The following is a 72,089-nucleotide window of genomic DNA, read 5'->3' on the forward strand; positions in this document are numbered from 1 at the left end:
TTTTGATATTTTGAAAAATACAAAGAGACAAATCTTGAAAAATGTTAAAATAAATAATATAAAATGAAATAAAATTGAATAATCTTGAAAAAATGTAACAACACAAAGCTAATCTCTGGCTCAAAACCTCTGGCTAAATACAAACCGTAAATTAAACCCATTTTATACGTTGGCTATTTTTTTTTTTTTTACTGTCTATGCCATAATATACGTCTATCATGTCTATGGCATATAGATAGACTACAATATTATGTTATGTACAGAATGAATGAAGCTCTATTGTGTTGTTCTCTCCACTGGAGGGGGCAGTGGTCATGTTTATCAGTGCTAAATGAATTGACTGACTATGATAGTAGCCTGCCTAATCCAGGCATGGGAATCATTCAAGAGTGGACCTATGGTGTGATAGTAGAGTTAATGGGTGAATGTTTTTTTTTTTAAAGATCTTTTTGGGGCTTTTTATGCCTTCATTTAGAGAGGGATAGGGAAAGTAGGCTGACAGGAAATGGGTGACACGCAGCAAAGGTCGTCGGAAACAGGAGTCGAACCCGCGACCTGCTGTCAGGCTGGCATTGCAGCCTAGGGTGCCTGGACCGTCATTCTATGGCCCAGGCCGTTAATGAGTTTTTTGATTGATTGAATACTTTATTAGTCAGAAATGTAAACAGCAAGTGGTACAATCAGACATTAAGGCTAAAAGGATAACACATATAAGTCCTGGGGACTCGTTTCCTTTGTGGTCCAATTCATCAGCATAGCATAAAAAATTAACACAATATTACATGTCATCAACAAGTGCAAAACACTATATGTACAAAGGTGGCAGTGAATGACGCCTCCTTTCGATGAGAATTTACCCCTTGTGATCTGACGTTTTTTCAGGCCAATTTTGAAAGAAATGTGATACACATCCTTTAATGGATGATTGATGACCTTTCTGTTAGATGTGGCAAATATGCTGAAATAACTTTCTGTTATTTTATTGACCCCCCCCCCCCCCCCCCCCCCCCCCCCATGTGAGACACACACACACGCACGCGTGAGTGAGTGTGTACGCCTCATCATTCTGAACTCTCTCACACACAGGGGCCACATTAGCCTTCTTGTGTTTATCTATCAAATTCAACTGAATTAAGCACCTATTTTTTGCACTTTCTTTAACAATATGACATTGAACATGCACTGGAAGTTTGTGCCAAGTGTCTTATGATATTTAATTTTATTTGAGCTAGTTGCTGAACTCATATTGCCAGGGTATTTGTTTAACTCTTAGTAACCTCTCTTCTTTCTGTGTGAGTATAGTGTCCTATAGAAACCTTGTCTTTACTAACAGCCAGCTTTTCAACAGTGTATAAATATTATCAGTACACTGGAACAACGCTGTGTCATGGATGAAGTCATGTTACTCTGACCTTAAAGGGATGTAGCAACTCATAGTGTAACGGCTCATAATGTAATAACGGTTCATAGTGTAATAAACTAAATGTAATAAAAGCTCATAATGTAATAATGAGCTCATAATGTAATAATGAGCTCATAATGTGATTAAAAGATGGACGCATAACTTAACAGATTTTTGCATAATGTAATAATGTGTTAAATTAAGAACCTTACGTAGCGGCTGATAATGTAATAACAGTTGATAATGTAATATTGTTGTTGAGAAAAGTGTTCCATCGTAATAATCAGTATCTGTATCATGTTAGTATATCATGTTCGTATCATGGCCAGTATCATGGTCGGTATCATGTTAGTATCATGGTCAGTGTAATGGTCAGTATTATTGTCAGTATCATGGTCAGTATCATTGTCAGTATCATGGTCGGTATCATGGTCAGTATCTTTCATGGTCAGTATCATTGTCAGTATCATGGTCAGTATCTTTTGAAATATGTAGGTTGGCATTTCTTCCTTGGCCTAGTTGGAATGTGCATGCAAAGTTTCACGGAAATCGCACGCTGTGTTCATGATTTGAGGCATTTTGTTCAAAACGGAGCACTCCTACAAACCTTCGAAGCCAATCTTAGCCAATCAGGATGGAATATGAAAAATCTGAAATACCTGTTTGGTTTAATAACTATAGAGATACTGTGTAACGATTTGCGTGATGGTTGGACAAAATCTCTAGGAGTAATACTTTTTTTTTTGTGTGCAAAAATCGACCTCCTGGTGGCGCTATAACAGGCTGATCTGAAAAATTTGGGGCAGAGATTCTGCTCTGGCATCCTGGGAGTGTGCGTGCACAGTTTCGCTGTGATCGTAATCCATATCATATATACATCTTATCAATAATATTCATCAAAATCTGAATTTTAAGATTGACGATCCACTGCGTTCAAATAAACTGGATATCAGGAGGCTTATTTGGAGGAGGGGAAAAACAACAAAACATTTTATATCCAAATAATTATAGATTTTAGTTTTGTTAAGATTTGGCTGCCAGGCAGCCAAAGTACCAGTACTTTAACAGTCATTTTCGTCCATCGAGGGAGTGTGCGTGCACAGTTTGGCTGCGGTCCAGCCAATGGTGCCGGAGATTAGCTGATCACAGACGGACAGGGAGACCGACACACGGACACACGGACACACAGACGGACGGACAGGGTGCAAAACATAGTCTCGGCCATGCCTTTCGGCCTGGCGGAGACAATGATGGACATAGCATGTCTTTATTACAGTGGATTCAAGGATTCAATGGGTTACTACTGTACTCACAGGACAAGAGAGTAAAAGAAAATATCACCCAATGTTTGAGGCTTTGAGCGCTACCAAAAAACATTTGAGCTTGTTATCTTCCAAAGGATGCTGAAGATGGAGCTGAGAGTAGAGAAGAAAATATGCTCTGTTGTGTCTCATTATGCCGCACAAACAAAGAAACAGGACAATTCTTTTATTTTCTTTGACATATTTATGATATGATGACAGACAGTACACACCCTTCAGGTCTACATGTTGTTGACTATAAATGCTGGCTTATTACCTTATAAATAGCTGGGGGGGGGATTTAGTTGGTGCATCAAACAAGATAAAAGACAGAAATGACAAAACCAGATGATCCAAAATAGAAGGATCTGGTTATTACAAACTTTTCTCAACAATATGGTACGTTATTGCATTATCAATTACATTATGGGCGAGTACGTAAGGTTCTTAATGCAACAATTAATACATTATTAAATTATACACAAATCTGTTATTACGTTGCTGATGCTTATACACTCACATTCACACATTATGATTATTACATTCAGTATTTAGATATTTGACATTCATTGTATAAGCCCTATTTGGGTTTCCTTTCTCACCTGCACTTATTTCTGCGTTGTTTTATTAATAATGTTACCTTTGTACTGTTTTTTAATGTGCAAATAAATTCATAATAAAAAAAAGACATTCATTTTACCTGACACGCCCCCTTCCTTTACAAACCCATTAACTTCAATCAAATTCCATTTTAACCATAATGGATTCATTGAAAACACCTGTCCTCGGTTCTGGGGACTGATATTGTCCTTCTAATGCGTGACCACTTGAACATCAGCATACCTATTCTAGGGGAAGCATTCACCAAAAATAGCAGATCTGTGCTTGTAGATCGGCTATTTATGGCGAAGAGATATGGTGTAGATGGAAAAAAGTGGGCCAAGTACAGTTGTACTACATGTAACTCATGTCCGTTTTACTAAGAATAGAGGGTTTAAGTGGTTAAATAAAACTATAGTCATGGCAAATAAAAAGGCTAAATCAGTGGAATTTATCAGTTTGCAATTTCTTTTTAGTTAAGATTGCTTATCCCACTACAGTATCTGTCATTATGAGAACCTGTTTTAAAATGGGCAGTGGTTGCTACTGTATACCGATTAAAGCAACAAATATAGCTATACAGTACCTCACTCTCTCAGTACCTCTTTCTCTCTCAGTATTTTACAGCGCAAGTCATATAGGGGACAAAGTATGAAACGTGACAACATGTTTCAGTTTCATTAACCATTGAATGGGTTCACGTGATAAACTGTGTTAGTTCTTCCTTTAGGCCCACCACCACCTTGACCTCAACCTGCTATCTGCAAGCATGTCTTTCTTCAAAACAAATCGCACCCAATCTGATCAATAGTCACGTGTCACTATTGTACAGTACATTAAAAGGCAGTGCAGAGTGCTTTACTGCAGTGGTTCTCAGTTCGGGGGAACTCCAGATGTCCTTGAGGGGGTTCTGAGGGGTCCCCAGCAAATTGTGTTAAAATATAAGCAATAAGGTCCATAATACACAACAGTAGCATCAAGATCAGTTTAACCACTTGAATCGGCTATTTGAAAATAGTCGATCTACAAGCTCAATGTGTCGCATCGCGACAAACACATTTGGAAAATGTTTAAAACATTTTCGGAAGACAAATCTTGTATGGGTCCCTGGCAATCTGCAAAGTAACTTGTAACTAAAGTTTTCAAATAATTCTAGTGGAGTAAAAAGGTACAATATGTTCCTCTAAGATGTAATAGAGTAGAAGTATAAAGTAGGCCTCTAGAAAAACTGAAATACTCAAGTAAAAGTACCTCAAATGTGCATTAGCACAGTACTTGAGTAGAGGTACTTTCCACCAATGCAGGCCAAAAGCTACAAACAAAGCCAGGGAGCATGGCCAAGTCGTTTCAAAAGTGCATGACCTCTGTGACTTGGAATCACGTTCAGTGATGCTAATGTTGACTTGTAATGTAGACACAAATTAACTCTGTGACTGTATGTTTGATGGGCTTATCTTATAAATGTTCTATCCCTTATAAAACAAATATGGTTAAAAATCTTGCATAGCTTTATGGCAATACACTGTGTGTAGCAACTCAGGTCAGGTAAATGCTTAACTTTATCTCAAGTTATCTAATCCTGATAACCCTGGTCATCTTCAGGGTAAGCATAACACAGATAAGCATGTATTTTATTTCTCGTCTGGGGAATAGTCTGATTTCCTTAATGTGCATGATGCATGATGATGTGTACATTTAACAGAGGTAGTGACTGCAAAGAATGGCTTGAGTTAGTGTAGTCCAAATCTGTGAGAGAGATGTGTTTGCACGCAAGTGAACTTCTGTGTCCTTGGTCAACAGCTCCTGAACAGTTAGCTAGATACGACACTGTTTGCCTTTGATTCAGCAAACAACTCATTCAGCTCATAGATGGGCACAACAAATAATGGACTAGTTGTCCGGTCACTGTATTGGCATGTTCTAAAGATCTTAAAGCAATGTTGATGTTGTAGTAAAACTTTGGGGTGCATCTGGAGCTACTAAGGTGCACTCTACTTATTACAAGAGTGCTAATCTCCACCAGGAGGCACGCCCTACCTCCCTCCATCGTGTGGTGCATTGTGATGACAATGTTTTGGGGCAGTGTGTGCATATGAAAAGACACAGGGCAGTGTGTGGGGAATTGGGCAATGATCATATAGTTTTTTTAATGCCTTTAATGCCTGTTTGTGGAGGGGTGGACTGGGAACACAGGACTTGAATTTGAAAAACAGTAATGTGTCCAAATTGACAAAAATAATTGAATAAAAAAGTATAAGTAAAAGTATACTTAAATCCACAGCCAGTTGCTAATAATGGCTAGTATTCAGTCCAATGCGGAAAGAGGAACCGTCACAATCAATCAATCTCTAAAAACAATTGAGAGTGTGGAAAGACTGGCCGACGGTTCAATTCAATTCAATTACAACAATAATGTTTATACAGTAATGGTATAATATAAGAATGTTAAGATAATATACATTATAGTGGTATAGTGTAATGTTGTAAATCCACGGAGGTGCTCCATGGAGAGGCCCGGTCCGAAGTCACACTCTTGATCTGCAGCTGGGGGTCCGTAATAGCAGTCCATGGAACTGGCGACAAATAGAAAAAAATATATAATACTGGCCAAAAACAATGTTCCAAAAATAGGATTCAGAAATTAACACTTGAAAACTACATTCAAGAAAAACAACACATCAGGAACGCAAGACACTGTTACAGGTTATGCCTTCCATAAAGGCCCTGCCAGCTCTCCCCTGACATTGTCTCTGACTAGCCTCAAGCCAAACTGAACTTTTGATAATTTGTAGCATGCCTGCTCTTAAACAGGTGGGACAAACCAAGCACAAGGATTCTAAATTGCATCAATTATCTCATACAAAGGCAAACCAATGTCCCATGAGTTGATCTACCTACAAATCAATGAAACATGCCACACAATTGCAATTAGTCATTTGACTCAGCTGATGGCGTGTGTGAAGGTCCTTGATTGTGTGATATGAAAACGGTGAACAGAATCGGGCCAAGTGCTTAACTCTAAGGAACTCCACGACCACGTTGCATCTTAGAGATGGAAGAACTAGACTTACAGAATACAATACCAACAGAAGGTGTGACTTAAACCAGGGGTGTCAAACTAATTTTAGTTCACAGGCTGATAGGGCAAAATGAAACTTCATGAACGCCACAAATCACGTTCAACCCAGATTTGGCTAGAACAAGGGATTACATTTGTTCTACTGCTATGCCACAAAAATGTGGAATGCCCTACCAACAGTTAGTCATTAAAACATGTAAATTCTTACTCTCCTTCAAAACCGCTCTAAAAGAGCACTTACAGGTCACGGCAATTCGGAACTGCCCCCTGTAAAAAGTCAAAGCCTACCCTACCCCAATCCTCATACAGTGTACACACACACGCGCACGCGCACACACACACACACACACACACACACACACACACACACACACACACACACACACACACACACACACACACACACACACACACACACACACACACACACACACACACACACACACACACACACACACACACACACACACTGTGGTAATCTCCTCAATTCCTCACTTCTACAGTAGCAGTTAGACGTATCACCACTGTTTTACACCACTGTGGCAATTAGCACCATAAATGATAGATGCTTAGATTTGTCCATAGCCACCCAGTCTGAGATTGTTCAGAAGTGTTTGGTCTATAGAGAGGTTACTGTAGAGCATACTGGAGGTGTTTGCTCCGCAGTGTCTGGACTAGAGAGGCTACTGAAGGGCATAGTGGAGGGTTTACTCTTGGTCAAGCAAGTTAAGTTCAATTCCGCTCTGATAACCTAAAACCAGTTAAATATTGTTAGATTGACTTTCACGACCTGAAAAACAGCTGGTCATGAGATATTGCTATTGCAATGCAGTTAGAAAATGCTGAGGTAAATGCTGAGCAGTATTTCGGATTGTATTTCCTTCTTCCACTCCCTGCAGTTTAGGCTTGGGGATGGGGTTGGTTGGAGCCAATAGGAGCAAATGTCCCCATACTGTAGCCTCTGTCTTCCAGTGTTAATTTAACCTGTCCATTTGGTTACATTTGTACACTCTAAGTTACAAATGGATGGATAAATTAACTCTTAGCCAGCTGAAAGTTAATTGCATTCCATCGTGTGTGTGTGTGTGTGTGTGTGTGTGTGTGTGTGTGTGTGTGTGTGTGTGTGTGTGTGTGTGTGTGTGTGTGTGTGTGTGTGTGTGTGTGTGTGTGTGTGTGTGTGTGGAATGTGTGCAGATGTGTATTTACAGAGTCTGAATGGCCATCAGACGCTAGAGATAAAACACACGTGTACAAATGTATTGATTTAATATCTGTTTATACAACACACTGACGTAGATTCACACTCAAAAGCACAGATTTCCTCAGCAAGAGATTTCCTCACACTTCAGTGGTTGGTTGTGTATCACTGCTATTAGATGAAAACATTATACACTCTAAAATCCACAGTTGTGCATTAGGAGTGCAATAATTAATATAACTAATCGATTTAATTGATACAAATGATAATAAATAAATAACTCAATAAACAATTTATTTTAAATGTATTTATTTTTTAACTTTTTTAAATAGAGTAGCAATTCCCATTCACATACTCAAATTTTACTGTGTAAATTGCAATGGTCAGAAACAGTGTTACTTACAAGTAGACACTTGTTCATTGTAACCCCAACCCTACATGCAACGTAACAGCACACACACTGTAGACGTGTGATGTTCAATGCAAGTTAAGGAAAAAACAAAACAAATTCAGGGTTTGTATTTAATTGTAAAAGCAGCAATTGAACAATGTTCTATTCCAATGGCAGTGAAATTCTAGCAGTCGTTTTACTGTTGAGAGTGAAAAATTATAAAATATTCAAATCATAAACAGCGTTTTCAATATCAAGTCTACAGTTCTGTGACCAGTCAGTCATGAAGTGGTTTAAATATCAAGTCATCAGTTATGTGACTCATTTGAGGGTTAAGAGTCGATCTGTTGTTGTCACGCATTCAACACTTTGCAGTGTCTCTATTGAAAGAGCAAAGTAGGCTGACCGGTTCTTCTGCCTTGGAAATCAGTTAGAAAAACATAATGGTTCTACAGCCGATGCAATGAACAACAAAATCACAGTAGATACGTTTGGTTGTTTCATCAGGAAATGTTCTGATAAATGCACCTATCCTAGTAAAGTACAACGTAAAGCGCAAGAAAAAATATATAAACTAATGAATTGTGATGAACTCCTCTGGCAATGAAGACAGCTAATTTGATCAGTAATTACAGTCAGCTAGCTCTCTGTGTAACTGCTGTGCATTATAGTCCACTGTTAACTTCACTTTGTCCCATTTGCCAGTCCTATATTGCATGAAAGAAAGATGCATGTAATATTTAGCCAAATAAAACTTGTGTCATTATATTATTGTTTCTCTAGCACAGTCACAGTGTTAGTACAGGCAGATATACACTGAAATGCACTCAAGGATTAGCTTGCTATCAGGAACTCCAATGAAATGACTGGACTTTCCTACTTTACTAGTGAATGGGAAGCTACCGATGAAGCGAGGGTAAACTCCATGGTCAGATGGCACCCTCAGATTAAGCTTCAAGGTCAATAAAAGCTACAGTATATATCTCCCACTACAAGGTCAAGTCAGTAAATGTTACTGATAATCATGCAGTGTGATTGATAGAAAGACTTGGCATTTGTGGCTGTCATAGCAACGGCCAAGGCCAAACTCTGTCTATGGCCTAGGTAATACATTAGCTACAGTCAGAGTTCCCTCAGTGAACACTGTCAGGTGTTTGCAAAACATCACGGTGAGATTTTGGGCTATTTCACCCCTCATATTGCAGACATATTCTCTTAGCAACACATGGAATCAGACACAACATAAATATACATCACAGTCTACGCATTTATATACAAAACCTCTTCATTGGCTTTTCTTATATTAAATATATACTATATACTATATACATCTAAAGTAAAGAGAACAGGCCAGGATGCCCAAAAAAATGCATAATAGCCCTTCAACAAAGCGAGTACAACCTCTGCTATTGTAGGGTTAAAGGTTAGGGTACTGCCTAAACCACTTAAACCCTACAGTATATACTTCATTGGCCGGGGTCCGTACTTGGTCCCTCCTTTTTTTCCTCTACACCAAATCTCTTTGGTTAAGATAGGTGATATTCAAGCTCACAATGTGTCACGTGACGCGTCATGAGCCTGTGGATCTGCTGTTTTCGACGAATCTTCACCTATTTTCACAACAGTGAAAGTACAACAAGCACATTTAATTGCCTTCTCCCTTGAACAACTTGAACTTTTGTCTGAAAGAACAGAAAACAGTTCCAACTTCCATCCCTCAAGTTGTGGACAAAAGGTATACAGTAATAGATATCACCAATTTTAGCGCTTGGAATATTGTCCATTATATTGACCTCAGTGGTTCCCTCTCTGGTAATGTCACAGTGAGAGGAGATTGGCTGGATTTCAGCTTATACTTGAAGTCCACGTCATAAGTCGGCTGGAGGATTCCCAGGCCGGCACGGGACTGGTCGAGGGCCGGGACTTTGACCGCAGGGTCCAATAGCTCCATTTCGAAATAGGACAGGGCCAGAGTCAGGAACTGTTTGATCTCGTGCATGGCGAAGAATCTGCCGGGACATTTGGTGACGCCGGAACCAAAGGGCATGCAGTAGTAACGAAGCCGACGGCCACAGCGGTAAAATGTGGTTTTCTCCTGATTGTTCTCATCCAGGAAACGGTCATACTTGTACTCCTGGAAGAAAGGAATGAGGGAGGTGTTAATACATTGTTTCTTTTATTATATTTTTTAAAACATTTTTATACTGACTGACATAGGGATTTGTGTATGTACTGTATATCCAGCACAGTTACTTTTCAGGAAATGTAAAAAAGAACCTGTATCCAATATAGTACCTAATTTAGTCACAAGCTTTGGTTAATACTTTTCATTAGTTAAACATTTTAAAACCCACAGACAGACGTAATCACTTTAAACCTGGCGTTACCTCTTTTGCATAACCATTTATTTTTCAAAATTCTTCAAGATTATAAAAAATAGCACAAATAGCTACAAACTCACAACGCATTGCATTGAAATGCAATGTGAGCTTGTAGATCAACAATTTCTGCTACATTTGTGTGATACGGTTGTACAACAAAGTTTAAAATAGGGCATTAATTGATGAAAAAACAAAAAAAGATGAAATATGGAGATGCAGGTTTATGCCCAACAGCGACATTATGTATTTTGTTCTTGCAGCCTACTGGCTATTGCATCAGGCTCTTCATACTTCTATTTGATAGTCTCCTTTGTATCAATAGGGAAAACATGCTTCTTCTTACATGGGGGTCCTCGTAGATTTCAGGATCAAAGTGCAGCATGGGCGGGTACAGAGCAATGACATCATCCTTCCTTATACGGTAGGCCTCCTGGTTGTCGAGGTGAAGCAAGAAGTCCTCCTTTGCAACGCGCACGTTCATGGAGGCACTGGACAGGCGCATGGCCTCCATTATGACGCTGTCTGTAAAGGCAACAGAGATAAAACATGTTCTGGCTTAGAGGCTTTCAGGAAATGGCACTTTGCTAAAACAATCTCAGAACTGAATCCAGACAAATCGGTCCCACGTTGGGTCCCAAGTGGTGTTACTGTCCACCACCAGTGGTGTAAAGCGAAGTACATTTACGAAGTACTGTACTTAAGTACAATTTTGAGGTATTTTTACTTTTGTGGAGTATTTCCAATTTTCAATACTTTTGTTTCTGCTCGACTACATATCAGAGGCAAATATTGCACTTTTACTTCACAAAAATTATTTGAAAACTTTAGTTAGTAGTTACTTTGCAGATATAAATTATTCTATTATAAAACATACATTGACCACTTTAGCCCTATTTTATACTTTAAGAAAAAAATAGCCGATCTACAAGCTCACAACGCGCTGCGACGCATTGTGAGCTTGTAGATCTGCTATTTTCAAAAATGTTAGTACTTTTACTTTTGGTATATTTTGATACCAATACTTTTGTAATTTTACTCAAATAACATTTTGAGCACAGGCCTTTTACTTGTAACAGAGTATTTTTATATCGTGGTATTGCTACTTTTACTTAAGTAAAATATCTGAGTACATCTTCCACCACTGTCTGGTCACCACTGGTCACCACTGTCACCACTGGTCCCAAGATGACCCCAGCATCACTGTGGGACCTGTACGGGTCAATGTTTACACTTTCATTGTACTTTCATTTGCTGTGTAATAATGCTACATGTACATACCCATAATGGGCATCTTATCCAGCTGCTCCCTGGTCATGGTCAGCTGTGGGTTGTTGTGATCAACCGTTTGACCGGAGCTCTCCAGGATTCTCTGTACCTCTCCACGGACTGCTTTCATTGCTTCTGGACTCCTACAAGAAATATATTCTGTTAGTCTGACTGCAAAGATGCTTACATACACACACTCACTCACTCACTCACATACAGATGTACATAAGAATGCATCAGAGTTTACAGTGCCCTGCTGCAGTCACTAGATCCCTGTCATTCAATTGTACAATTTTATTTTAAAATAAGCTCCTGAGCCACCAGGCGCGTATAACAAAGTTTGTTTGAGTCTATTGTAGGGCTGCCGTCAAGTGTGTTATGATTATAATCCATAGAAGAGAGACATTGAACAAAAATATTGTATTGATTACACTGAACAAATAATAATTGAGAGAATAAATGATACTATGCTGTTGCATATGGTTTGTGCGTTTTTATTTCAGAGGCAGAGCACTTTTAAATCCTCCAGTGACCCCTAAGCACGTTCTCTATTCTCTAACTCAAGTATAGCAAGATAGGGAAATTCCCTCCTGTCTTTAGAACAGAGCTGTTGTAAAACATCAACTATGACATAACATTTATCTGCTCTTAGACAGTTCCCTATCTCATTCTGCACAATATCCACAATAAGCTGTTTGAACTTGATAACTCCTAGCATTTTAGACCTCACTGTTTCTCAGCCTCTCTTTTGGGAGATTTCCCTCACCTCAATAATCCATCACCACATTTTGCTGCACACTTCTTGACACCCAACCTCAAGATGGCAAAATATATATTTTTATAAACCTATAGGCAATTATTACTGACTGTTACCAGTATTACTATGACTGGAATTTTAATGAAGTAACTTAAGCCTTTTATTTTCCATGTCTTATTTATACTTATTTTGTTTATTATTTTCATTTCATCTTTACCTACTTTAGATTGAAAGACAAAGAGCTAGAGTAGCAATGTCATTGTGAGAGACATGAACAGCAGCAGAAAGAAGAACATTACCTGATCAGGTAAAAGAGGCTCCAGAAGGTTGCAGGTAGGGTGTTGGCCTGGGATGCCCAGAGCAGAGCCACATGGGTCCTGGCTTTGCTCAGGTCGTTGAAGGTTGACAAGGCGTCATTGAGCAGGATCCTCATGGAGATCAGGTCTGATAGGTTTTCTCTCTTAGACAGGTTGTCAGCATGCATTGTCTTAGCGAGGTTCTAGTTGAGTTTAAGGAGAGGAGAGGAGAGGAGAGGAGAGGAGGATTTTTATTTGTGCTAACAAGACATTGGTTGGACACACCAAAAAGCTTAGCAGTACCACATGCAAGCTATAGATTTGTGCCTCTTCTGCTACAGAGTGAAACTGGTTTGTTTTGTCATTTTCATCCAAGCTTCGGTAGGAAAAAAACTATTCCACCAACCTCTCTTGCACTGTAGGCACTCTTGAAGACATGGATGGGCAAGCCGGCCACCAGCGCTGGGAAGATCTTGTCAAACTCCTTGAAGTTCTCCAAGGCATTAAGCACTAAGGCTTTCTGTGCTGCCAGGCGAGCCTGTGACTTATCGTCTCCCAGCTCCTTGCCAAACAGAGTCAAGTAACCAGACTCAAACATCACCTAGAGAGGGACAGGAGACATGAGAGCCTGGTAAGATTTGAGGCGGAGAGTCACTTTGCTATGTTGTAAAACTGTTACTGTCACTAGCTGTATGCAACAGCCACTTCACCAAAAGCTCCACCATTACTGACCTTGTAGCAAAAGGCGAAGATGCCGTCCACCTCCCAGCGTTCGGTGCTGGGGCTGAGTGTGTCGGACTTCAACATGACATCCTGAAGGTGGGTCATCATGCTCTCTATCAGAGAGGGAAGAGCCTCACCCTGCAGTGTTTTCAGAAAGGTCTGATGGAGGTTCTCAGTGGTGTGGCCATGGCGAGGGTCAAAACTCTCATGGCCAAATGCCTAAAGGGCAGGTGTGGGCAGAGAAAAGAAAGAAAGATGAGAGATTTAGTCATGTCTGACAGACATATAGACAGAAAATGAAAAATGAATACTTGAATCTCACAAGCAGCATCAAACCTGGCACAAAAACACTCATCTCCACAGCCACACATATACTCACTTTGACAGATGTAGCAAAATGGAATTTCCTCCAGTCCAAGTGCCTGCCCTGGCGGATGACGGAGTGGTATGAGAAGGGATCACACAGGAAGTGTATGTACTGGCCGGCTATCTTGCAGGTGAAAATGTGTCCGTACTTCTTCTGTCGGCTGCGGAGGAACTCCAGAGGGTTGGCCCCAAACTGCAGGGCACAGCCCAGGTACGGGATCCAGCCGTTTTCAACCACTGGCTCTCCAGGTTGCCTGAGAACGCATTTAATATTCTGATTAATAAGTATGCTGCTTCTTTCAGTCAGTAAAAGCGCTACAATGCTACACTGCATAAAGTCACCCGATTAAAGGATGTGAATGAAGGAATGAATAGCTGGATGGATGAATATGGCTGTATAAGAAAATAGATGAATGGATGGAAAGATTAATTGAATAATAACATTATTACAGGAAGTGTAAAGTGAAACACACCCTAGTTGGATTCAGATCCAAAATCAACCTCACACCCTTCAAAATATTTGTCTTAGCAACGGTGCAAAGCAACGTTCCCTGTTGAATTGTTGCTCTCATGCTGTTGAAATTAATAATGCTCATCAGAGCTGATGACATAATTACGGCACCTATAAAGTGAATTAGTTCGGCAGACAACCAAGAAAATGTTTCTGTCATACTCAACCAACCACACAGAAAAGCCACCAATACAAATCATGTTGTGAACACCAATACCAAGTCAGAACTGCAATAGCATTCAAATATTACCAAATTAACTGAAACTAATTTAGATGCTAAGCTGTCCTTGGTTTCATTATCATGTTTGCAACATCCAACCAATTACTTCTCTTCTAGCTAGCATTGTAATTCTACTGTACATGCTTGGTGATTTTATGGAAGGTTTTAGCTGACTCTTGCCTACAGTATAACCATTATGATTTTAGAAAAAAGATTAAAGGAAAAAAGGAATCATCCCCAATTGGGTTGGTGGATGAATAGAGAGTCTTATTATAATATTGTTGTTTCTCCATGTCATCAAGTCAGTTATCTAACACTAACAGTAGCAGCACCTCCCTCATAAAATTATTCAGCTGACTGTATGACTCTGACATCATCCATACAGAAAATAGACAACCATATATAACAGCTAAATCCTGAATACACATAGCAAAGGGTTCATGAATCATCAACAGTGCTCATAATTTCATCAGTACTTCAACATTTTACTCAATAGTTGTCCCCCCCCCCTCTCTCTCTCTCTCTCTCTCTCTCTCTCTCTTATTTAATATAATGTATGTATACACTGTATAATGTGTGTAGGTACACAGTATGTATGTACCGTATGTACAGAAGATTATCTTTGAAATATTTCTGTAAAGTCTTGGCAGAAGTAATTGTGTTTAATTTACAGGACAAGTGGTTTAAGGATGTGACTCTTGTTTATTTCCCCTTGACCACAAGTAACCCAAACCTGTCAACCTTTGACTCTGTTTTAACAGCTACAGCATCCTAACCCTCATATCACAAAAATACATTTTAAATCTAACTAAAGGCAGCATCAGAAACACAAGCTTCTCATACATTAATAAAAACAAATCTTAAAGCAGTCTTACCTGTGCCTTGTTCCCACAGCCAGCCACAGTAAGCAGCATAATCCCACCAGCACTGCCCAGATCAGAGCTATGCTTATTATCATGGTGAAGATGAGGGGAGTACGATCCTACCCAGGAAGATATAGGCTACCCTATAGGAAACTAGTTACTGGTCCTCCACACAACAACACACTGTAGCACACCTTCAGTACAGCCACGTGCAACAACGGCTCTCCAACTATGACTGCACAGGTTATCGTGTGGTAACTCCACCAGCTGCCTGTCAGCTGCCTATCTGACAGATGTTACGGTGATGGGTGATGTTACTGTGTGTTGACACGCACACACACCAGCACGCAGCTATCTCAGATGTCAGATTCCCAGAGTGGATCCCTTTAAGGATTGCAATATTCCAAACTGAACAGTCTAAAAGCTTACATCCGAGACAATGTGGCTACAACAACAAACACGACTTCTCTGCTTCTGAAAGGAGGCAAAGCAAATTGGTTGTAAGGTAGTGAGGATGAATGTTGACTGCTGCAGTGTGTGCATGACTCAGGTATTTATACTCTTCTTATGCTCTCATGGGGAGTGTGTAATGGAGGCGTGACTGAACCCCCCCCCCCCCCCCCCATTGTGTGTGATTAGAGCTTGTCTATCACCGAGGGTAACCTGTTACTGAAATAACTAGGAACTCATTCCATGGCGTAGTAGAGGGTGGGTGTGTGTGTGTGTGTGTGTGTGTGTGTGTGTGTGTGTGTGTGTGTGTGTGTGTGTGTGTGTGTGTGTGTGTGTGTGTGTGTGTGTGTGTGTGTGTGTGTGTGTGTGTGTGTGTGTGTGTGTGTGTGTGTGTGTGTGTGTGTGCGCGCGCGCGCGTGCCTGTGAAAGGGAAAGAGAGATGGCCTTGACTTGTGTCACCTGAAGGACAGGCAGACTGTATACCTTGATAGTACTGGTGGGTTGGCAAATAGATTCAAGGTCCCTGCTTGTTTCAGTGTTTGGCCTCATACAACTTGTTGCAATGTTTGGCCTCATACAACTATTGTTTAAAGTCCTGGACTCAGAAATACATTTTAATAATGTTGATGGTTTCAATTAATTTTTTCATTACCCACTTAAGCCCTATATACAGTACTCACAAAAATATCCGATCTACAACTCATGATGTGTCACATTGCGACGTGTTGTAAGCTTGTAGATTGGCAAACATGTTGAATTTTTGATACATTTCTTTTTTCCATCTTTGGAAATGTTTGAACCTTTTTGCCCGTGCTCAAAATAGGGACACCAGTTAGAAAATGGTTAAGTAAAACATCCTGTCAGGATGAAGTTGAGAAACATTCCTCTCAGGTTGCATCTTGCCCGTTGTTGGAACACAAGGAATGCTATAAGTGGTCACAAATATTATGAGAATGAAAATCACTAGACTCTGAAATAAAGGGTCTCCCGTTCAATGTCAAGTCACTTCATGTCAAGTCAAATTGTACTGTAGTCACAAATCAGCTCCCAAAGGGCTGCACATAACACAAAAAAACTATGATGATAATGCATCACAATTCTACATCCAGATGTGAAAACATGTACTGTATAATTGGATTCACAAATTAAGCTGTGTGTCTGCTCACTACACAGTTTGCAGAGGGAATGTGTATTAGTTCAAATGTACTGTAATGACCACAACAGACCTCCCAGCAGTTGTGTGGATTACTGAACCGGCATGCCGGGCCCATGCAGGCCCAGGGGCTCCAGAGCTCAGGGGGCCACTCAGCCAGAGCCTCTCTGAGTGAAGTTGCTGTTATTAACTTGCATTTCTTGTCACATAGTCAGAGGGATTAGTCATTCATGTCAATAACATGTGAGCTCCAAATGTATACTGCTGAAAATAAATTACTCCATACAATATGGGCCCCCAACTCTGTGGGGAGAAATCCCCCCCCCCCCCCCCCCCCCCCCCCCCCAACACACACACACACACACACACACACACACACACACACACACGCACACGCATACAGTACACACATTTTTTTGTTTTTATTAATATTAGAGATGGCTTAAACTTAACTCTTGTTGTCTTGAATTTACTGATTTACTTCTTCGGTTACTTCAGCTCAAGCCAATTTCTCTCTCGCTCTCTCTCTCTAGCTGTCGAGAGAGAGAGAGAGAGAGAGAGAGAGAGAGAGAGAGAGAGAGAGAGAGAGAGAGAGAGAGAGAGAGAGAGAGAGAGAGGAATGAATAAAGTACCATTACAAAGTGATAAGATATGGTGTTCTAGTCTGGCTCCAGACCATAGACCCCGCCCACTCACTGAGTGGGCTTCAGTATGATAATCAGGCTAATGGTGTTCCTGTCTGGAGAGAATAGAACATACCGTGTGTGTGTGTGTGTGTGTGTGTGTGTGTGTGTGTGTGTGTGTGTGTGTGTGCGCGCGCGTGTGTGTTGTACTTCCCTTGTTACATTTGCTCTCTCAGTTCTCTCTCACGCTCCTTCATTGTCATATTTTAGACTCTAGAGCAGTGGTTCTCAAAGTGGGGTTTCCAAATGGACCCGTACAAGTCTGTAACTCTGAGAGCGTAAGTAGGGTAGGGGTCCATTTGGTTCCACTTGTACACTCTCAGAGTGTACGATGGAGATTGCACAAAAAATATTTTACTCACTGTTTTGCACCTGTAAACCTGTGATGTTACAATACAGATGATTCTGATTATGAGTTACTTTGACATTAGGTGAACTAGAGTTGTGAAAGACTCGCATATCACACCAAAATTAAGGATGACTCCTTATAGACAGAGACTAGAAAAATATTTTTTTCTGTTTTTATTTACATGCTCGCACGTGCTAAAGTGCTCATAGTGCAAACGTGCTGCTCTAGAGATAGTTAATGGCTCATGATGGGACAGAGAGGTGAAGACAAGTCTAGGATTTAACTTCTGACATGTTGGCCAAGTATTGAGCAACTTATCATTAGTGTGGTTTTCTTTGTTTAGTACAAAATATTAATGTCTAAATATTTATGTGGATGTCACAAAATACCAAGGCACACCTGGACTTGTCTCACAGCACACCGGTGTGCCTTGGCACTGGCTTTGGCACACTGTTTGAGAACCACAACAGATGTAAAAGCAAGATGGGACGGTCCAGTAGCATTTTCATTGCTGTCGGGCAGAAACCTTGCATCTTCATATTTCAACTTTTTTTCTGTTTCCTTGTAAATTAATGCCCTACTTCATCATACAAGCGTCACACAAAAGTAGTGAAAATAGCAGATACAAGCTATATACTGTAGATATACATCAGATTGTTGTTTCCCGTAGTATTTTTTTTTACAAATTCATCCATGTCTAAGGTATTTGTTATTGATTTCTCAAGATCACCAAATTCCTCTTTCCTTCATGTACATGATGTGACGATAAATGGTTTGGAGTAGGACTCGTGATTGACAGAACGTTCACGCTCCGAGAGACAATGTGTGGCTTTGACAGGTATGTTCAGACGGAGAGTTTGAATAAACATGGCAGACAAGTGTTCTGTGTGTAAAAGCCAGGCGCTCCTGTCAGGCGAGATTGTCGGTGGAGATGTACAACTGTGTGTTTTCAGGCGTAGGAATGGTATACATGTGGCTCTGTATGTAGACAGACAAATGCCAGGTCTCCGCCTGGCAGAGGTGGAGAGCTCGGCTGTGGCTGCCATGTTTTTCACCGGTGCTGGAGTCGGAAGTAAACATCTCATTGATTTTCCCTATGGACGTTTTAGAAAATTCTCATATTAAGGATTTTAAGCCTGGATAAAAGAATGATAAAACAAAAAAAAGGTGAAGGTTTACATATTTAAGATTGAAGGAACTACTTCTCCCATAAACAATGGTTTATAGGAGAAGTATAGTTGCTTCAATATTAATCATATTCTTTCCGATGCTTCCAAACAAACAATCGTTTCGATTTTTATAAAAGTGTTTTTATTGTTAATAGTGTGGTAATATATTGTTGTTGACTGGTAGTGTTTTTGGACAACATTGTGGCCTACAACATACAGGAGCATGTAGTATTGCTTTACAACCAGGACACTCATGGTAAGCCTACAGTAGTAGTCACTACAACACTCACTTCTACTGTACAGTATGTCACAGGAGCATTATTCCTTTTCACATTGGCAAAGTAATCACCGAAAATCATTATTCAATATACCAACAGTCACACGAAAGTTCTACATCCAGTCCATTGCTTTTCTATTCCGTACATACAACATACCATCATGTCAACAAAATGTTTCCCTCAATACAACAGTCACAACAGGACTCCTAAAATAATGCTATACTATGTATGGTATTATGAAAACATGGCATCTGTCTACCTAACATGCTATCTAAATTACATTTTAGCCTTTGCATAATCCTGCAAGGTCGTCAAAGCTAGGGAAAGTGCTGCAGGAATTTTAGACAAGTATACGTACAACCCATACAGTAAACAGATCCCAGCATGCCCCAGCGAAGTGTACATAGTTAATATCACAAGGTACAACACACACCTGAGGTCATAGGTGCCGATGCTGTGGGTGCTCCTTAAACACACACCTGAGGTGGTGCTCAGGGGTGCACTGGGCGCTTCGTGTGACACCAACAAACATATGTTGCTACCAGTGGTGTAAAGTAACTAAGTACATTTACTCAAGTACTGTACTTAAATACACTTTTGAGGATTTTTTACTTTACTGGAGTATTTCCAATTTGCACTTTTACTTCTACTCAGGGGCAAATGTTGTACTTTTACTCTACTACAATTTTTTGAAAACTTTAGTTACCAGTTACTTTGTAGATTAGTGAAAATTCTGGCCTGGGCCCATGGACTAATTGGATTGTTACGACATTATAGCTGATAATACAAAACTCTATAGAGAAAATGGTCATATATTGTGATTAGAGGGCGATGCAAGGCATCGCAGTTATGTGACAGACCTGCGGTGAATAAACAAACCCACGTTGCATCCAGAACGACGCTCACTGTCTTTATTGTTGTATTTAGTAAATGTTGGAAATACTAACCTACTTAGAAGATACAACAGAAATGAATGGGACTTCCGACTCCACACTGTTGAGCTGTATTACCACTACACTGTGTTAAGCCAGGTCCCAATGACGGACCCTATTGCATGCTTACTGGTTATTAAGCACACACCCATATACCATAAGGCATGCAATGGTTGCATTGGATTTAACAGTCAAATTAGTTACTTAGGATATTGTATTGTGAAGGTAGAGAGAGAGCTATCAGAACCATGGATAGCGCTCTGACATGGGGTAACACAAACAGATTGTCAGTCGAAACAAGTTAAATAATCAATCAACTACAGCTGGAATGTTTTCTTTACTACAGTATTGGGAGGGTACAGTAAAAAAAAAACATCAGCAGGAAGTTGCTAAATAACTAGCCTATAAACTTCTGTAAATATGCATAGCTGACTAGAGATAAATTAAGTTTATTTTTGACTTTGATAAACTGCAGTCAGTTTAAACAGTTGCAGTGTCTGAGGTAGATGCCAGCATAGACATAAATCAGGTAGACGCCTCATTGGCCAGTGGGGCTGCATGTCAACGCCACCACCATATTATGTGGGGAAGCTTGCCATAACTGCAAGAAATATATCGTAGGCTATAGAAGTATCTGAGACAAAAACCTGTTTCTGTTTTATAACCATTTCTGTTATCTATGTAAGATAAGGTGTTTCCATATGAAAACCCACATTTTATTTAACCACCTATCCTATATCATAACATAACTACATGTCTGATGTCTAAAATTGGTTGAGAATACTTTGATTGTTGAGAGATTCTTCAATAGACATACGTGGGGCATACATGCATTAGGAGACACGGCTCTCCCCACAAAGTATGGCAACCGTGATGACGCATATACAAGCTCACATTGTGGGCTTGTAGATTTGCTATTTTCTAGGTTTAGATTTTTAGGAGGACAGCGAGTGCATGCCGCAGCCCGAAAATGCACTCGCTCCTTCTGGATTTTTATGCATTTTGAAAACTTGTGAAAAGGGGACATTCTGCACATACTTTTACTTTTTGTACTTTATGTACATTTTATGTCAATACTTTTGTACTTTTACTCAAGTAAATTTGAAATACCGAACTTTTACTTCAGACTATTTTTATGTTGTGGTATTGATACTTTTACTGAAGTAAAAAATGTGAGTACTTCTTACACCACTGCGCATCGCTCCAATGAATCGCAGGGGCCAATGAGGTATCTATGTTTATATATCTATGGATGCCAGCATACAGTGGTTGACTTCTGGGGCTGTACGGCTCCGCCGATGCCATGTTGAGGCGGGGGAGCTCATAAGATGCAGCTGTGCAGCAGCGCTATAACTCATGGCAGCAGCTTGGAACTTGGCAGAACTCCACTGCAAGAAGAGACAGGTTTGCTGTGTGAAGCTTTGGATGAGACTGGTGCAGAAAGAAGAAGTGTTTGTGCTCAGGGTCAGGGAGCACATTGAGGATACCCAATTTGCTATCGACAACCATTTTATGTTATTAGTTGTGTCTGAAATTTACAAATTGAGGCTTCACCACATCACAAAACTACACTAAAGCTGTGCAAAACAGTTATCTTCCAGGAAGATAACTACACCTATGTCACACCGCCTATACGACCAATATGTCTGAGTCATAGTGTCGAAGGCTTTGTCAGAGTACCCATTGTACCTGTCTGTCTGTGTCCCTTTTGTGCCATATATGGCGATGTCTGTTTCTGTCTGTGTCTACCTGTGTCCCTTTTATGCCCATATATGGAGATATCCGTATCTGTCAGTCCTTGTTCCTTTGTTTGTGCCAAGATCTCTGTATCCGTCAGTTCTTGTCCCTTTTATGCCCATATATGGAGATCGCTGATGTAATCGGTATATGCCATATGGGCATGACCCTTTTGTGCCCATATGTAGAGCTGACTGATTTGTTTGTGTATATGGGCATACAGCATATTTCTTTATGTCATTGTTGATTTTATTTGTTTCATTGTGGTGGTATTATTATTTATCTATTTATTTTGACCAAAAGGGGGGGGGGGGGTAGTGGGTGTGGATTTTGGAGCCAGGTGACAATCAGCAAACATTTGCACCCGTGTGATTGGGGCTGATAGACTGCCACCTGTTAAAATGCAGTCGGTCAGCCCTCCCTGACTCCATCTTCACCTGTTTGCTACAGTAAGAGACCGGGGCCAGCCTATGAAGCAAGAACCTTTCCGTTCAAACTTTCCACATCTGTGTTTCTGTTCAAGTTTATTAAATACATGGCAAGCCATATCTTTGAGTTGACATTTTGTAAGCGGAAGCAAAAGAACAGAGCTATCCCACTGGCTGCTTCTTCATCCACACTCAATCTCCCACAATCTTGCTTGGGGCGTGTGTTTGGGCACGAGTGAAGAAGAGAGCTTGTTTTGACATGAAACACGACAGTTCCCTTTGTTCAAAGCTACATGTAGAACCTGACTGTGCAGATCTATCTGTGCATAGCCTGCCCTTGAGGCATGAGATCTGAGAAAATAAAGAGGTTTGCTGGCAGAGGACACCTAGCAACACTGATTGTGAGATTGATGCACAGTCATACCTACCCTGTGGGCACAGACTAGTTTTCATTAGGCTTTTATCCATGGAATTGTGTCTAATTTAAATACTTAACAGGTGTTATGGACATGATAAAACCTTTCCTTTTGGCTGCATATTCTGCCTGCAATGACATCATGACTCGATAATGAACCAGGACTATGATTTACTACCTGGTTTCAATGTTTTCATCTCCAGATTTCATTTTCAAAACTGAATCGGGAAAAGAAACAAGAGGCCTCATATCCATATATTGTGTTTTCCAAATTATTTCATTTCCAAACCAAAGTGGATATCCTCAAGGTGGGGAAGAAACTGCAATCAGTGTCCATTGATCAGAAGATACGAATTGTCCCCGACATGTCGGGCTGCTGTGGTAGGCACGTTAAAAGATCGGGTTGGCACTTGAAAAGAATGAATGACTCATAGTCTTAATTCAGGACATGTTGTTTATATGGGGTGCATTTCTCCTTTCCGACATGTCGCCTTTCCGACGTTGACGAACCCTATACCTAACCCTAACCCTAACCCTAACCGCACGCGGAAGCCACTAGTCGGAGTGGTGAGATGTCGGAATGGAGAGTGAACACCGTTTATATGCACCTTTAATGATGTTTCCAACATCCCTGTTTCTATGTGAAACTCATGATCACGCAAACTCACCATAAACAAGGGGTTGGACAGCATCACAAAACGCATACATGGATGGTTGGAATGGAACTCTTCACCGCCTGTTGATTCTGTGGAAAAAGACACACATTTTGTGATCTACAGCACACTCATCAAGCCTCATTAGTGCAATTTCAGACTGAGTGAGTGGTACCAAAACTTGACACCGAAGTCAAGTATATATATATACAGTATGTAGTTAATATATATAAGTACTAAAGCTTTTCATATTCCATTCCTATTGGCTACAATTGCCTTCCTGTTTTAGGGTGGGGTCTATTTTACAACCCCAAATTTGCATCACATATTCACTCCAAAAATGCTTTCACTTCTGCCCATAGGAGATGTCTCAAATACTAAAATTTGTGCCGTATGTTGTAGAAATGCTATTTACCTGTGCAGCTTCCAAAGGTCTTGGCTGCAACCTACAATTAACATAGCCCTGCCTGGAGGAGGAAATACATCAGTATGCACTCTGCAGATTTAGACAGTGTAAAATAAAGCAATTGCTAAACTAGTAACCTGTTTTGTAACAGGCCACTGAACAGGACTGAGCAATAATATTAGCTCTTTTCATTGTGTAACTTTTCATCCATGTAACTGATAAACATCAGCAGTATTGCGCAATCATTACGTGTACACACACACACACACACACACACACACACACACACACACACGCGCACACACGCACACACACACAAAACAATTTGTACCCTAATCTAGCTAATTAATCTATTTGTGCAAGAAGCTGTTTGGCAATATTCAATCCTAATCAATCCTAGTGCATCCTCTGCAATAAGATGTTAAAGTGATTTGATGTGATGTCATGTCAGTAGTCAGAGAGCAGGTAACACTGGTGTTAAACAACGCTCTTGTTCTCAAAAGCCATAAGGTATCCTGTTGGCAACATGTAGCCTACTAATCTGAAGAGAGTATTGAGCATTCAGTTACTTCAGCAACATTGGCCAAGTTATTGTGGAACACCTTGCTTCATTAGCATAAGACATATATTGTATAAAATGTACTAAATGTATGGTGTTAACTTCTGCTACTATATAACATACCTGTAAAGGTCCTCACATTTCTTTTTTAAATGTCTGTTTCCTCAGCTCAGACTAAGGGAATGGTGGAGTCGGTAGGAATGGGTCATCTTTGTACACTCTTTAACCTCATCCAGACATGAACTTGACATTGTCCATGCTGCCTGTGTGGCTTCCTCCATGGCCAATATGTCACCTGACAGCTAAATTGTCTCCAGGTGGTGCAGTAGACTGTCTTGAAAGTGTCAGCTACCCCAATAAGTTTGGCAAGGACATATACTCAGCTTTGCAATGCATTTCTTCATTCTCACGACTATTTGTTGACAGCAAAGTGACACTTCATCACTGTCCCTAATGTTAACTTCACATGCCCGGACCACAGTCAAACACTCCTTTTCAATCTGTGCATAACTCGTTTCGTCATCTGTCAGTGTGCGAGAACAGCATGAAAGACGTATTTCTGCCAAGAGCAGTTTGACTTATGTGAAACCCTCTTCCTGTGCTGGACTCCACACCCATGCTTTACCAACCCTGAGCAGGTCTTTGAGTGGGCGTGAGATGTCAGCTAGGTTGGGCAAATAGTGTCTCAGAATCAGATAATGTATTCCTCTGTGTTATGTGGAGGCTGAATGTTTCTTTTGGACTCTACTTTATCATGCTTTCCACACGTCATAAAGGTGGACTAGAAACAACTCACTCTGTGTTTGGCTCAGTTTGATTTGTATTCCTCACTGAGCTTCAGCCCAGCAGCTTTGTAGTACTCTTTGTAGTACTCTCAACATTCGTAGTGCTCTCTAGGTGTTGTTTGTGCATCTCAGGGATCTCTCCATAGACTAATGTCATCCCTTATGCTGAGGGATCAATTCTAATAATTTGTGATCAATTATGCCAAGCGCCGGTGTTGCCACATCCGTGAAACAAGCGTGGGTGCTCATATCCCCCGACGGGTATGGTTAGTTTTAAATAATTGTATAATGCATTATGTGATTTTTAGCCCAATGTTAAAAGAAGTTCCCACAATAAGGATACCAGATTGAAAGTGGTTAAGCTCCTCCTTCACCTTTGGGAGTAGGGGTATTTGCCATGAGTAGAGACACCCATCCATCTATCTATCCCTCCATCTATCTATAGGGACACCAGGGTGAAAGTGGTTAAAGCAATATTTTTTCCCTTTGTAGCCTGCCCCCCGGACAATGCAATACCGGCTGTGACTATTCCAGCTTCAGCTTTGTTCTTAATGATTCATCGAGCGTTGAGAAATAACGTCTCCACTCATGCCCGGAGCCAGTAATGAGGTCACCAAGGTCATGTGTGTGTGTGTGTGTGTGTGTGTGTGTGTGTGTGTGTGTGTGTGTGTGTGTGTGTGTGTGTGTGTGTGTGTGTGTGTGTGTGTGTGTGTGTGTGTGTGTGTTTTGGGTATTAGCTGTTAGTAACCTTACCATTTAGTCAGTAGTAACCTGCTGGGAGGATTAGGGGAAGTCCACGTTACTGCACTATAGACTGGAAAACAGCTGACCAGATGACATAGCAGTCAGCAGCTACATTCTATTATCACACTATGTCGTCATTGTCCTTTCACCAAATTGAGCAAAACTTTTCACTGTGAAACTGATGACCTGGCACGTACTAGCACGGTGCATCATGCATGGAACAATCAAGAACACTTAACTACTAATCTCTTCTTTATATTCCTTCTTTATCTACAAGCTCACAACGCATGGCGATGCAACACGTTGGGAGCTTGGCTTTTTTTTTTTGCAATTCTGATTTTATTTTAAAAGATTTTCACCTGTAATGCCCACAATAGGGACTCTAGGGTTAAAGTGGTGACGAAGCAAAACATTCCAGCCACACTTGTAGCACTAGAAATACATTTACTTGTTAAAACTAACACCTTTCATCTGGTGGCCTTCATCATCAAGGTCACCCAATCAGTAAATTGAACCAGAGTTTAAAATCTCCAAGGACTCGGGCCGTTCGTTCATCACAGGACATTTAGATTGTTGTTTTATCTGGCAGTAATTACAGTGGAAACTGGTTCCACGTTGACAAGGATTGGCAGGGTGTAACAGCTGGCAGCAATCTGAGAATTATTGGTGAATTATCATCTGGAACCAAATCAAATGACGCAGAATCGCAGATGCATGGATGGCATCATGGGCTGATGGGCTGATAACGGAGAGAAAAAGAAAGAACAGAGAAAAGGAGGGCAAGGAGTAATAAGATATTGAAAAGGAGTTATTGTATCTGCATGCCCTTGAAACTAATACTGTATATACAGCAGTTTATGTGATATTGGTAATGCTGAATATATTTTAGTAAAAGTTTTGTTTTTACAATTCAGCTGAATTTTGTCGTGTTGAGTTTGACTGACAGGTTTAATGAAAATGTAAAAAGTTATAGTTCATTCATTCAAACCAATCTTTTATAAGCTGACTTCTCCCAAGACTTGACCCTAAAGCTTAACTTATACTTTGTCACAGAGTGATTATAGAAAAGTTATTTTCGGCGAGTGACACATCAAGGTGACTTATAAAGATTCATATATAAATTCATTAATGACAGAACATTCATTTGAGATATTTTCTTTGAAAACATGAACAATATTTTTTGGGGGGAAAAGCTGATTAAATCAGATCATTTTCTCAGAATCACAGAATTGTATGCAAGCACTCAGCAAAATGAATAGTGCCACTCCGTTGGTGTAATTTCAACACAATAAAAACAGAAGACACAGACACAACACACAGTTAAAACAATAAAATAATATAAAATAGTTATGTCCATATACTGATAGTTATGTCCATATACTGCTATTCATATCAAGATAAGTCAATATTGCACATGATATTTAAGTGCAAGGTGCAGCATAAACTCTCTCCATTTTTTGCGTGTTCTGACTGGCCTATGCCTGCCAGAGGGCAGCAGTTCAAAGGTGGTGGCCAGGGTGTATGGAGTCCTTGATTGTGTTAGTGACTCTGCTAAGATAACGTGAGGTGGAAATGTCCTCCAGGGATGCTATTGGGAAGCAGTTTTTTTTTTACCACTCTGGAGCTCTTTCTTGTCTGCAGCCGAGCAGCCTGCGTACCTCACTGACATGCAGTATGTCAGCAGACTCTCGATGTCGCCCGGTAGAAAGCCACCAGCAGCTTCCATTCTGTGTAGTGTCTCCTAGAGCACTCTCGGGAAGTAGAGTCTCTGTTGTGCTCTCTTAACGGTTGCAGTGGCGTTGGCCGACCAAGATAAGTCCTCATTGATTGATTGATTGATGTACTTTATTTAGTAAGACATGAGAACAACAGTACATGGAAGTACAAATTCAGATATGAGGACTCCCTGCAGGAATGTAAAGGTCTGTCACCCTTTCCACACATGCCCCTGAGATGAGCCCAACGACAGTTGTGTAAATTTAACAAAGGTGTTGGAGTAGGTCTTAAAAGGAAAGTTAGAAAATGAAAGCGTCTCAAAACAAAACTGCGCTGATGGGAAATGTTGGGAAAGGATATTATGAAATGAATGACCCATTCACACACAATGAGAAAAAAAACTAGAAACCGCGTTCCTCGGAGCACAGGTCTCCGCCAGGTCAGGTAGGTTATTGTGGGCCACCAATGTTTTGAATGCGCCAATCAGGATGGAATATGAAAAAAAAGTTTTTTTTGCAAGTTTTGCAAAAATCTCCTTCCTGGTGGCGCTAAAATTGGGCACTGTTAAAGGGTGGCATTTGTTCCTCAACGTAGTGGGAAAGTATGTGCAAAGTTTCACTGCGTTCATGATTTGCAGAGACGTGAATCTTCAGGACGGAATATGGAAAATCATGTGTACCGTGTGAAATTTGGAGAACATCTGGAGGAGTAATATCAAAAAATGTGTTTTACATAAGTCGGCGTCCTGGTGGCGCTATAAAAGGCAGATGTGATAAATGCAGGGCAAATGTTTTTCTTTGGCCTCTAAGGAGTGCACATACAAAGTTTTACACAGATCAGTGCAGTTATTGGCAAAAACACCAATCGGCCAGTTATAGCGCCACCATGAGGCTGATTTGAACATTTTCGTGGCATTTCTTCCCCGGCCTAGTGGGAATGTGCGTCCAAAATTTCTCGGGAATCGCACACAGTGTTCATGATTTGAGGCATTTTGTTCAAAACGGAGCACTCCTGCAAACTTTTGCAAACTTTATCCCCCCCCCCCCCCGCCCTTACCCCTCGAGCAAGGAGAGAAAGTTTGTGGTGGCGCGACTCAAGTTGCAGCGGCCCGTGTACTCCACGCACAAACACAATTTCATTGTAACTTGTACTTGTACCTGTGACATTTCATTGTAACTTGTATTTGTATCTGTGAACAATGACAACAATAAACCTATTCCTATTCCTAACTTTGGAAGGCAATCTTAGCCAATCAGGATGGAATATCTGTAGGAGTACGGTCAAAAAATGTGTTTTTAACAGGGTTAACAGACTCCTCTCTATTGTATTATTGTGCACACAGCATCTCTCACGCTCTGGGTGAATGTTTTACGACTCCTCTGGGGTATCTGAGTTCATAGTCACACTCTGTCAACCACTGTACATTATTCTCCTATTGCCATAAAAGGGGGGAGCAAGAGAAGAAAACAGAAGGAACTAGAAAAAGTGCTCCTCGGAGCACAGGTCTCCGCCAGGTCAGGTACGTTATTGACCTCCTGGTGGCGCTATAATAGCCCAATGCGAAAAGGGTGGCATTTCTTCTTAGGCTTTTCACGCAATCGGACACTGCATGCATGATTTGAGACATTTTGTTCCAAAAATGTGTTTTGCTAAATTAGACCTACTGTAACATAACAGGCCAATGTGAAAAGACACACACACACACACACACACACACACACACACACACACACACACACACACACACACACACACACACACACACACACACACACACACACACACACACACACACACACACACACACACACACACACACACACACAACCATAACTTAATAACAATAGAAGTACAAAAATGCAGTGGTGTAGTGACTAAGAACATTTACTCAAGTAGGCCTACTGGTACTTAAGTACACTTTTTAGGTATTTTTAGTATTTCCAGTTTTCAGTACTTTTACTTCTACTCCACTACATCTCAGAGGCAAATATTGTACTTTTACTCCACTGCAATTATTTGAAAATTGTAGTTACTTGTTACTTTGTAGATTTTGATTATTATTACAAAACATACATTGACAACTTCAGCTCTATATACAGTACATTTTGGCCATTTGAAAATAGCCGGTCTAAAAGCTCACAATGCGTCACATCGCAACGCATTGTGATCTTGTAGATCAGCTATTTTCAAAAGATTTTTATACATTTGAAAACTTGCATAATAAGTACTTTCTACTTTTGGTACTTTAAGTACATTTTGATACCAATACTTTTGTAGTTTTACTCAAGTCAATTTCGAATTCCCGAATTTTACTTGTAACAGAGTATTTTTCTACATTGCAGTATTGATACTTTTACTTAAGGAAAACATTTGAATACTTTTTCCACCACTGCAAAAATGGAATAACGACAAAAACTAGAAAAAGTGCTCCTCGGAGCACAGGTCTCCGCCAGGTCAGGTACGTTATTGTGGCCTCCTGGTGGCGCTATAATAGGCCAATGTGAAAAGGGTGCCATTTATTCTTAGGTCGTTCATGGCAATCGGACACTGCATTCATGATTTGAGGCATTTTGTTACAAAAATGTGTTTTGCTAAATTAGACCTGCTGGTGGCGTTATAACAGGCCAATGTGAAAAAGCTGCGTTCATGATTTGAGGCATTTTTTTCAAAACGGACCAATCCTGCAAATTTTGGAAGCGAACCTTAGCCAATGAGGATGGAATATGGAAAATCGGACAGATCCGTGTTGATCACATGACTATAGAGATACTGTGTACCGATTTGCATGACGTTTGGATAAAATCTGTAGGAGTAATGTAAAAAAAATGGGTTGATTACCAATGACACGATTACTGATAATAATAAATAATAATTACAGACTTTGTAGTCTGTCTAGTGTTGTACTTGTGTATTTCAGAAATTGCTTGGAAGTACTTATTGAAAGGTTTGGGAATGTAGTTGGTGATATGACTAAACTTATAATGCAGTAAATAGTTTAAGGGTTTCGAAAAGTGGAGCAGAGTGGTCCAGTCGTTTTGAGAAAATAACAGTTCTGACAAATCTTTTCTGAAATAGATGAATACTGTGGAGGTAGGAATCATATGGGCTGCAATTTGTTAAATGTGGATAAATCAAGCTGCAATACAAGAAAAAGTGCTCCTCGGAACACAGGTCTCCGCCAGGTCAGGTACGTAGGTTATTGTGGCCTCCTGGTGGCACTATAACAAGCCAATGTTAAAAGGGTGGCATTTCTTCCTCAGCCTATTGGGAATGTGAATGCAAAATTTCACGGAAATCGCATGCTGCGTTCATTATTAGAGGCATTTTCAAAACTGACCAACAGTGCCGGAGATTAGCCGCTCGCAGACAGACAGACGGACACACGGACGGACACACATCATTAGGAGGAAATAGGCCTGTGGGCCTGTGGCATGCCAACTTTAACAAAGGTGAAAATGAACACATAACAAGCTGTAACCATGATTTACATCTTGATAAATTGCCCGGGTCTTCAAGGATACATTTCAGATAACCATGGCAGAATGTTATTATTGTCTATTTCAAGGCCATAACACCTAATTTACAGTCATTGTATTGAGCTAAAAGAACCATGACTGAGGGTTATCTGTAGAGCTCATATCCTAGAAGGTCAGACAAGGTGGCATCTAAGCTATTGTACTATACTATACAGTACAGTACTATTCACTCAGGGACACTGGGAAATGTCATGGATAAATTACACAAGGTGAAGGTCAACTGGCATCTGAGAACAAGTTTTACATTTGGCTGCATTTGGCTTTATTTGGCATAGGTTTTACATTTGGCTAAAACTTAACTTAACATTTGGCTGACAATATTCAGTAAAATATCCAATATTCTGAAACTTGACCTAACATGGCCATGAAGAATAGACTGACACATGCACACACACACGCACTTACACACACACACGCACGCACGCACGCACGCACGCACGCACGCACGCACGCACGCACGCACGCACGCACGCACGCACACACACACACACACACACACACACACACATGTGAACACACACACATGTGAACACACGCACATGCATTAAATGTTTCCCACCTTCCCTGGATTATGTTGACACTGATTTAATTGAAAAGGATAACAACCCTGCAGAACTTGAGGGCATATTATGTCCTGAGTGAGTTATAGCCTGTACTGTATGCATTCCTGATTGTAATCTGTACATCCAATGTAGTCGTCCACGGAAGTGTTCACAGAAAACACAAGCTGTGTTTTGTTGTTTTTTGTGGGTTTCATTGTGGGTGATCACATGATAGCCTTAAGCCATCAATTATACATTGTATCGCTTTAAAATGTATAGAAAAGTAACAGAGGAATTATATGGTTTCCACAATAGGTACATATTTAAAGCCTCATTGTGCAATACAAAGTCACTACCGATTGACAAGGAGAATTACCCTTCCTGGCATATCTTGTGCCGATAATCTATGACAGTGAGAAGCAAGGGTAAGGGAGGGGAGAACAGTATAGGGTGCTGCCATGAACAGTATAAGGTGGAGGGTGCTGCCAAGGGGTTTCAAGAGAGGAGAATTAGGATAAGGTTAGAATCAGGCCATGTTTTGACCACATAGTTTGAAAAAGAGATAAAACAGCACAGCTTTAAAGGGACAATATCATGACATTGTGCATTTCAGGTTATTGCTGATGGCTACCATAGTCGAGAAACAACCAAAATGTATGATACAATCCATATTGACAGAGAAAAGTCAGACTTTCTATCTGTTTTAGCCATAAGTGTTCCTACACGTCATATGAAGCACTCTGCATGCAATGTCATGGCCACCAAGGGCTCATTCACCGGCAGGGAGACACAATTGACTGCTCAGTGTTATTACTGCTAATAGAACAGTAAGCCCATATTACTTTAAGCCATGTTACTTATTTTGTAATACTATATATCTTTATGCAGCATGGTTAGGTACTTCCTTCCTTTTATACAGTCTAAACGTCACAAATGTGGAATACCCTTCCAACAAATATCAAAAAGTGTAACTCCTTACCCTCCTTTAAAACCGCCATGAAAGAGCACCTGTCTACAATTTGTAAATGGTCCTAGAAAAACAATACCATTCTTTTCGTATCGTGCACGTATATTTGAAATAGAAACTCCACTTATAAGTGATGTTCTGAAGTAGTGTGTCTCAGTAAAATGAGCCGTGGCCCGTGACTAGCAGAAGGTTACCACCTGCCCCCTATACAGACCACCCTCAGAAGCCGGCCTCTTCGATGGAGGAACAGAGATGAGGGCATGGCTACACAATGCTGAGCTGGACATCTGACGATACATGAAAGAAGGGCCTTTAATCGTATTATTTGGTCACACATTTCTGTCTGATGGAATTTGCAATGTTCTTGAACAGTCCTTGATTTGATTTCCAGGGGGAGAAGGAACTACTGTAATAAGACTTGGGTCCCAGGATGAGTGCGCTGTGCGGCCGACACTTGCTGATTGTTGGAGTTGTTATGGCTGTAAAATGGTGAGAGCTTTGCAGTACCAGAGGGACGGAGCTGAACACAACACAACAGAACCAAAATGTACTGCAAGTGAAGTACAATATATGTCGTATCGCAAAAAACACTGTGTACATAACCAGATAAACCAGATAGTCGTATATATTTTCCAATTAGTTGGCTAGCGTTCAAGTGCCACACACTGTAGCTTACAGTAGGTGATTTGCTGATGGAACGATTGACTGAATGGCTGGAGTGACTGATTTTACTGCTCCTATTATCAACCCATTGCAGATAAGTAGTGAAGGTTAGGGGAGCTGTCTGCAGCTGGGCTACCAACCTTGAACTTTAGTAATGTCCTTATCTGACTATTATACAGATAGGACTAAATGCTGAGCAACAGGAGCATGTGTGTACTTGAGGACATCAGATGTTTGCAATGTTTATGGGAGGGGTAGAGCTGGAGGAGGGTTAGTGTTCATTCATGAAATGTGTGAGAGAGGGGGCGCAAGAGAGGTGTAATGTTTAGAAAATCATGAATGCGAGAGGAAGAGAGAATAGACGAAATCGAGAAAATCCTATCTGGAGGGGAGAGAACAGGTAGTGGAGGTGAACGGAACCCTGTCCTCGTCCTTCCCAGTGAGCTGCGGTGTTCCTCAAGGAAGCATACTAGGGCCTTTACTGTTCCTAATATAACGTGAACGACATGACATCAGCATGTGACTGCAATTTGTTCTTGTTCGCGGATGACTCGGACTCCTGGTCTCGGGCAAGGACAAATTGCAGGTTGAAAAAGCCCTTAGCTCTGAACTCCGTTAAATCTGCACCTGGCTCGCTGATAACAAACTATCATTACACCTGGGTTAAACTTAATCCATTCTCTTTGGGTCCAGATTCCAGAATTAACCTCTGCAAGGCCAAGACTTCACGATTTAAGTGGGTGACAATGTTATCACAAGGAAAGAAGAAATTACCTACCTGGGTTGTATTTTAGAGGAAAATCTTTCCAGTGAAAAAATGGCAACTAAAGTAATCAAAAAAGTCAACCAAAGAACAAGATTTTTTAGCAGGATCTCCTCATTGGTCAGTAGGAATTCACTGAGGACACTAGTTGGAGCACTCATGCATGCACCCCATGGTACCATGGCACCACAAAGGCCTTAAAAACAAGGCTTCAGACATCCCAAAACAAACGGTACGGCTTCACGCCTAGGCCTCACACATAGAACTGACCTAACCCCTGCTCATTATGCTAGGGTGGGATAGACACCCATGTAACTGTCAAACTATTTCAATAACGTTAAAGACGCACACAAGCACAATGCCAGAGGGAGCTCCACTAATCTTGTTCAACCCAGGTTCGGTTCAAACAAGTCGTTAAATTTGTTCTGCAGCTATGCCACCAAAATGTGGAATGCCCTACCAACAGTCATGAAAAAAAAGTGTGACTCCTTACCCTCCTTCAAAACCACCATAAAAGAGCACCTACAAGTATCTGCAATTTGTAACTGGTCCCTGTAAAAAGTCTAAGCTTATCACCAGAAATGCCCCCTACCTTTTTTGCAAACTGTTTATAAAGTATTCAATCAATCAATCAATCAATCAAAGACAGGTTATGTGGAGGAGAGATAACAGCTTTTCTTTTTATGGAAACATTGCAACAACAACAAAAAAACATAGGCCTACTTACCTTTAAGCTCACTCCCGTTCACCCGAACTGTCTCCTTGCCCTCCAGTCACCATGTAAACATCAAAACAAACAACTTTTCTATCAATTACTCACCCCATGAAGCCCTGAATTCATGGAGATTTTTTTTTTGTCCCACTCTGATCCAATACTTATTTGATTAATTGAAAAGAAAATAGGAGGTTACCAAGCTCAACGAGAGCAATACTATATATTTAAGACAGTAGCAGTCCATCCTGGGTTACACTGTGAGAGTTGTTTTGGAGTTTATACATTATTTTGTATTAGTTTGCCTTGGCCTCCTATTTACTTAATTCATTAATCAGATATTGAAATATTGGATCAGGAATACGACAAAAACAAAAAGAAATCCATGAATTCAAGACTTCATGGGGTGAATTGATAGGAAAAAAAGTCATTTTATGAGTGAACTTGCCCTTTAACCCACGATGGCACGCAAGACTTTGTATTTTTTGAAGGAACAAATATTTCATCCCATCTTTTGGGAACTTGGTGGTCCCTGATAATATTATCAATAATAATACAGTATATCCCATTCTTCTAGGTAACTGATTAATTGCCAATTGGGACCTATGAGTCAGGCTGACAGTCCACAAACAAACACAGACTGTCTGCAGGTCTCCTATCCGCCTGTGAGCTTTCATCTCAGGAATGACTGCCACCATATAGGCTGCTGCCTGAACAAAAGTGATCTAACTGCACTTTTGTTCGTTGCCCCCTGGCAACGAACAAAAGATACAGTTTTAGTTGTACAGCATATATGGTATGTAAAAACAAACACACACGCATGCACACACAAGCGCGCGCGCCACACAAACGCGCGCGCGCACACACACACACACACACACACACACACACACACACACACACACACACACACACACACACACACACTCACTTCTGTCTGTCTGTCTGTCTGTCTGTCTGTCTGTCTGTCTGTCTGTCTGTCTGTGTAGGCTTATACTCTATTTATTTATTTATTTGTTTATTTATGTCTGATGAGCTTCAATCATCAAAATGGGTATTAAGAGTTTTTGGATCTTTAAGTTGAGCTTTAGCGCCCTTGTGTGTGTTTAATTTCACATGACATTCAGACAAAGCATGAGTTGACCAGGAGTTTAAGGGTGCACTGCCTCCTGCAGGATGCAATATGCACTGCAACACATTAGACAGTTCACACTGGTCACAGAAGTGTAAAATCCAACAATACTATCATGTGGATCTTGGGAACTACATGGGAACAGTGTGAGTACATGTGATGCCATTCTTCCATGATGACAAATCTGACGTATGACTTCAAATTTGGGCAAGGTTTCAGCCAAATCAGAGCCCTATTGACTTCCACTATAGAAATTAAGTAGTAAGAAAAACAATGTGTAGATGTACTTCTGTGGTCTACTGGCAGTGTGCACAAGATAGTTAACAGGGCATAGCAGTGGCAGCCATTTTTATTGTGCCACAGATGAGATTTCCGAAAATATTTATACATTATTTTAAGCCTGGAACCAAGCCATCCAGGCTCCTGGTGAATCATGACCATAAAAAATATATATATTTAATTGTATTATATATACTATTTATTCACCAGGAGCCTGGATGACTTGGTTCCAGGCTTAAAATAATTATATAAATATTTTCGGAAATCGCTATAGGAAATATTAATGGGGTTTCTATCTGTGGCACCACAAAATGGCCGCCACTGCAATGCCCTATTGGCACATAACCCCGGGCGCGAACCGGGGACCAGGCGGCCTACTAAGCTACGGCTGTCCCTTGCATGCACAATTTGAGTGCCAACCAACAGAGACAACTCAGTACTGCTAGAACATAGATCTCACCAAAACATCTTCTATGGTGTCAGGGATTATAAGTGTCATTCTTTGCCCACATGGGCAATCACTAAATGAGACACACGCACACCACACCCGAGTGCCCAAATCAAACAAATGCCCAGCCTCAACTGAATACCAAAACTGACCCCATACTGTAGAGTCTAAAGAATTTTACCATGGTCATTGCAAACAATTGTGGTTCTTTGGGCCCAATTCCAATGTCCCACCTTACAGAATAACTGACTTAAACAAGCATTCACATGAAGTCCACGAGTGTTTAGGGCTGTCCCCCTGTCAATCATCAGATATGTGAGGGCTCTGGGAGAGCCCTATGCACCCTTTCTGTAAGACTTTGTCTGAGGGAATTACCCACATATGTACACATATTACACACACATATTTTGTAAAGAGGTACAAGAGATAAAAAACGTGTGTAGTAAAAGTACACATGTATACAGAATAAGGAAAGACATTTGAAAATGAATATACAAACCTAAACTAAACTAAAAATGTTATGAACAACCGAAAGAGAATAATAATAAAGACTCACAGCCTTCAAAGCACTGCATGTATTTAAGGACAGTAAGAGTTTTATTTATGTTATGTTTGTTTAGTTATGGAAAGTTTCATAAATGAAGGACTCGCCCTGTCCCTTCCTATTTACCATTTGAGCCCTTGCAGCCCTCTCGTTCAAGCACTTACCAGGTGACTTCAATTAAGTCTGTGAGGGTTCAGGGCTTAAAGCTAGGGAGGAGTTTGGAATTGGGCCTTGTACTAACAACAAAACCCCAAACCAAGTGGGAGGGATCATGACACCTGCCCCCATCCCCCCATAAGAACAGAGTCTGCAAAAATAGTCACCCTCTATTGTTGGCCCATAACAATATATCCAAGATACCTTAGCACCCATCCCTACAAGTGCTCCCTCACCCCCTCCACAACCTTGGTACAAAACCTACAAACATTTTAAGAGGAAGCAAGACAGAACAGGGACATAGTGGAACAGGCACCAAATGTAGGCATCAGTAAACATCAGTCGTCTATGACATATAACTTTGATGTGATATATGACATTATGACAAATTTCAGTGCGATCACAGTCCCATTGACTTCCATTATAAAATTAAAGTTAAATATTTCAAAAGGTATAAAACATGCAGAAACAATTAGTGGAGATACTGTACTTCTGTGGACTACTGGCAGAATGCATGATCGCTGATCTGTCCAGTGGTTTGCGAGATTAGCTTGGGGCAGACAGACAGATATATACAGATCCTGTCAAAGAGAGCTAGCCTCTTGCAGAGCCACACCGTAAACATGTAAAAACATTCGATCAGTCACCTTCAGACTCCCACATAGTGGGATACTGGGCCTCAGAGGGTCGGGACAGCAGCTATCTGAAGAAACCTGTCAGCCAAAGCTGCAGGTTCTACGTTCACCGCTCCAACCCCAGATGGAGACTGACTAAACTCCTTCACTTATTTTTCTTTTCTTTTCCTACCAATACAAAACCAGCCAACAACCCTGGATTCCAATTCCCTTCACTCAGCAAAGCTAGTTAACTGAACCCTGGTCTTCAAGGGAAGGCAACCGGTAAACCAGCGAGTCCCCCCCCAAAGCCTGAAGTATTTCCGAGCACAAACTACCCACTTTAACCACCACACTTGGAACAGCGGGTTCCCTAAACATAATCCGCTGTCTAACAACTCAAACTCCAGCATCCCTGTTCTGGGGGGATCCTTCGCGTTGAGAGCTTGTAGATCTGCAACAGCGGAAAAAGGCGCTCTAAAAACAGTTGCAACTCAGGTCTGTTTTACTAAAATTAGAGGGTTTAAGTGGTGAAAGCCTGTCTGGGAATCAAACTCCAAAGGTCACAGCCAGCCACTTAGCAGGTAACACCCACAACCGTGTAGCCTAAGCTCTCGCTCTCTCCCCAAACCAAAACCCACTCACTCTTGTGTCTCCCAAACAAATGTTTGTTCACTAAGCTACGTATCACACCTGATACCAAATGTGGTAGAAAAACCTCCTCCAGTGATGATCAGCAAGGAAGTTTCAAATAAATTCTACCACATACAATATTCCAAATCATCTATTTAAATTTGTCATACCAAATACTATGTGATCCCGGATGAGACCCCATTCTTCTCATACAAAACTTTATCCCATTTTGTCATGAACCCAGTTCTGATTCCTATAACAATGGAAGACGACACCAGTAATGTATACATCCAAAACTCATTAATTTAACAAACAACAACACAAACTATGATGTGATATGTTGTGGTATAATGAGTGTGTGGATGTTGGAAAGTGTACTGAAAAGTGTATGTATAAGTAAACAAACACAACCAAACAAAAGTGCTGTCGCCTGGTAGGAGAGAATGTCCCTGGCCAGCCTGCTTAAATGGAGACCGGCACCTGCCAGTTGTGTCCGAATGGAAGGTTTGCCATTCGGACACAACTCGGCAGGCTGACCTCGCCCCTACACAGAAACACAAACACACACACACACACACACACACACACACACACACACACACACACACACACACACACACACACACACACAGAGGACCACAAGCGGAATGGAAGGGGTCATCACAGGAAATGTTTGTTGATGACTCGAGTTTCATCTTCACACCTACAGTACAGTCAGACAACTCTTGAATTTAATTAAATATTGTTTATTGAGCATACAAATATTTGAGCATAGATATCTGAAGCATAGTTTGGCATCAGGGCTCTGTCTATTCATTCCCCTGTAAGCGTGAAATATTTATAATAAATAAGTGATATGCCAAATAGATATTACAGGGAATGAAATAAGACCTCCAAAGGGGAATATAGAAACAGAGCCCACAGGTGGATTCTGGGGAGGGGGTGGGATTGCAAAACTTCGTAAGGCAGCAGCAGACAGCGCAGAGTAGCAGCAGCAGAACAGCAGAGCAAGCAGCGAGGAGGCAGAGCTAGGAATGATCAGGTTGGCAGGGAGGTTTAAATAGCCATCCCTAATCAGGTGAAGAGTGCATGTGACTGATCACCTGATCAGGCACTGCCCTGAGTTATCTGCCTGAACTAGCGCCGCAGGCTTCGCATCATTTAAGTGAACACACAAGAACAATCATCACCCCAAAAAATAAGTTAGAATAGGATGATGTATGTAATGTTATACATAGTAAATGAATTGAAAAGTGTTATGTAATACATTTTGTTACTAATCTAAATATGTTCAAATATAAATATTTTCAAAATATGGTCAAAGTATTGGTGTACAGTAGGTATTGTATCATTCAGGATGTTCCAGTTGGATGGTGATCGTGTCTGTGGTCATCACACCTATCCACTCCAAGAAAGCGGAACAATTGGTTCAGCCCCCCTCTGGAACCCCATGACCTCAATCATTACAGAACTGGATGCTTCTGAAACGCAGAGCACAACAATGTCTCATCAGATATGTCACATCCACAGATTTGGACAAATAATTGTCTTATTAAAAAATATTTCAAACAAAATAAAATCACATCTGTTTGAAAGATTTAAAAAATGGTAAATGGTGCATTTATATAGCGCTTTCATCCAAAGCGCTTTACATCGATTGTGCATTACATTCACCCATTCACACACTTTCATACACCGATGGCGGAGGAAACCATGCAAGGCACCAACCTGCTCATCGGGAGCAATTAGGGGTTCAGTGTCTTGCTCAAGGACACTTCGACACTAACTCTTCTGGGGGAGCCCGGGATCGAACCGGAAACCTCACAGCTTCCATCCGGCCGCGTTACCGGCCACTCTACCCCTGAGCCACTGCCGCCCTATTTAACCTGGTATTCTGGCAGAGCCCTAAGGGAGGTGTGGCTATTGGAACAATCTGGTCAATTCTCTGATGGCCAAGCACACCTGGTTGCACTTCTTTGCACTGGTAACCTGCTTGTGGAAGTCTGTAAGTTGTTTGTTCGTGACGGTCACTGCGCCACCCGTCGTCTCTTTAGGAAGCCCCTTCAATGCATTCTCCAGCCAGCGGCAGAACTTCGCCCTATCAAACACCATGATCTCCCACAGCACCTCTGCCACATCTGGGAGTGTGTATGCCGGCAGGCAGAAGCAACATGTGTGCATGAGCTGGGTCACCATCTGCTGTCCGTGCTGCTCCATGGCCTTGCCAATCAACTGCTTTCGCACCTCAAACTCATCTTCATGATCACTGCTGACTCCTGTGTGGATTAGGTCTCGGACAAACTTCATGACACTACAGTTGGCTTCCGGGTGATCCAGCGTGGAGGCGGCAATGGCACACTGGATTATGTGAACAATGACGCTACTGCTGAGCAGGGTGACTGGACAACGCTGGACAAACCGGGTGGTGAGTCTAAAGAGATCATCCACTGTGTCAGGGTGGTTGCGCAGACCGTTGGGCTGCTCCAACAGCTGGAAGGTGGGCATACAGAGAGCCTGTAACATGTCTAATAGTCCTTGTCTGCAGCCCTCCTCCATGCCATACTCATCTACCAGGATGCTTCCCAAGTACAAGAAGCAGGAGTGGGAATACACTTGGTACACACTCACCATCTGTGTGACCAGTGGCTGTAGTAGTGAGGCAGATCTCTTGCCAACGCAACGCACAGCATATCTGAGACAGCGACAGCAGCGCTCCACGATTCGGTTTTCAGCCTGGTTTGTGTTCAGGGTCTCCGACAGGACAGGCCAGATCTCTTGAATGACTTTCTGACAGGGGTGAGATTGTCCGTTCTCTACAATCGGGTTTGTGTATCGAAAGATGATTGCTAGTCTGTCTAACCAGACTATGGGGTCACCTCTTTTTCCATTCGAGTCCTGAGTGAGAAGATTTTTGAGGGACATGACCTGCACTGCACAAAGGTCGCTCAAGCACTCTGCAATCTTCTCCATTGGTAGACGGGCTAGGACAAGTGCTGTACCTTTCAGCAAGCCATCTGATGCTTCTGTGGAGAGAGCGAAGGAATCGAGGGTGCGGGCGATGTCCAGCAGGCCTTGGACATGCTGGGTCATGAGGTCGCTGCACACTAAGCAGATGTTGTGGATGGCCTTGGCTGCCACTGATGCCAGAGGCTTCTCCCTAAGCCCTTTCATTAAATAGTTCAACACAGGGTCTAGGAAGTGGGGGTTTATATTCACAACCTTGCTCATTTCTCCCACAAGTTCGATGCTCGTGTAACGCACAGCTATGTGTACCGTCACTGGCAGTAGCACAACCTGCTGCAAAACATCTGTCAGAGTGGGGTTGTTTATGTTTCTTTTAGCAATGGTGGCCATGATGAACAGAACAGCTTCTGTGACTTCCCAAGGTGGGTTACCCTCTTTTAAAGTGGAATAAAGCTGGGAAAAACATTCAATGGAACCCACAAGGAAAATTACATCCTTGACGAGATCAGACACCCTTATCCGAAACCTTCCGAAGTCATCTGTGGTGTCAGGGATTCCCTCATTGTTGGGGTCCAGTTGACAGTGTCGAGCCAAGCCGTGCAGCAGCCTCTGTATGTAAGGTCGGAAGATACTGTGGAGCGCCGGATCATTGGTCTTGTATAAGTGCTCTCCCAGGCGATACCAGAAGTTGAAGGTGATATCAACAAACTCATACTGAGGGTGACCTGCGCAGGTGATCAACAAGTCTAATGTCCGCAAGTCTCCCATGCCTTGGCCCGGGTTCCTCACCATGGTCTCTAGAAATGTCTCACACAGCTCTGTGAAGATCCTGCAGTAATTCAGCACTTTGTCAAGCTCCTCTTGTGCCACAGCCCTGTGGTAGGCCGTCTCCAGTGTGAGGACACCCTGGAAAAGCTGCCGGGCCAGGGCCATGTTAGTATCCACATTCTCACTGGCACAGAGGGCTGAGCATACGCAGTCTGACGCCACCTCGTGAAGGTTGGTAGAGATCTCATCCCTCTGCAGCACTTGGAAGAGGACCATAAGGATCTGATTGCTGGCCATGACGTTGCTATCCACAACCCCCAGGTTGAACCAGCTGCACAGGCAGCGGAACGCCTTGATCAGCATCTTCTCCTCATTTCCCGTCTTCTCAACACATAACGTTAGTAAGGTGACCACAGTAGTAGAATAGGAGGCTAGGTCCTGTATGATCTCCGTCCGGCGGTTGGCTCCAATGCGTAACGAGTGACTGTGGACCTCCTCTGGCAGAACCGTCAAAATCTCTATAAGAAATGGCATGGTGCTGATGTCATTATTGTACTTTTCAATTAGGGTGTGAACACATCCTTTCCATGAGGCCATCTGAAGGGCGAGGTCTGCAATGGCTAGAGCCAGCTGTGTGACGATGATGGGCGAGAGGTCTTTGAGGTTCTGTATATGGGATAGGAGCGAATCCCGCAAGGCGATGTGGGTCTCCGTTGGGAGCTCATGGAACGATGTCTGGATCTTCACCTTCATTGTCTGTGCAGCGAAGTAGCAGGCGGACTCTACATCCTGTTTCAGCTGGAGGAGCTGGTCTGATATCTCCCACGCATACATTGATCTCTGTAGCTCCCCAAGCCACATGGAGGCTCGCTCTTTACCGGCGGGGTCCGGGTCATGATAAAGAGAATGCACCGCCTGGTAAACAAGTGCAAGTGTGGGTTTACCTCCTTCCATATAGTGCAATGCTATGCTTCAAGTTGACAACTAACAGGAGTTATGTTGAGTGTGTTTTTCTTTTCGGCCCTTATGTCGACCAACATCTCCAGTCTATGATGTCATTTAACTGACACCAGTTCTATGATGTCAGCCATCTCCATACTTGGGCATATTGAGAGACAGTCATATTCACAGAGACAGATACACAGACAGAGATTCCTGGAATTTATATGAACCAGTGCAGTGCCCCAGTGCAGCAAGTTCTATGTACCACGTATGTCAGCAGTTCTCAAACTATGGGTCGCGACCCAAAGTGGGGGTAGGTGCCGTTGGGGTAGTGCATTGGCTGACGTCAAAGAAGGCCACTTGACTCCTCATACACATATACAGCTCCAACCGACCGAGAACCAGCAGAGCAGTAACACAGGAAAGAGACAACACACACTCAAGCCCTTGCAGGGGCACACAGAGTTGATTTAGCTGTTCATAGTTATATAGCAGGAATGAAGTTCAATATGAGCGGGTGCCAGGTGACTTAAAGGGGTTTTTGAAACTCAGAGAGCGAGAGAGTACAAATACATAGACCACAGGTCCATTTGGTTCCATTTGTACCCTCTCTGAGTTAAACTAACACTGGTAAATTGCCGCTGGAGGGGTCACTGACTGTGTACATTTTATCTGTTTTTATCTGTGTAGCCATATGTACCAGCGAACACAATAAGCCCCTAAAACGGCATTTGAGTCAACAAACTGTTCAATTTACGGATCGCGATCGTGATGTAACATTACCGACAAAACACGCGGTCGGTGGCCAAATTGAGAGCTGGTGGTTCTGGCGACATATTTTGGCTAAAGTTGCTTCAGTTTACAAATGTGTGTACAGAAACACGCTTCTTTTATTGATTGACTACAATATTATTCATCCATTTCATTGATAATTGACGCCTACAAATCAGCAGGAATCACTGCTGTAATTTCATTTTCTAATAAATATTCATATAAGGCCAGCAATGTATGCTTTTATTTTATGATATTCTTTATTTCCACTTTAAAAAAAAATCCCCCATAAAATGTGGTCGTGGTGTAAAAATGTTTGAGAACCCCGTCATCAGTACCAAATGTCAAGAGTACTTACTGCAGTGATTGTTTCAAAGTACTTGGAGCCAGTCTGGTGATCGGAATCTCGATATACTTTGTTTACTGCCTAGGCCACATGGTACAACGGTAGTGTCAAGATGTCAATCTTTATTGGGTTAAAAGGTTGGTAGATTTGGTTTTAAGCTTTCATTTGTTGTGCCCCAGACAATATATTGTGTATATACTTTGGCCACTCTGAATATATTTAGCCTACTTTATGAATGGCATGGTAACAAAATTGATTATCTAAGCGTGAAACTTTACTTACTTACTAGCCAGCGAGGGTTATGGCACAATTCTTTCCACTGCGATGAATCACAGATTCATGTATCCTACTTTAATGTTATTTTATTTTCACACTACGCAGCAGGGGGGATCAAGAGGCATATTCAGGTCAGAAAGGCAGGCAAGCAAGCAGTCAACAATTCATTCAAAGCGCATTTAAGTCACATGAGCTCTAGGGGGTGTCTGGCTGCATCTGCTGGCAAATGTTAAACCATAAATGTCAGGAGTCTCACTTTCTGAGTTAAGTTATGTTTGTCCATGTCTTCTATTGGCCTGCAGACTTGAACAGTAAGTAGCATAAACTAACTTGTGGTATAACTTAGTCTATTCATTCTGTGTTTTTTTGTTATTATTGGCTATCTACTTATTCCCATCACCAGTGTTCTGAAATCCCTAGGATTTTGTAGGATTTGGTAAACTACAAAACACAACATGAATGCAGAAAGGTCTGCTGGACCTGTACTTTCATGCTACTCATAACTATGTCCACTGCAATTATTACAGGTTGTCTTTTGTGTAAAATGATTATGAGTTGAATTGTATTTAAGCAATATCACACAAGCGGAAGTGCTTTCCGCTTGTGTTTCCAGGCCGCCACGTGGCCTTCAAATCTAGTCCTATATTGCGCTGTTCAGAGCAATGGTCACCGTAAATGGCCATTAGAAGTGTTAAACACCTGCAAGACAGACCTGCAAGACAAACACGTTTTTGTTTACAATTTTTATATCCTGTAAGTCATTATAAATCACAATTCACATTAAACTCTCTATATATTTATATAAAAGAATTCCTCACCCCAAGTCCCACATCAGTTGTTGTATGACAGTGGCTGTGGTTTGTGTAAGACGTGTGTTGTTGTTGTTTTTGTTGCAGGGGTATTTGCCAAGTACATTTGCATATACCTGCAATTTGTCCTCTGCATTTACCTATCCTAACTATTCAGTGGATGCAGTGGATGCTATTAATACAGCGCCTGGGGAGCAGGGGCTAAGTGTCTTGCTTAGGAACACGTGTGTGTCCCTGCCTCTTTGAACATCCATGGGTAACATCTGTGATAGCTGTTTTACTCCCAGGGGAACGGTGGTACTGTATACCAGAAGCTGTCTGTCGCAGCTGCTACCCTCCTGGGCTGCAGATAGAGGGCTTTTGCATCAGGCGGAATTTTCTCTGTCTCTCTTCAAGAGGTCTTTATGATTGTTTTGTTTGTTCGTAAAATGTCTTAGTTGCATACTTTGCTCCATTCTTGTCACTTTTTAAGATGAATGAGTTTGAAATCCTGATTCCCCTCTTTGATCCTGCGTATCGTAAAAGACCTTGTTCAGAAAACCTTTAGGATTGTCTGATATTTTATGATGTGCTGTCTTCAGGTGAAATAGGGGAGTTGTGTGTTGTTTTGTCTTTCCGTACCCTTCTGATCTCTTTTGCAGCACCTTTGAAGACATTATTAGCTCATGTGAATTGCATGCGTCCATGAATGGCTAGCTGAAGGCTCATTGATACTGTATAACGGTTCAAAAGGTTTAGACTGATTCTGTCTTTATTTGTCCGGATGGATCCATAAAACTGCCACAAAGCATGTATTCAAGTCAGTCTTCTTAACGGACTGAATGTCAATGTTTATGTTTTAGATTTAGCCTAGTCTGCCTTACAGGTTGTTTGCCTTACAGTGTTGGTTTCAGTTTATAGTTATTATTACACTTGGAGAGGAGTGATGCACATGGTTAAAAATCCCAGTGTTGTCATACAAATAAAAAACGTAATTCATGAAGACTAATGCCACACACTTCACTACACATATTCACACTCCCTTTTTTTGTGATCGTTCATGAATCATAATCGAGGCAAAAGTTTGAAATAACCGTAATATCTATTTGATCGCCCAGCCCTAGATGGCAGTAATGTCAAGTACTGTATACTATAGCTACCTGGAGTGATAGTCAATGGGCTAAACAGGCCAGAACATAGGTTTTCTCATCGATCAGGTATGGATGTTAATGGTTAATAAGGCACATCTGTGTAATGTGATCGCATATGACAGATGTATGCATGTAATGTAATGTAAGTTTTATAATGTATTCTCTGCCTTTAGCTCTCACAACTATTTAACACTTATTACTTGACATGGGTTCAACCAGGCTTACTACCCCTATGCTATTGGGGTAATAAGCCTTCCCCACACACACACACACACACACACACACACACACACACACACACACACACACACACACACACACACACACACACACACACACACACACACACACACACACACACACACACACACACACATACACACACACACACACACACACACACACACACACACAGTAAGTAACCCAGTCTGCTTTAGCATGGGAAAGTGTGCCAGTGGCACTTGGTTGCCATGGCGACCATAAAACCCCTGTCACCGCATTAATCTGTAGCCGTGTCCCCCGGCGACAAGAAACACTTATAGGGGATGATGTATGAGCCATCTCGCATGCACGCGCACGCACAGAGACACGCACGCATGCACACACACACACACACACACAGACACACACGCACGTGCGCGCGCGCCCACATACACATTAAAAATTGCATACATGAACATACTGTACTGTACACCCATGCAAAGGGACAAAGGGACATTCATACCTGTGCATGCACACATATGGTACATACACAGACTAATTTGCACACAGACAAATGTACAGCTGAGATTATTAACTGGAAGGAAAACCCAAAAGGATTAATTCTGTTTTTCAATTTACATTGTGTTTGGGTTTTCAGACAGGATGGGTGGAAACCTTGTATGTCCAAAACGGTTAATTTTTAAGAAAAAAAAGAAAAAAAAAAGAACCTGTGTTCCAATGGATCCAATATAGATATAATTTAGTCACAAGTTTTTTTTTTACGTAAAAAGGTAAAATATGGAGATACAAGGTTTCTGCCCGTCAGCAACGATATGGGGATCCTATACCCTAAAGATGTACCTTTGCATTATGACAAAGATCAGCATGAACTGGTTAGACTGGTGTGACTGCTGGTGTGTCTTTTCCTGACATGTCCTGCTACTGTACATGTTTTTGCCTCTCACTTTTTCAATCTGCTTGTCTTTGTATGCATCTCTGTTTCTCTCAGTTTGTCAGCCTGTATCTCTCCCTTACACTGCAAAATCCAGAGATAGTCCGGGGTGTGCGTGTGCGCGTGCGTGTGCGTGTGAGAGAGAGAGAGACAGAGAGAGAGAGAGAGAGAGAGAGTGAATGAATGATTTTTTTCTTTTGTATCATGCCAGGGATGTGGCCCTTCCCATATGGGATTATATGACACATGATGACACACAAAGCATAATTCTGAAATAACCTGCCGGTATTACAGCCTGGCACAAATGAAACACATAAGAATAAAAAGTCTCTGCCTAACTTTTGTGCGTGCGTGCGTGCGTGCGTGCGTGCGTGCGTGCGTGCGTGCGTGCGTGCGTGTGTGTGTGTGTGTGCATGCGCGCTTGCTTGCTTGCATGCATGCGTTTTGCACACGTACGCTCACTTTTGTGTGAGCACAGATTCCAAAAGTCCAGTTTCATGCAAATAGACAGGCAGGCGGTCTATACAGTTACTCACATCAGACATCACTCATAGAACAAAACATTATTTTAATAAATCATATGCCACAGGCTTCATGCCTTTTCTATTCAGTAGGCTATATGTGAACACATGTAGAGGAATTAATGTTGACAGAAATTTGCTGTGTGTTCACACACACTTTTTAAATTGTTGCCTTACTGTACATAAAGACTCCAAAATAACAATGCATTTATTTTGCCGCAGCACACCACTGTGTGGAGCATACATTTGGCTTTAGTAAGTTTAGCATTAGGCCCACTTCCTCCAGTCATGTGATTTTCCCTAGACATTCTCTGATTCAAGCACTTGTCAGGTTCTTGATTCAACCCGAGCTTTTAGAGGACTTAAGGTGTGAAAGGCACCCGAGTGTCGCGGCAAATGTGGTGACCTATCGATTTCGGTTCCGCCTGCTGGCTGCAGCCATGTTCCATCAGACGGGGTTTCCAGCAGATAAGGTCACGTGCTGTGAATTGGCCAATCATCAAAAGGTCGCGCAAACGTCACTTTTCTTTCCAATCTATTTATCAGCCGTCTGCTTTTTCACAGCCTGTGGCAAAAATGCCCAGTAGCTCTGCCTGAGTAGTTAACAGTCAATGTCCTTACTCACCAGTAGCTCAACTGGTGAAATGTGTTTACTTTTCCTTAACCTCTGTTGTCCAGCCCATTCACGTGGTCATCATTTTCCTCTCAGCAATCCTGATATTGTTATCATGAAGATGACATAAGAGTCAGCAGATGTCTCTGTCAACAACAGTCAACACTGTGCTGAGTCTGTGAAAGTGACAAAGAGGTCAGGTCACACTGCCAAGGCACAGGACCTGAATGTCACACACAATGGGTTGTTTTCATAGACTGTAAAAAATATGGACGAAGGGAATGGTAACGTCACCCATTGGTTTCTACAGATCCGTTTAGAAGCCTCTTTTACGGCTAATTGAAATCCATCTTTGAACTTCCGTTCGCGAAAAGCAATCCGAAATGAATGCTAACCCCCTGGCGTATCTGACGCGTGGGCGCGTCGCTCTACTGTCACTGCTTCGCATAATGATGAATTTTAAATGAATGGGACCCTAATTTACTAAACGCATAGGCATATCATCGAAAGAAGACTTTAAACGAGTGATTGAAAACAAAGTATTTATGAAATTGTTTACTAAGGTAATACAATATATATAAGGTAATATTATTATATATAATAAAAAACAGTGTAAAGTCTGGCCAAAACCCCATTCACTTGAATGGAGTGTTAGTGCTTTTGAAGCCAGCAGGAGGGGAAATAGCGACATCTGCTGGGCCATTAATGAAAACTGCATGCTGAAAATCACTTCCTTGTCGGCGGCCATAGCTGAGTGGTTAATGAGCCCGCCTAGGGAGCCAGAGGCCCTGGTTGCCCCAGGTTCGATTGCAGGCCAGGCCAGCATATGTGTCGATGAAATGAAATTTGTCCCTGAGCAAGACTCTTAACCCCTAATTGCTCACAGGTTCTCATTGGAAACAAGGCCGCAAGGACTTTCATGAACGACCTGTTAAAAGGAATTATCCTTATCCTTCAAATCCAGCAGAGCTTCCTTGCCGCCTGGTTGTTTTTTAATAAGTTAAAGTCAACTGGACACAGACAGCAATGGAACTCATTCATTTCAACACATTCACACCTGGGAGCTGCAGTCTTATACTGCCTGTTGGTCACAACAACTGGAAGCTGCCCAGTGCAACTCAACCGTCTACCATTGCCTAATCTGAGTTCCCAGAAGTTTTCGCCAGCTCTCAGCAACCAAACGGGAGGGGCGAGGAACTTCTGGGCCAGAGGCCCTGTATTTGTGCGCGGGATGTAACTTACGCTCAGAATCTGAGCGGACACGCCTCTTACTGGTCTGAGAGCTGTGCAACTCGTCTAAACAGTCGAGACGAGAGGCAAACAGCAGTACACAACAATGGCGGCCTCCTATTTACATGCAACACTCACTGCATGTGGATCCCGCCCCTTTTCTTCATTGGCTGTTGATTTGAATCAGAACGCAGTGGCCGCGCCCCTGCTGTGCAGGCGCTGAGCCGAAGTCTCCCAGACTAACCATTGCCCAGTGGGAGCCTTTCAGTGCAACCACAATCCTCTTCTGATGGTCAGTGGGAGCTGTCCAGTGCAACCATAGTCTTCTAATGTCTTTTGGCCACTGGGATTTGCCCATTACCACCACAGACTTCTACTGTCTTTTGGCCCCTGGGAGTTGCCCAGTACCACCACAGTCTTCTATACTGTTGGCAACTGAACAGCTCCATTGGACCTTTTGGGGATTCACTGTCTTGCTCAATGATACCTCGAACATGACTATTTTTCCACAGTAAACACAGTGAAATCCTCAGTTTAAATTGAACCCTGCAGAGTATAAATCTGGACTCAAATGGAGGATTTTCTTGTGCACCCTCTATTGAATTTAGAACCTCTAACTCAACCTCATAACCTGCCGTTATGAATATTAATAGTTTCAATCATTTTAATCATCAAATGGCCTGTGTGTGTGTGTGTGTGTGTGTGTGTGTGTGTGTGTGTGTGTGTGTGTGTGTGTGTGTGTGTGTGTGTGTGTGTGTGTGTGTGTGTGTGTGTGTGTGTGTGTGTGTGTGTGTGTGTGTGTGTGTGTGTGTGTGTGTGAGAGAGAGTGTAAGTTAGTCGTGCGTGCGTACATATGCATGTGTGTGTTCAAATTTAAACCTGTGCTCAGTTGCTTTGGACAGTAACACAATGTTCCTCTGAAATGATTCCTTGTTGGCGACCCTAACGGAACATGTTGCGGCCGACTTCTGGGTCCAACCCGCTGGTTAAGAAATGGCCTACCCCTTTTTAAAGTATTCTTTTCAGATGCACTGGAAGCCTCTGTCAGCGATGAATCAGCATTAAATACGGCTGCTAAAATATCACAGTCCACTAATGCAGTGGTGTTATCCACACAGTCATGTACTTCTTCCATGTTCCATGTCAAAACAACCCACTGCTCTCGAAACTGCACACTTGTGTGCATCCTGACCAAATGTATGAGTCATTTCAACCCACTGCCCACTTTGTACACACTTTTCCGCTCTCTCTGATGTGCAAGGTTTTGTTTTTCTTTCCTTCCCTGCATGCCTGCCTTGTCTCTCTGTCTTTCCATCACTGTTTTTCTCTCTTTCTCAGTCCATGTCAGACACTTGTGTCTGTCCCTCTATCCTCTCTCTCCTATAACCCTCAGTTAAGCCCATCGAGTGACAGCAGTCGTCCGACAAAGTGAGCATGAGATTGAAAGTATCCCTGTCTCTGTCTCTCACTTTTAACAATCCGTTCCCTCCTCTTTTTTCACCATACTATCTACCTTTTTCCACCAGTTTTTCTCTCTCTCTCTCTCTGTTATTTGTCTGTTCTCTACTTTGTCCTGCATTCCAAAGCATGGGCCATGCCATTCTCTATGGAAAAAGGATTTGTCTTTTTGACTGGAGGCAGTCACAGACTAAAGTATACACTGTGGTTGCTGCTTCCATGTAGTTTCATTTATTTGCACAATGATAAGGCTCAGAAATGCACATTTCTGTATAAGGGCTGTCAAACGGAACTATACATTATATCGGTTACAGTATAGAAGGGGATAGAGGTGTAATATATTTGATGTAAACATCTGATACTTGTATTTATACAGTAGGTATAATGCCTGTTTTTGAATGAAGAAATTGGTGGTCAATAGATTCATTCGATGATTGCTGGGGAGATTAGTTACACGTGTACTGGACTGAATTAAATGAATTCCACATGGTTGAAGCTGTCCATGTTGTATTGGAAGTTTGGAAGTTCTGTTGTCAATAATTATGAAGACATTTCAGTCAGTGCCTGTGTTAACACGATGGCTACATGCATGTGTGCAACAAGCCAATCAATATCCATTAATCTTTTACGAGACAGGTAGTCTAAATATTTTAACGAATTTCAGTTTTTCTTTGGAACAAACCACATTTCAAGTTATTAGCAATGTATCTGAAGAGACAAATAAATTCAGTTAAGAGAACAGACACACCCAGCAGTTAATCTTGTGTTTATGCTATGTGTTTTTTTTTAAGGAGTGCTGACAGGATATGATTTATTTACTTCAGTCAATGAACCATTACCAACGCCATCGCACATATAATGGAAAATATTCCTGTGTGTGTGTGTGTGTATGTGTGTGTGTGTGTGTGTGTGTGTGTGTGTGTGTGTGTGTGTGTGTGTGTGTGTGTGTGTGTGTGTGTGTGTGTGTGTGTGTGTGTGTGTGTGTGTGTGTGTGTGTACACGCGCACATTTGTTAGAATCATTGATCCAGGTCCAGCTCCATTCATCCATATGATTCCATTACCACTGAACCCCTTTGAGTACAGTGAGTTGGCATTTGGCCCTGATTGTATATTGTGCGAGTGTGTGTGTGTGTGTGTGTGTGTGTGTGTGTGTGTGTGTGTGTGTGTGTGTGTGTGTGTGTGTGTGTGTGTGTGTGCGTGCGTGCGTGCGTGCGTGCGTGCGTGCGTGCGTGCGTGCGTGCGTGCGTGCGTGCGTGCGTGCGTGCGTGCGTGCGTGCGTGTGTGTGTGTGTGCGTGTGTGAGAGCACAGCACTAACATTAGTATTTGTGTCATTGCATTGATAAGGTGGTGCATGGATTCAATGACTCCTTTGTTATTTAAGATCTTGCCCTGTAACTACAGCCCATCAAACAGCCCAGTGATTGGTGTGCGATATTTGGGCTACAGCTTTGCCCTGTTATCTCTTGCGCTTATCACTTTCACCTACAGTTTTGATTCCACCTCCAGTCATGAAGGACACCTGCAGATGAAGAGAAGACATAATGAGACATAAACACGCACGCACGCGTACACGCACGCGTACACGCACAAGTACATGCACGGCAGTGCTCAGATAAAGCAGGGCTAATGTTCCTGCCCACCACCACAGAGACTAGGGGTTCACATCCTCGGCTGTGGCTGGGTGTTCCAATGAACACATGTTGGCTGAGGGAAGCCAGAGTTGGGGAGGGAGCTCCTACAGGTTGGTCAGGGCACCTGTTCAGTGGGGTGTGGAGCTATGAAGAATACGATAGTGTCAGTGTGTTCCTCTGCACACGTAACGTCCTCCCACGACATACTGTACCAAAGCCTATACCGCTTGTGCTATAACCAAACTAACCCGCTTCTGTGAGGAACGCGGAACTGCCTCTCACCTACAAAAAAAAAAATTGGGCCGATAAAGTATAGTTTTTGACCGCGACGGAGGCGCGCCGTGTCAAGCTAAATTGAGCCACGAGAGGTACCGCCGAGCGAGCTAAAGCGAGGGAGTCGCCGTGCCGAACGTTGCAAAGTTCACTTGAGCCGACTCAGCGCCGTTCGAGTGGCGCCATGTTATATTTGGTTCCTCAAGTTTATATTGGTCACAACTGCATCCCCAAAAAATAAATACGCTGGTGCATGTCGTTGCTGTTGGGAAACCTTGCATCTCCATATTTCAACTTATGTTTTTTTGTAAATGAACACCTACTTCATCATAGTTGCACAAAAGTAGTGAAAATATGTGTTCTACAAGCTCTGCTATTTTCACTATGCATCTTAATATTTTTTTAAACAATAATAAAAAAGGAACAATTTTGGACATAAAAGGTTTTCTTATGGCAGCAGCCGAATGTATACTTTATTAGACAGCAAGCAGCACGAGGTACAGTACATTGGCTAAAAGGATAACAGTGAAAAATTAGTAGGCTTTATTGGAGGCGTGTCAATGCTTAGGAGCCCCACCTACGTGTTTCAATGAAAGTTGCTCACAAGCGCATGAAGGACCCGGAAGTACCTCTACTTCCTGGATTGGCTCCAATTTTGGAGCCAATAGAGCAGGCGCACTAGCGTTTCAGACGATAGAAGCATGCGCAGTATTGTCCCAAACGTGGAAGTCCTGCAATACCAGATTTATCCACCAGGTTTCCGAGGCTTCAACCATTCGCTGTGGTTCTGTGGTTCAGGCAAAATAAATGTAGCTATGGGAATTTTGTACAATAACACAAAAGAAGTCCTGGGGACTTGGATATAATAACCACATGCTTTTGACAATGGTTGTGGCTCCTGTGTCTAAACCTGTCAGTCAAAAAACAGTGAAATCATGTAAACCCCTGATTCTCTGTAGCAACGTTTACTGTAGCCTCACATGGCTTTTGCACCTTGCTTTCAGAGCAACCGTGTGTGTGTGTGTGTGTGTGTGTGTGTGTGTGTGTGTGTGTGTGTGTGTGTGTGTGTGTGTGTGTGTGTGTGTGTGTGTGTGTGTGTGTGTGTGTGTGTGTGTGTGTGTGTGTGTGTGTGTGGGGGTGTGTGCGTGTGTGCGTGTGCGTGCGATCACAGGATTCTGTCTCTGTTGCCTGGTTTTTCACCGTTGCTAAGCAACAGTGGGGGTTAGCCCAAGTGATAACGCGGCACATCAAAAGCTGTGTGTGTGTGTGTGTGTGTGTGTGTGTGTGTGTGTGTGTGTGTGTGTGTGTGTGTGTGTGTGTGTGTGTGTGTGTGTGTGTGTGTGTGTGTGTGTGTGTGTGTGTGTAATTCAATTCAATTTTAGTATAGTGCCAAATCACAACAAGTTGTCTCAAGCCACTTTACATACAGTATAGAGCAGAGTCCCCCATGTTGTAAGCATTATGTTTGTTTTTCAATGGTGGCAAGGAAAAACGTCCTTTTAACAGGAAGAAACCTTGGGCACTAGGCTCTAGGGTGGGCAGCATCTGCCTTGACCATGTTGGGGAGAAAGAGAGAGATAGAGAAAGAGAGAGAGCGAGCGAGAGAGAGAGAGAGAGATGCAAGCAACAGCAACAACAATAGTATGGCAACAATAACAATAACAGCAGGTATAATAATAGTATATAACAAGACTGCAATCTGTCAATTGCTAACTTGCGCCTTGAGAAAAAAAACGGAAATAAAGATAGTAAACAAACAAATGTTATTTTTAAAATATTGTCAAAAGTTAAATAAAAAAAATTCAGTGCTAGTACAAAAAAAATATATAGAAATAAAAAAAAAAAAAACAGTGTTTCAAGTATAGTATGGTAATGTAGTAATTATCAAAAAAAAATAGTTCAGTTAATATCAAGTACAACATTTTCTTGGTTTGTAGATACATTTATTGTAATTAAGTCATGATCTGAATAATATGTGTCTTTGACTTCAATAGTTATATTATTTTCTTGATCATTGTTGTAGTACACATGATCTAAAAGACTTCCTTGATCTGTTGTTGGAGAATGTACTAATTGTTTGAAATTAAAAGTTGAAAAAAGTGTGTCTATATGTTCATCTTTGGTCTTTAAAAGGTCATCATTAAAATCTCCAAGAATGAGAGTTTGTGTTGTAGATATATTTTTTAACATTGATGTCATTGTGTTCTTAAAAATGTTAAATTTCATCTTTGATTCTCTGTAAATAAGTATTATACGAAGTTTCATACCAAAATGTAAAACAATGCTTAAATATTCTAAGGTTTTAGACCAATCATTATCCAAAATTAATTCTTCTTTGTGTATCTCATAACTTTTTGTAGTTAAAAACATTAAGCCACCTCCTTTTGCTTTTAATCTATCTTTTCTCAAAATGTTATAGTTCAATCCTGATAATTCCATGGTAGAAAAACAATGATCACTTTTTAAATGTGTTTCAGTCAAAGCAATAATATCTAACATTTGTATGTTGTGATCTGACCTTATGTCATCTAAATGTTGTAAGTAACCATTAACATTTAATAATCCAATTTTCAAGGTTTGTGTTAATGGTCGTAGAAAAAATGAAGTCGGAGATGATATTCTGAGGGATGTTTCACGTAATTTCTTCATTTCCTTTTGTACATGTATGTTTACCTTGATTTTCTCTTGGTTGAAGTCTGTTATATACAAGTCATTCAAATTCTTCACTCTACTGAATGCTACATAAGCTTGTCCGGTATTAAAACGTGATCCTTTCATAGATACAAGAATTTTATTTACAGTCAGACCTTGAACTTTATGAATTGTTAAAGCCCATGCTAATGACAAAGGAAATTGAATTCTTCTAGTTGATACAGCCTTATGCCTTCCATGATAAAGTATTGATTCATATTTGAAAATAGGAACAGCATTTGGGTAATTGTTTTTGTAAACACTTCTGGATTTGGCATTTACTCCAACAAAAACATCTTCAAACTTTACAAGTATGGCAGGAACATCTTGCAGTTGTCTATTGAAATCAATATGTTCAACAAATCCTCTAGCACCATTTACTAAACCATCAGTGACATCAATGTTTACAGTAAGCATAACTTTAGCACCAATAGCAATAGAAAATACTTTACTTAGACCTCCTTTATCACTAAATTTGCCTGATGTAGAAGCCAACTTCAATAGCATTGTGTCATCATCTTTGCATTTATCCTTTGCCTTTATATGAAAGATGTGTTTATCTAAACAATGAAGTCTCTTGGAGTTATGCTCATTGAAATAATTATTGATAGCATATACATGAAGAATGTCTTGCAGATCATCAATTTGGTCAGTAGTTATCTGTCGAGTTTTCAAAATATTTACATCATCATCTGTTATATTACCTTCTCTAACTCTATTTAACAGTTCTGCAAAAGGCTTGTCGTTTTTCTGTCTTGTTATCTCATGTAATTCAAATAACTTAAATAAATCCCATCCATTTCCACAAATGTTTGCCATTTTATCCCTAGTCTCATGAAATATATAGTTTTGTCTTACTGGTGGTAACTGAAAAGGATCTCCTACCGCTAATACGGATATATTCCCAAATGGATTAAATTCATTAAGATCTGATGATTTTGTCTTCTTAATTTCAGAAAGTCGTCTGTATATATGCAGTAAAGTGTCTGCACCAACCATGGATATTTCATCTATAATTAATAACTGTAGATTCTGGAATTGTTTCTCTAAAATAGGAAGTTTTTCATTTGACAATGGTAAATAATTAAATCCAAATCTTAATGGTTTTAAACAAAATGCTGAATGTATTGTCATTCCACCAATGTTAAAAGCAGCAACTCCAGTAGGTGCTGTCAATAAACAAATAATATCTTCAGGATCAGTATGTCCAGCCAATCTAAGCAATCGCTTAGTGTCATAATCTATAAGTTTAATTAAATGACTTTTACCTACTCCTCCTGGACCACTAAGGAATATATGATAGGGAGTAGGTACCTTTCCTCCCTTTAAATCTAATATTGTCTTCTTACACCACTTACGATGATAGTCTATCATTTCCCTTTGTTCAATGTTTAGAGATCTCATCATTTTACAATAATCATGGTGAAGCATGTGAAATTTCTTTATCTCAGCACTGTAAAGGTTGTTTGTTGTTTGTGTAGGCCTTCTCATTAGAAGTTGTGCATTGTCATCCAAGTCTTGTTGTTCCATTGGTCGTTCTATTTCTGTTATACAGTCTTCGTCAAGTAGTCGTTCATGTTCTGTATTTGGTGCCCTAACCCTACTCATCGGAGGACTACATCAAGTCTGGTGCTCTTCTGGCCTGTGGTATTGTGAACTCTTGGCCGTGTGCCCAGTCATCTTGTGTGACATATGTCCTTGTGACAGAGCGGAGCGTCTCAGAGCGGAGCGGAGCAGAGCGTGTCAGATCAGAGCGTCTCAGAGCAGAGCGGAGCGTCTCAGAGCAGAGCGTCTCAGAGCAGAGCGTCTCAGAGCGGAGCGGAGCATCTCAGAGCGGAGCGTCTCAGAGCGGAGTGGAGCAGAGCGTCTCAGAGCGGAGCATCTCAGAGCGGAGCGGAGCAGACCGTCTCAGAGCGGAGCGGAGCAGAGCGTCTCAGAGCGGAGCGTCTCAGAGCAGAGCGTCTCAGAGCAGAGCTGAGCGGAGCGTCTCAGAGCAGAGCGTCTCAGAGTGGAGCGGAGCAGAGCGTCTCAGAGCGGAGCGTCTCAGAGCAGAGCGTCTCAGAGCGGAGCAGAGCGTCTCAGAGCGGAGCGTAGCAGAGCGTCTCAGAGCGGAGCGTCTCAGAGCGGAGCGTCTCAGAGCAGAGCGTCTCAGAACGTCTCAGAGCAGAGCGTCTCAGAGCAGAGCGTCTCAGAGCGGAGCAGTCTCAGAGCGGAGCGTCTCAGAGCGGAGCGTCTCAGAGCGGAGTGGAGCAGAGCGTCTCAGAGCGGAGCGTCTCAGAGCAGAGCGGAGCAGAGCGTCTCAGAGCGGAGCGTCTCAGAGCAGAGCGGAGCAGAGCGTCTCAGAGCAGAGCGTCTCAGAGCGGAGCGTCTCAGAGCGGAGCGTCTCAGAGCAGAGCATCTCAGAACGTCTCAGAGCAGAGCGTCTCAGAGCGGAGCAGTCTCAGAGCGGAGCGTCTCAGAGCGGAGCGTCTCAGAGCGGAGCGGAGCAGAGCGTCTCAGATCAGAGCGTCTCAGAGCAGAGCGTAGCGTCTCAGAGCGGAGCGTCTCAGAGCAGAGCGTCTCAGAGCAGAGCGGAGCGTCTCAGAGCGGAGCGTCTCAGAGCGGAGCGTCTCAGAGCGGAGTGGAGCAGAGCATCTCAGAGCGTCTCAGAGCGGAGCGGAGCAGAGCGTCTCAGATCGGAGCGTCTCAGAGCAGAGCGTCTCAGAGCAGAGCGTCTCAGAGCAGAGCGGAGCGGAGCGTCTCAGAGCAGAGCGTCTCAGAGTGGAGCGGAGCAGAGCGTGTCAGAGCGGAGCGTCTCAGAGCAGAGCGTCTCAGAGCGGAGCAGAGCAGAGCGTCTCAGAGCGGAGCGTCTCAGAGCGTCTCATCCGGTGTGCCTGATGTCTAGAAACTCGTGTGCCCAGATGTCCAGTGTGCGTCTCAGAGCGGAGCGTCTCAGAGCGGAGCGTCTCAGAGCAGAGCGGAGCGTCTCAGAGCGGAGCGGAGCAGAGCGTCTCAGAGCGGAGCGGAGCAGAGCGTCTCAGAGCGGAGCGTCTCAGAGCACAGCGTCTCAGAGCAGAGCAGTCTCAGAGCAGAGCAGTCTCAGAGCGGAGCGTCTCAGAGCGGAGCGGAGCAGAGCGTCTCAGAGCAGAGCGGAGCAGAGCGTCTCAGAGCGGAGCGTCTCAGAGCGGAGCGTCTCAGAGCGGAGCGTCTCAGAGCAGAGCGTCTCAGAACGTCTCAGAGCAGAGCGTCTCAGAGCGGAGCAGTCTCAGAGCGGAGCGTCTCAGAGCGGAGCGTCTCAGAGCGGAGCGGAGCAGAGCCTCTCAGATCAGAGCGTCTCAGAGCAGAGCGTAGCGTCTCAGAGCGGAGCGTCTCAGAACAGAGCGTCTCAGAGCAGAGCGGAGCGGAGCGGAGCAGAGCAGTCTCAGAGCGGAGCGGAACAGAGCGGAGCGTCTCAGAGCGGAGTGGAGCACAGCATCTCAGAGCGTCTCAGAGCGGAGTGGAGCAGAGCGTCTCAGAGCGGAGCGTCTCAGAGCAGAGCGTCTCAGAGCAGAGCGGAGCGGAGCGTCTCAGAGCAGAGCGTCTCAGAGTGGAGCGGAGCAGAGCGTCTCAGAGCGGAGCGTCTCAGAGCAGAGCGTCTCAGAGCGGAGCGTCTCAGAGGGTCTCATCCGGTGTGCCTGATGTCTAGAAACTCGTGTGCCCAGATGTCCAGTGTGAGCATCTGACCTTATCTGCATTAAACGTTAGTCATCAATGTGAATTAATATATTTTACAATGTATATATATCATCTTTCTTTGTATTCATGACATAATAGTGATGTCATCAATCCTATGCCTATTTGTTCATGCCAGTGCCGAAGCTTAATTTGATTGGTTTGACTTCACGTGACATATGTGCATAGTGCCTATAAAATACTAGGACGATGGCGGATGAGACTATATATATATATATAATAATTATATCTCTGTATATATATATAACTAATATACTACTATATAACTAATATACTTACTATATAACTAATATACTACTATATAACTAATATACTACTATATAACTAATATACTACTATATAACTAATATACTTACTATATAACTAATACACTACTATATAACTAATACACTACTATATAACTAATATACTACTATATAACTAATATACTACTATATAACTAATATACTACTATATAACTAATATACTTACTATATAACTAATATACTACTATATAACTAATATACTACTATATAACTAATATACTACTATATAACTAATATTCTACTATATAACTAATATTCTACTATATAACTAATATACTAGTATATAACTAATACACTACTATATAACTAATACACTACTATATAACTAATACACTACTATATAACTAATATACTACTATATAACTAATATACTACTATATAACTAATACACTACTATATAACTAATACACTACTATATAACTAATATACTACTATATAACTAATATACTACTATTTAACTAATATACTACTATATAACTAATATACTTACTATATAACTAATATACTACTATATAACTAATATACTACTATATAACTAATATTCTACTATATAACTAATATTCTACTATATAACTAATATACTAGTATATAACTAATACACTACTATATAACTAATACACTACTATATAACTAATATACTAGTATATAACTAATAATATAACTAATATACTACTATATAACTAATATACTACTATATAACTAATATACTACTATATAACTAATACACTACTATATAACTAATATACTACTATATAACTAATACACTACTATATAACTAATATACTACTATATAACTAATATACTACTATATAACTAATATACTTACTATATAACTAATATACTACTATATAACTAATATACTACTATATAACTAATATACTACTATATAACTAATATTCTACTATATAACTAATATACTAGTATATAACTAATACACTACTATATAACTAATATACTACTATATAACTAATATACTTACTATATAACTAATATACTACTATATAACTAATATACTACTATATAACTAATATACTACTATATAACTAATATACTAGTATATAACTAATACACTACTATATAACTAATATACTACTATATAACTAATATACTTACTATATAACTAATATACTACTATATAACTAATATACTACTATATAACTAATATACTACTATATAACTAATATTCTACTATATAACTAATATACTAGTATATAACTAATACACTACTATATAACTAATACACTACTATATAACTAATACACTACTATATAACTAATATACTACTATATAACTAATATACTAGTATATAACTAATACACTACTATATAACTAATATACTACTATATAACTAATATACTAGTATATAACTAATACACTACTATATAACTAATATACTACTATATAACTAATATACTACTATATAACTAATACACTACTATATAACTAATACACTACTATATAACTAATATACTACTATATAACTAATACACTACTATATAACTAATAAACTACTATATAACTAATATACTACTATATAACTAATATACTTACTATATAACTAATATACTACTATATAACTAATATACTACTATATAACTAATATACGTTGTGTATATGTTGTGTACTCCTTTCGACATGACGACCCTGAATACAGTACTTGCGCTGCTTCACAGGCGCAAGTAATAACAGTCCATAGTTGTGTTCCATAGAAACCCTCTATCAGTAGCTGGGGGTCCACAATTGCGATCCATGGGAGCTCTAATAATAATCCACAGCCATATTCCATAGAAAACATCAATTTGCAGCCGGAGGGTCCACAATCACAGTCCATGGAAGCCTGCGAAATGGGAAGGCAAAGAAATTCTGGGGAAGAGGTCCCTGAGAGTTGAGTTAGTGATATATGTCTGGATGGTTCATTAGTCCATGTGTAACATGCATTAATGTGAAGGGAGAGGATCAATAGGAAGATGCACAGCAGTCTTGGCCTAGAAGTCCTACGCAGGCCAGGTCCGGGCACGGTTCTAATGTAGCCTGACAGCACATCGCGGGTTCGAGTCCCGTTCCCGATGGTCTTTGCTGCATGTCTCACCCCATGTCCCTGTCCCTGTTTCCTGTCATTTTCTACTATAAACTATACAAATAAAGCCAGAAAAAGCCCCAAAATACATCTTGATCTGGCTTCAACCTTTTTCAGCGTGTGATGCTTCGCACCATTACACTTTGTGAACTTGTAGATCTGCTATTTTCGGTGTGCGACACTGTTGTACAACAGAGCATGAATTAAGCATGAGGAGACGGAGCCAGCCTGAGTGGTGCGTACTGTGTAGTGGCTCTGTAACTCCAAGGAATTGGGCTGGTTTAAATCTTGACTGATTAGGATGCTGAATGTTATTCTCTTAAAGGAGAATTTCGCCCGACGGTTTTCTTACCTTTCTTATGATGTTATGACATCCTAGGACGAGTGGTACAGTAGAGAAATGTCATAACTCCATAACGGGTCCGCAGCAGTTATATCTCGATCTCGGGAGAGATCTGATGTTAATAGTGTTAGAACACTATGCAATGTGTCTGTCTTGCATTGTAGCATTATTGCAGCCCGACATGGAAGATACCATGTGAAACAATTGCAATAGCCAATATTTGCAGACTGCAGTGTACTGTAGCTTACATAAAGAATAAAATGAAACTTGAGTCCTACCTCAGTCTGAGGTAATAAAGGCATATACAAAGAGACTGTTATGAGACAAATATGGCTTGAATGATTATTACACAGGGGTCCTAATATTCCACCAGATGTTGCACGATTGGATTGGAGGTTCAAGTGAATTTATTGCCCTGTCAACTTCAGATCCCAAAGTCTATATTTTACTGCCTACTGGTTCCAATGAATAGTTTAAGATTTACGTGGGTTAAATGCTGTTTTGGAGGGTCTTCCAACCATATGTTGCATAATAACGCAAACGTAAAATGCTGAATGGTAGGCTCTCACCATTTTACAAACCGCAGTGAGAAAGCGCACATCATGTCAGGTGAAAGGGACAAGCTCATTAAAACATAATATACAGGTAATCTGTAGAAATGCATGGTATTTACAGTAGCCTACTATACTGTACACTCCGCAGCTCATTTGTATCACCTTACCTTTCTCTCTGTATTGCACCCTTTTATTCACTTTCTGAAGCTGTCAATCTCTTTGCCATCAGCTTCTCTTTGCCTCTACTTCCTTTGTTTTTGAAATCCCACCTCTCATTGTCCCTCTTTCCTTTTTCTCTGTCTATTTAATCCCCTGGCAGTGTGTCAACTGGATTGATTTGATATACTGGCCCTCCCACTGACAAACGTGTGTGTGTGTGTGTGTGTGTGTGTGTGTGTGTGTGTGTGTGTGTGTGTGTGTGTGTGTGTGTGTGTGTGTGTGCGTGTGTGTGTGTGTGTGTGTGTGTGTGTGTGTGTGTGCGTGTGCGTGTGTTGGGGGGGTGACCATAATTACATTCACACACACAATCACTGACTTACCCTGGTCCTCTGAGAGTTGAGTATGTGCACACACGCACGCACACACACACACACACACACACGCACGCACGCACGCACGCACGCACGCACGCACGCACGCACGCACGCACGCACGCACGCACGCACACACAAATGCATTGTGCTTCTCGTAGGCAGCTGGTCCTAATAATTATATACCCCGGTGGGATTTGAACCCATGCCCGGTATAGTTCTAGAAGCCATTGGGTTTGGTTTTGATTTAGGCCTGTTTGAAATGGTTATTATTGCTGTTGTTGTTGTAGTGCATCAACACATGTGGGGGGGTACATTCTGAGACAACACACATAATGTGTTTCTTCTGAACGAGGCGTGTGCTAAAGAGCTTTTCACAGCAGCAAGCTATGATTAGAGTGGATTGGAGAGGAGTTGTGTGGGTTGGAATGTGCTAAAGGGTATCGAGATCATATTTTTATGAAAACAATATAATAAAATAAACGAATGCATCCACTGAAAAGGGGAGGAATAATACATGTTTTGTGAAATAATCATTTTAATCATTCTGTTAAAACTCCAAAAATGTTCTCGTATGAAAGTTGACACAGTTATGGGAAGGTAGACTTCACATCAACCAAACTTTATGTATGTACTGTAGCACATTTTGTGCAATGCAATGCAATATGCTTTACATTAAGTGAAAGTACACAAGTGATTCTGTCTCAAGCCAGCTACAAGTATGTGTGGGTCAGGATGCAGAGGTCTAAACCTCTCGTATTCAGTTACACTCTCATATTCTTTTTGAGTGTAACTGAATAAGAGGGAAACTATTGTTGAAAACAGAGGGGGGAAAAATCCCAACGCACTGGGAAAGGATAGATAACAACATTACAGAGATTAGCCCATCAGGGAGACTCGTTCTGAGCATAGCATAGCACACATTCCTGTGTGTGGGATACATATTAGGTTTAGATCCCTGAGTAATTAAATACTTGATCTATTCCATTCTCTACATTCTTCAGAGATCATTGTGCCAGTGCACATGTCCACATGCTTTAGTGATTTGATGCTTGCCCCAGTGTTGCAATGAGGAATGAGGCAGGACTGTTTGATTGGAAATCCTAAACAGTGGCATAGCGGTCAAAGTGGCATAGCTGTGGCGATTTACACATATACCCGGAATTTGTCCGCAGCATTTAATCCATCCTAAACTAGTATTAGGAGCAGTGGGCAGCCACTGAGCAGAGTCTGGGACAAGTTCCAGCTATAAGGGCAGTGCCTTAATAGCTGGACTGGCAGGAGTATGTTCCTAACATGCTTGTGAAACTCCACACAAAAACGCTTGTCTGGTTGGAACCCAGGACCTCCTTGCTATGAAGCAACAGGGCAAACCATTGAGTCACCAACTGAAAGTGTGATAAACAATGACATTGTGGCCTCTATATTTGTACCAGTGAGTATTGAATATCCATGTAAGATATAAATTAGGGGTAGAAATATTTACTTGGAGACTTAAGGAGGTGTCCTTAAGGATTTTGGTATAACGGTCAGTTAGCGTTGGGGTTTGATATAACTACATACCAATAACTACATGTACAATTCTGTGTACTGGCGCTGGGCCAAAGCCAGCACAAGACTGGCACAGGGAGGGCAGAGGTTGGTGTTCATCTTACACAATGATTTGTGACACAGCGATACACAGCATATAGCAATGTGTTCTACTGAAGACAAAGATGGAACATATTCAATGAAGAGAGCCAAGAGGACAGCTAGCTAATCCTGTTGCGTGTCCATTAGTCCTAAAGATATTAACATCAAATACAACAATAGACGCGCAGGCGTATACATGTACAGTCGTACACAAACAAAAAACACACACACACACACACACACACACACACACACACACACACACACACACACACACACACACACACACACACACACACACACACACACACACACACACACACATGCACGCACGCACGCACACACACAATAACAGATGGGCTGTGGTGAAGGTCTGGAGACAAAGAGATTGTGTTTGTGAGGATGGGACTCAGATTACAAGCACAACAAACTCTGTCACTCTCTTTCTATTCTTCTCTATAGTTTTTCTCTTTCAGTGTTCCTTTATCTTTCCCTTTCTCCCTCTCTAGTCCTCTCCATACCTCTCTCTTTCATTCACTTTCCTTTCTTTCCTTTCATTTCCTCTCTCACATGTTTCTTGTCTACCTATACCTCACCACTTTGACTGGGGTAACCAGTCCTTTTTGATGATTGGTTTGCTATCGCTTCCCAAGTTCCCATGCTCTGGAGGTGTGGTCAGAGATTTCAAAGTTAGAAATTGCATATTTCACTGAACAGGATAATAACCGGTAACGGCAACAATGTTGGAAGATAGTCTGCAGGCCTTCAAAAACTTTGTATATGTCAGGTACTGTATGTTTGAATATCTCAGGTATGTGTGCTTGTATAGCTTTAGCATATAGACGTTAGCAAGTGATGCAATGCTAGTGTACTACCATATAACCGGGTCCACAGCGCTCCTCAGAGTGGACACAGGCGACTTTCGCTGGCCGGTGCTTGTACTGTAGATCTACGCTTTTCGGCTTAAAACGGCGATAGCGCCCGAAAGATAGGTCGTACCGGGAAGGGGACGGCTCGTTGGATCCGGGCTGGCGAGGCGCACCCAGCGATGCTTGGCTCGAGTCTAGGAGGCTAGTCCCGTGGCCGTACCGTTTTCAGACCGTGAGTGTGACCACAGTCATGATTGACATTTGTATGTCATTTGTTCTTGTTTCCTCCCGTTCACTATTTCTTCCCTCCTCCTGAATTTTTCATCTCCCCCTCCTCTCTCTCTCTGCCTAGCTTTAGGGTTTAGAGTCAGTAGTGTTTCCCTCAGCAGTGACTGATCTCTTTGATTAGATAGAGTTCAGAAACATGCACCATTCCCCGAGGAAATTCACATGATCACATCTGCTTTGGTCCAAGAGCTGCACGCACACACACACACACACACGGATGCATGCACACGCGGTGTGCGCGTGTGCACACACACACACACACACACACACACACACACACACACACACACACACACACACACACACACACACACACACACACACACACACACACACACACATGCATATGCATATACGCACATGCACACGCGCACACACGGGCACGCACACACATGCTTGTAGACATGCAAGCAAGCATGTACAGTTAGCATGGTGGTAAATGATGACAGATGGGAGCTATCTGATGGATTAAATCAGATTTAAGCACCACAAACAATATGAAACAATATAACAACCAAATGTACAAGATTCAATGGTGTAAAGTAAAAAAGTACATTTACTCAAGTACTGCACTGCACTTACTCCAGTAATTTTACTTTACTGGAGTATTTCCAATTTGTATTGCTTTTACTTCTACTCCACTACATCTCAGAGGCAAATATTGTACTTTTACTCCACTACATTTATTTGACAACTTTAGTTACTGGTTACTTTGCACTTGATATAACTTATTATATTACAAAACATACGTTGACCACTTTAGCCCTATTTTATACAGGCTTCTTGAAAATGGCTGATCTACAAGCTCACAACGCGTCACACTTGTAGATCTGCTGTACTTTTACTCAAGTAACATTTTGAACACAGGCCTTTTACTTGTGGTATACTTTTACTCGAGTAAAATATCTGAGTACTTCTTCCTGCACCACTGATGAGATTTGAATGGTTTGTCCAAGTATTGTACTTTTAATGGATTGGTGGTCATTGATCCTGTTGGCTTTATTTCTGATACGCAAGGCTTTTAGAAAGTTGCTTGTTGGACCTGCTGTACTGACTTTCCAAATCAAAAGAAAAACTGTTGTGGAGAAAATAACATATACACCTGCTTCCATGCAGGCGTACTTTATCCAATAATTAAACAATTACAATTCTGCAAGCTTTGTGTATAAAAATGGTTGGCTGGTGGATCAAGATGCAAAGAAGAAAAGAGTCATTAAGGTTCAATAGGGCACAGATGGCAGGAGTTTCAGTCACAGTGACTGGTCTACTGGCAAGGGTTTTAACCCATTAAAACGGGGAAAGTATCTTAATTTTAGATTTTAGCTATATATATATATATATATAGCAACATAGGTTTTTCAGAAAACTCTTAGGATTTAGGATACACAAGCTCACAGCGCGTCACTTCGTGCCACGCTGCAAGTTTTACCGGTACATCTGCTATTTTTGAACATCTTTTGAAAAATCTTGAAAGTGTTTGAACACAAATCTTCTCTTTTGGGGGTCCCTGGCACAAAACATTTTCAGATGGGGGCTGCGGCCAAAAACACATCATTTTGGGGGGTCCATGGCACAAAAAGGTTTGAGAACTACTGATTTAGAAGGCATTTGTAGAACCGGCCTCAGGTCTTAATGGGTTAATAGGAACAGAGACTAAATTGACATCTGCATTTTAATCTGTGGGAAAGACATCAATAAATAGAAATGATGGTCAAAAGTGCACTTGCAATGACTGTGGTATAGGACAATCTGAAGAAGTCTTCCTCAGGTGACTGAGAACTTCAATGCTGGAGGGTGGTACAGTACTTGAGTAAATGTAATTACTGTTACTTACTTTCCACCACTGGTTATTGGCTTGGCCACCTGTGCACTGGGATAATGACACATTTTCTGAAATAAAGCAATACATTATAAATAAATTACATCTACTGTTGTTCTTGCAAGTAGCTACATTACACCAAATACAGTCTTGAAAGAAAGACAACACATAACAGACAAAAGAGGCTTTCAGAAAAAAATACCCGACTGTCATCCATATCAAAACTGAATCAATGCTCTTTTCCTATTTCTTTGATGGATGGGGACCTGTCAGTGTGCTCTCTCTCTGGCACAGCTGTCAAAGAAGCCAGACTCACTGGCCCTTTAAGACAGGACGGACCGCTCCATTCATAGGCATGGGGCGCACTGCCAGGCTGAAATATATAAAGGGAAGGTGAGTGCAATTTGTTTTTATCATAATGACAAATTCCTTTATAATATTAGCTTAAAAACATTTTTTTTAAAACAAGAAATTGTAATTCTACCCCAAACTAAAAACTTCAACTGTGTTTCCCATTTGCTCTCCCCCTATTCCGTGGCAGATGGTTGCTCCGGTACATTGCAGAGCGGCTGGCTGTCTTACAGCATGATGCTTTCATAGACACACAGCGACGGACGGACGCACATCATTGCCGCAGCATCCTTTGTGTTTTCTGCCCCCGGGTACCAAGGTAAGATCCAGTCAGCGACCTGTAGGGCTTCGGTTGGGGTTTAACTGCCACCCTGGCTGCTCTTTGTACCAATAAGGTAGTGATGGAATGTTTAGTTTTCGCCATTGACGCTGCAACGCTGCAATTGTCTTCTTAACCCCAGCCAGCTCTCTCGTCTCTTTTGCGAACGGTGTCGGAAAAACATGGCTATTGTTCGGCGTGCTGTCACAAAAGAGGAGCTGAATGAAATGCTATTTTTGCTTATAGTTCATAATTTGGAGGCCTGTCTCGACACTAGGGATATCAAGGCGAATTTTGTTAATGCGACATGCTGTGTTAACATGTATTGTTGTTTTGTGCATAGAGCTGCCGTGCAAAGCCAGGCAGCACAGACACACGGGTTAATCGTGTTCTGCTGGCATGATTAGTGTTTTTTTTTGGATCACATTGCACCACCATCACCAGCAGCACGACACGCGCGCGCTCGCTCTCGCACGCGCGCACACGCACGCACGCACAGGTAACTAGTAAAGGTTGAAACTTGGATGGTGGTGGTTATAAATGTACAGCCAGACCTTATCAAACAAACTATACATTGCACAGTAGAGGATGATGGATGCATTATTCTTTCTCTGCTTGAGGGATGCTGCTATTTCAGGGATTTGGACATACAAGTAAATTGTGTCATCATGTCTATTTCAAGTTGCAGTATTGGTATTTGTGCTTATGTTGTCGCATGTTATTCCCTGGCTGTTTTGTGGCCAGCGATGCTGTGGTGGTGGTGGTTGGTTTTGGTGTGGCCTCTCTGTTTGTAGACCAATATGGGAATGCAAAGTCAGCACTGTTATTGTTCTGGGATTATGAGATTTGACATGATTTTTGTCTAATAGAGCACAAGCAAGGAAGAAGGGCCTATCTAATATAGTATTTGCAACTAAAACTGCACATTTTGTTCTAAAGACACATACTACATTTACAGTTTACAATTACATAAATGGATAAGTCACACATGCCAAAAATGTATCTGATATTAATGATAATAATGATACTTGTAATAACACAGTAATAACACAGCATGCCTTACTTACAGGCCCAGCGCTAGCCGACAAAGGTCTGTGTGTGTGTGTGTGTGTGTGTGTGTGTGTGTGTGTGTGTGTGTGTGTGGGGGGGGGGGTCCTCGTAAGTATGAGGAGATTCTTTTTTTAATATATTATCCTTGTCATGTCTGTCTGTCTGTCTATCAGTCCCTCCTGGTACACACAACACCACTGACCACTTTCTTAACACACTGAGGAAGGCTTGACGCCGAAATGCTGGTCTTATGCATACCTGATCAGCTCAGAGACGGGTGCGTAGGTGGAGATCAGATGTAGAATAAAATAACCTGTACACTGTCTACACTTGCACAATAAGAACAGCCTTTATTAAGGCAGCGTTTCGGTCAATAGACCTTCTTGGATGCCTGAAGAAGGTCTATTGACCAAAACGTCTATTGACCTTAAGCCTTAATACAAGTTGTTCTTATTGTACAAGTGTAGACAGTGTGCGGGTTATTTTATTTTATTCTATACAACAGTCAATTTGATTTATGTATATCAAAGAGCAATAGTCAATAATATTGTCAATACAGTACTTTCTATTTGGTACATCTAAACATACCCACTATATAAATTGTATTAGCTGCAGCTGTGTTTACCCTGTTTATGGCATGTCTGTGAAAAAGGTCCATTACAAGCCCATAGTGTTCCCTTGGCTATCAGTAGTACACCTGGCTGTACTGTAGTTCAAAAGGCCTCTGTTGACCTCCACAGCCTACTGTGTGCGATCAGTAGACTTACTGGTACCGACCAAAATCACCGAAACGCTAACATAAAATGTATTTTTCAGGGCACTGGTCCGCAGTGATCCATCACAGATGCCTGAAGCCTAATTTATACTAACTTACATGACGGTGTCACGCGATTAAAATAGCAGACCTACAAGCTCACAGCGTGACGCATCCCCAACATGTTGGAAGGTTGTAGGTCAGCTATTTTCAGCGTGACACTGTCACGTTACGAAATATGAATCAGCTTTATGCCTAATTTATACATTGTCATAAAATGAAAATAACCGATCTATAAGTTCACAATGCATCGCATGCTATTTTCGGCATGCGACAGCGTCCTAACTTGTAAGATGAAGTATAAATCAGGCTTTACTGTGCCTGGGCATAATTTGTACAATACTCACTTATTTGATTTATTAGAGTGAGATGACACCATTTTTATCTCCAAATAACTGCCACTGAAAAACCAGCGGTGTCATGCATGCATCTCCAAAATATCTCTCTAAACAGGTCTGGATTTCTTTTCAAAATGACCAGCGATTTACAATTTTAATCTGTATTCCTCTATACAAAAAAAAAGACCAAGACATAATTTCACACATAGCTAAGCATTATCTCCCCTACCATATCCCACATGGCACTTAACCTCATATTGAATATTTAGAGTGTTATATACTAAGTGCTATAGAAACATATAACTAGTTAACCCCCCCACCCCCCTGCCCCCCAGACAATCTCATTGGTGTCGCTTACTGCCTCCTTTGTAGCGTGTCTGACTGACAATGCACTTCATGGGCACAGTATTACTAATTACACTGTCAAGTAAAACTATGTAACCAACTAACTAATGAAAAATGGCCAGTATTGACTGGCCTTGCAATTAATAATAGAAAACCATGTCCTGTATGTTGGTTATTTATCTGTAAAAGATGTGCTGTGAACTGTATGTAGGACCTACTTACAGACTCAGAGTACACGTGCACACAGTATAGTGTTCCCCTCCTGCAATATAAGGTTCATCCTACGTAACTGACTAACTGAACTCACTTGAAAAAATGTCTAATGCATTTTATCTAGTGGATCTGGCATAGGCTACATTCTGCCT

The 72,089-nt window shown here is 41.5% G+C and overlaps 3 protein-coding genes across 4 annotated transcripts in view; 1 reads left to right on the forward strand and 2 right to left on the reverse strand.

Annotated features, from left to right (window-relative positions):
• Nucleotides 1–7,934: 7,934 nt before the first annotated feature.
• On the reverse strand, nucleotides 7,935–15,504 carry cyp7a1 (cytochrome P450, family 7, subfamily A, polypeptide 1). Its single transcript, XM_084058306.1, has 8 exons — nucleotides 15,367–15,504; nucleotides 13,774–14,014; nucleotides 13,404–13,613; nucleotides 13,078–13,272; nucleotides 12,675–12,874; nucleotides 11,631–11,761; nucleotides 10,696–10,874; nucleotides 7,935–10,105 (listed from the first exon to the last, which is right to left on the reverse strand). The coding sequence occupies exons 1-8, from the start codon at nucleotides 15,447–15,449 to the stop codon at nucleotides 9,755–9,757; spliced, it is 1,590 nt and encodes a 529-aa protein (XP_083914432.1). The 5' UTR covers nucleotides 15,450–15,504; the 3' UTR covers nucleotides 7,935–9,754.
• A 25,216-nt stretch (nucleotides 15,505–40,720) lies between these two features.
• On the reverse strand, nucleotides 40,721–43,486 carry LOC311045022 (transportin-3-like; the record flags this gene model as incomplete). Its single annotated transcript, XM_084056833.1, has 1 exon — nucleotides 40,721–43,486. One exon carries the CDS (start codon nucleotides 43,484–43,486, stop codon nucleotides 40,721–40,723), a length of 2,766 nt encoding a protein of 921 aa, XP_083912959.1.
• A 25,583-nt stretch (nucleotides 43,487–69,069) lies between these two features.
• Nucleotides 69,070–72,089, forward strand: part of fam110b (family with sequence similarity 110 member B) — a 60,891-nt gene continuing 57,871 nt past the window's right edge. For both annotated transcript variants that reach the window (XM_084058310.1, XM_084058311.1), the window contains exon 1: nucleotides 69,070–69,177. The gene's annotated coding sequence lies outside the window, so the exon portion shown is untranslated. The remainder of the gene's footprint in view (nucleotides 69,178–72,089) is intronic.

The sequence above is a fragment of the Gymnoscopelus microlampas genome (genome assembly GCF_963454915.1).
Source record: "Gymnoscopelus microlampas genome assembly, chromosome: 5".
NCBI classification, from domain to species: domain Eukaryota; kingdom Metazoa; phylum Chordata; class Actinopteri; order Myctophiformes; family Myctophidae; genus Gymnoscopelus; species Gymnoscopelus microlampas.

What these genes read in the sequence shown, in the direction of transcription:
- cyp7a1 (XM_084058306.1), bottom strand. Translation starts at nt 15,449, where the DNA reads ATGATAATAAGCATAGCTCTGATCTGGGCAGTGCTGGTGGGATTATGC. An exon ending in GCTGTGGGAACAAGGCACAG is followed by an intron (nt 14,015 to 15,366) that starts GTAAGACTGCTT and finishes ATGCGTTCTCAG; the next exon opens with GCAACCTGGAGAGCCAGTGG. An exon ending in TCTTCGCCTTTTGCTACAAG is followed by an intron (nt 13,273 to 13,403) that starts GTCAGTAATGGT and finishes GTCCCTCTCTAG; the next exon opens with GTGATGTTTGAGTCTGGTTA.